Raw genomic sequence first — 72,089 nt, forward strand, 5'->3', positions numbered from 1 at the left:
GAGTATCCTGTAGCAACTGCAACATAATGCAGTGCAGTTCTGCTAAGCCACCGCTAGTGGTACAGTGTTGTTTACCTCCCCGTGAAGATGGGTTGAGGCACTTTAGGAAAGTGTATATTAAAGGAAATCCAACTTCTTAAACAGCTTAATTTAGATGCAAATTGATGTATTGAGCTACATAGTAGTTCTGGTTGGGATACTACTCCAAAATCTAGACTTAAACACAGAAAGTTATAAAAGGGTGCAATACAATTTACATATTTTAAGGTTCATCTTGTATTTAGCTAGCCTGGTCCTACCAGACTCTCGTACTTCATTTCAATTGCACAGAGATTCTGGCCCCACTCAATTGACTAACGTTAACTCACTTGAAGACGGGAGTCTGTTGACGGTTAAAACTATTGGATCTGCCCAGTGCCACTCTGGATCTGCCATTACCAATCGCTAATGTTTGGCCGGGAATCACTTTGCGTGCAGGCTGTAAACAAACCAAACACCGTTCGTGAAGATGTCCGTCAACGGGAGCTGACTTTAACGTCATTGTTCTCAGCCACTCCCTCTGTTCGCTGATTGGACGCACAAAATTTGGACAGAGAAAACCCAGGAATATACGGCAAACCTAGAGTGGGTAGCCCCACCCATTCTGCCGGCGATTTGAGTTCGCCCTGCACAAGGGTCTGGAGATGCGCAATACATATCCTTCTGTTTCCGATCCGTTTTTGCGGGAGTCAATCACCAAGCTGGCTTTTCCCCTTGGCGCGGTATTAGCTAGTTTAACACAATTGCGACAGGGAAGCGACGACAAGCAGCCAATCGTGTACAGAGTCAGTTGAACTAGGCCCGTTGATCACGCCTCTTGTGCCGAAGAAATTTACGACAGCTTCCCCTGACCAACGTGCAATCTACGATTGAGCTTGGTCTGGCAATAGCCAGATTACCATAAACCCAGACGTAGTGCTGAAGGGAAATGAGAATTGAGCGGAAGTACTTAATATTTAGCGTTAGAAGAGTCAAATAGATGACTTGGGAAGATAGTGATTATGGAATGCAAAAAGCACTCGGATTGGCTTGGGATATAGCTGAGACCAGGCGCTTCGTTAGACCTGGGCATTCGAGGCTATAGCCCCGGATCTTTTGGGAATAGCCCCGGATCGCTGTGCCGTCCAAAGAAATGAAATAAATAAATAATAATGATGAAAATAGCCCCATAGAGAATACTTCTTTGTGGTTGCATTACCAGCAGCCATAGATACAACATTGTAGCCAGTGAAAACCGCAAAATTCTGAGCGTCCATACATGGGCAGATTTAGAATAATTTGTTGAAAAATGTTGCAAATTCAACGTCGGTATTCTTTCTTCTCTATGCATAGCGCATCTCGTCGATAATGCTGTTTCGTGCTGCTACCCTTTTAGTGAGATTAGAGAGTGTTGAGAAGGACAGTAATAAAATATATTTTGTAAGATGGATATAAGAAGAGAGACCCGCAGTGAATTCAACCCGGTCCACTTGACATCGGGTAGGTGCATGACAGTGGTACCGTAAAACTTCAATAGCCCGGGCTTTTATTGTCGTTTCAATCACTGAACTTTCGAACAAAACTCTTGCCCAGCAAAGATGGGAAATACTATCAAATGCATTATTTAAACCAGTATGAATATTAGTAACCTAGGTTGCCTGGTAAGTAGGTGGTAGGTAGGCCTGCCCCGACGTGAGTCAGACATGACGATTGATCTTTCCCCTCCTTCTCAAACTAAGTTACAATTGCATATTTCATCAGCCCGATTTTCAAATGTTTGTCGGGGGAGAAACCCCCGAATCCCCCTTTTAAAAGGACTCTAACTTCTGGGCTTTAGCCCTGAATGTTTTCAATTGCTAGTGACATGGCTCATGGCTGAGACAGAGTGAATCAGCAGAGAGGTGAGTGGAGTTATGTTAGAAATCCCATGGATTTATAAATACTGCGCTCTATAGGTCAAACACATGTATTGCATGTAAGGTCTGTCGCTGGCCGTTTTTGGGTCAGCAGGTCACTTCAACCAAACTTTCTTAACTAACAAAGACCCAGAACCTCAACCAACACATGATTCCCCCCCCCCCCCTCCCCCGCTAGCTGAACCTGGACCCCGAGCTCAAGCGACTGTTCGACATGTGGCATCTCGGAGGCCCAGCTGAAGGACAAGGAGACGTCCAAGGTCATCCACGAGTTCATCGAGAAGAAGGGAGGCGTGGAGGCAGTGAAGAACGAGCTCAGGAGACAATGTGAGCGGGCCGCTTGGGGAGGAAGGATCTAGCGGAAGGATCTCCCCTCTGGTCCATGTGAGGCTGGAAGACTTCGCTTTGTGTAACATCATTGAATCTTGAATGGATTGCATTTATTATTTTATTATGGTTATTTGCAGGGCCGGAGTAGGACCTATTTTCAGTGCGGGAGTTTCAGGCCCAGACCGGCCCACTTTTTTCAGTGGTGGAAGAATTTAATTCAATGAACAGTGCAAAACTCTTATTATCCCTTTTTATTGGGTATTGGATCAACGTTTGCCAAATGAAAAAAATCATCCTCAAGGATCAGTTTAGAAGAAAAAAAAAAGTTACTTTAACTATAAATTATACAAAAACATACAATGTTATCCCATTACATATTTTGTGAGTTCTATGTGTGGGTTATCTTATATCAATATGCTGCTCTGAGTCTACATTTATATTTGATATTTGATATAATTGACTATCATGTTTGTGCTGTCTTTGACTTAACATGAAATATGTTGTCCAGTCTTGCCTCCTCAGCGTCGGACTGGCTTATCTCTTCTGTTGCTACACAAAATAGAAGGGGTTAGACTACTTAATTGCTTGGGTTAACTTACACAGATCACGCTGGAGTTTACATGTTGATTTTCCCAAATGATATTTGTGATTCGTTATTTGGCTTAAAAAAATAAACTAGACTAATGATGAATTGGTTTAAGCTTACATTGTATAATCCTTATTATGTATACTGCGATGCTGGGGTTAAAATATCAGATGAATAAAGAACGTCTACTTTGGGAGAAGAAAAACAATCCTTTCGAAACTGGACCGGCCCAACGGGAAACCTCCCAAACGTCCCGATGGCCACCCCGGGCCTGGTTATTTGTTGTTCTTCATTTAAAGAGGTGGTGTTTGAAGCTTAAAGGGGCGATATTATGAGTGAATGTAATTAGGCGTTACAAGCCGTCTGAAAATCTGCCTTTTCCTGTGTTTTAGTGACATCACAAGTGGGAGTGTCCACCTAGATGTATGATGGATAGATCAGTCAACTGGACTACCCAGTGGACTGTAGCAAATGTTGCTTATCTATCCATCATACATCTAGTTGGACACTGCCTCGTGGGATGTCACTAAAACACAGGAAAAGGCAGATTTTCAGACGGCTTGTAACGGCTAATCACACTCACACCTGATCGCATAATATCACCCCTTTAAGGTTAAAATGTTAAAAATGGTGGCTGTAGGGTACAGTGTTCTCTCCTCAATGTTTTTGTGATTAGATTATGCAGGTACCCTCCATGGGTTTTGCGTAAACTTTTTCTCTACCTTCTCTTTCTCTACCTAAACCGGTAGCAGACACCATCACACAGAGCATTGAGACTAGTGCCGAATTACTGCAAGAAACCGGGAGTGAGCGAGGGGAGGCGGGGCTATGTTGGCGCTGATGGGTGTCTTTTAACTCGCTGCTGGAGAGAAGAGAGCGAGAAAGCGCAGCTGGTATTTGTGTGTCGATACTGCAGAGAATGATCATTGAAACGGTTTCAAAATTCAGCATCGATATTTGAAGCAAAGACCCAACCCATCTCTGTCTGATTGGTTTAGACCACGATATGAGCCTACCTTTACTGTGAGTTCCTTCAAAGGAGATAAAACGCTTTGCTCGCAGAGAGAGAGAGAGAAGGGCGATGGAAGTTTAGGCATTCGCATTGAAATAGTTGGGTTCAGCGTACAGAAAAGTACTCCCTTATGGCGCATTTCCACCGGCGGGTGCGCTTCGGCCCAGCACGCCTGAGCTCAGTAGTGAAGGGGCGGTATAGCCCATCTCAGCTACAGAGCGTATTTCCACCGCCGACTGTACCCTTATGGTAGGTCGGGTTTAAGCCGGATGGCGATAGCCACGGCAGCTACGTTAGCATCATGACCTCATAGCAGCCCGACAAAGTGTAGCCTGCTAATGATTCCAAGGAAAAAGAAGAACGCAGAACAATGAACAAAGAGCAACAATGTAGGACTTCTGAGAGGACGTCAAACTTTTGCGCGAAATTATCTTCAATAAACAAAGCTTTCGCCGTTGTCCAGCAATACCTTGGAGGGTACTGTGTTTGTTTGATATGGTGCGTTCCGGAATCCTCGGACGCCAGCCTTCCGAGTTGCACTTTTGACAAAATTTCTGCTGTCCAGAGACAAGTTCCCAGTGGCATGCGTACTCATTCTCTACACCAGGGGTCCTTCTCTTATGGACTTGTTCGTTAATCTTCAACATCTCAAAAGGCTTTTGAGGCACCCAGCCCACAGAAAATGTGCTGTTTTGGGACTCATCCATAACCCAATTATCAAAAGAAGCCATACCATGATGCATTAGTACCTATAGCTATTGAAGTAATTATATATTTTGTCAGATACATGTTAATGACCATAAACATTTAATTTATGACCAAAAATACCAAAAGTTTGGTTGATGAATCATTTGGTTAGATTACCTCAGTATCTTCGCGGACCGCTGGAGGAGACTAGAGACACTTGCTGGTGTTGCTAGGGCGCCATCTTCAGTTTGGACCTGGAACTGCTAGTCAAGTCATCTCACTATTGTGCGCTATAATCTAAACACAATTATACAGGAGTTAATTCCGACCAAGTTACTTGACATTTGGCATTCCATGAGTTCTAAAAGCAATGGCAATCCTAACCATACAGTTGTCAACAATTCAGTAAATATGCTGTCTTATAAATTGTGAATTTTCTTGGTAAACCTACTTTTAATTCAATGGAACTAACCGCCACATGGTGGCAAGTGTTTGTTGTCTCTGACTGATAGTCATCTCGTTGGTCTGGTTCGTCTGCCCTACCCTGAGGCACATGACTCAGCTGTTTTATGAGATTATATTGCATCTGGGAGGTAAGCCATATAACTTCCAATGTTAATCAATGTTAAATAACAACCATAAAAGCACATATAACCTGAGCACACAGGGAGAGGGTTGTTCTTAATCCTAATCAGTTAGTCAACAAACACTTCTGAATCTAAAGAAGAAGAGAACACACAGCGCATATGACGTAAGCGACACAGTACATGAATGAGCCAACATTCACGGTGTGGAAGGAGGCAGGAGTTAGGGGAGGAGCGAAGAGAACGTCCTGTTCAGGAAACAAAACTTAAGGTTCATAGAAACTAAAGCCACCTGACGTGGAAGCAGCTCTCTCTCTCAGGAGAAAAATGTATCAATATTTTGAAGAATAGTCTGACAGACATGAACCACAACAAGGTGAGTAAAACAGCACAACTTTGAGTGAAGTTAAAACCTTTCTCGCCGTAATGGATTTAGGCATAAACTTTGTCGTCTGTGTCTAGGAATGGCCTCTGCTAACACTTCCTGTTCGGAGGAGAACTTTTCATGTTCCATCTGTCTGGCTGTGTTCAACAACCCCGTCACCACCGCATGTGGACACAACTTCTGCAGAACCTGTATTACTAAGTTCTGGGATGAACAAGCCAAGTACAAATGTCCTGTTTGCAACAAGCTTTTTGACACAAGACCTGATCTACAGGTCAATACCCTCTTAACAGAGATGGTTGATCGGTTTGGAACGTCCGTACGAGTAAAAGAGCAGCCTTGTGTTGAACCAGGAGAAGTTCCCTGTGACTTCTGTGCTGGGACCCAGCTGAAGGCCGTGAAGTCCTGCCTAGTTTGTCTTATTTCTTACTGCCCAACCCACCTGGAGCCACATCATAGAGTCGCAGGCCTGAAGAAACATCGGCTGGTCGAGCCTATGGACCGTCTGGAAGACAGGATGTGTAAGAAACACAATCAACTACTGGAGCTCTTCTGCCAGACTGAACAGGTGTTTGTATGTCAGTTCTGCACAGAGACAGACCACATGTCCCATCCTGTTGTACCGCTAAAGGAGGAATATGAAGTGAAGACTGCCCAGCTTGGGAAAATTGAGGCTGAAGTTCCACAGATGATCCAGGAGAGAAAACTAAAGATTCAGGAGATCAAAGAGGCAGACAGACAGATAGCTGATGTTGCACAGGTCCTCACTGTTCTGATAAGCTATGTTGAAAAATGGCGGGATGATTTCAAGCAAACGATTAAAGAGAAACGGAAATCCAGTGAGATACAAACTGAAGACCTCGTCAAAGAGCTGGAGCAGGAAATCGAAGATCTGACCAATAGAAGCTCAGAAGTGAAGCAGCTCTCAAACACCAAAGACCACCTCCACTTCCTCCAGGCCTTCAGATCAAGGATCCTCCACCCACCAGGGACTGGACGACGGTGGACGTCCGTTCTCTGTCATCCGTAGGGACCTTGAGGAGATCCCTGAATCAACTGGAGGAGACACTGGACATGGAGATGAAGAAGCTGCGTGATGATGCTGAACTGAAGAGGGTCCAACAGTATGCAGTAGATTTGACTCTGGATCCTGATACAGCTCATCCCAATCTGATCCTGTCTAGGGATGGGAAAAAAGTACATGATGGAGGTGTAAAGAGACTCCGAAACTGCTTCAAGGGATTTAAAAATAGTTTCTGTGTTGTCACAAAGCAGAGCTTCTCCTCAGGGAGATTTTACTTTGAGGTCCAGGTTAAAGACAAGACTACATGGTGTTTAGGAGTGGCCAGAGAGTCCATCAGCAGAACATGTATCATATTGACCACTGAGACGGGTTGTTGGACTCTCTCCTACGACAAGGATGGGTTGCTATTTAGAGATGACCCTTCTGTCCGTCTCCCTCTGAGAGCTGAGCTCCAGAAGGTGGGGGTGTTTGTGGATTATGATGAGGGTCTGGTCTCCTTCTATGATGTGGAAGCCAGGGTTCATCTCTACTCTGCTACTGGCTGCACCTTCAGTGAGCCTCTCTATACATTTCTCCGTCCCTGTTTAGGTAATGGAGGTAAAAACTCTGCCCCCCTGATCATCTCACCTGTCAATAAAATAGTCTAGGACTTTTGTTTGATTATAACATTTTCAAACAACCATAACACCTGAATTCCTGAACTAGAATCTATGAGATAGAGAGATAATGAGATAAGATCTGAGATATCGGCATTCATTTCGTACTGCTGTCATTTCACGAGGAGATCTTGAAGAATAGCACCCATTATAAAAGATAAGATTACACTACATATGTGTCTGGTTTGGCTTACACGTTTAAAGCTATACAATTGATGCAGTTATGTAGAACATGTTTAGAGGATTCATTTTTACGAATAATCATTTTAGTTTTTTAAAAATTCTATTGGTTTTATTTAAATTCTGACTAGTGAATTACAAAAAGATTCAATGTTCTTACACTTGTGATTTCAATAAAAGGAAAAGGCAAAATTTTATGTGTGGGCCTACATTATCATGGATAATTTCTGTGGAATAGACACATTCCAGTCCAATAGTGTTTTTTTTATTTGTTTGTTGCCTAAAACCCTTGTTTTAATCATTTTGAGAATGATGGAACGTTTTAGATCACTGAAGAATTGCAAAAGCTATTATTAGATGAACAGGTAAATAACTTGATCTCCATCATGCAACCTTTCATGTATTGCACACATACACAAAGCTCAAAGTGACTACATGTTAAGATTCTTACCAAGTACTGTGTCTTCAACCCTCCTCTCCTCTCTCCTTCCTCTCTCTTCCTCTCTCTCTCCTCTTGTTATTGGGAAGTAGAGCGAATGGACCTAAATGTTCGACACAGACTATATAATAACCCAGAAAAATATTTTTCCCATTTGTTAAATACCTGTGCACAATCATCTACTAAATGACCATCTTCATCCCATATCCATTGGAATTGTATTTGACCGCCTAGGCCCCAATTTATTAATCTCACTTCAAAATCCCAGGGGATTAGAGGACTGCCGCCACAGCCCGGCACCTCCGGCGGTGTACTCCGGGAGCTGAACTGCGGCCGAAGCTTTCCGTCTGCTCCGGGTAGCTCGGTGGCAGTCCGGCAGCTCAACTCCGGGAGTACAATCCCTTTCTCCTCCATGTCTCCCCCTCCGGCTTCAGCGGCAGTCCGGCAGCTCCGGTCGCGGGAACTCGGAGGCAGTACGGCAGAGAAAGGGATTGTACTCCCGGAGCCGAGCTGCCGCCGAGTTCCCCCCGCCGGAGCTGCTCGTCGGCTGGTCCACAAAATCTTAACTATGTTATGGTTGGAGGGAAGTGGGGAAATGGGAGTTAATACTCAACTGTGCCCCCTTCCTATGTAGGAGGGGGCACTGACTCACTCGTTTGGTAACTGTTGGCGGGGTACTTTCAGAAATGCATATTTTACTCAAAAAATCACGTACAGACTTTTTTCAAAGTTTGTATGAGTGTGGGAGCACCAGAGACCCAAAACAACACCCCAAATCCCAGGAAAAGTGGCGCATTTTCAACGGCAGGGTGCGCTTCGGCCCAGCACGCCTGAGCTCAGTAGTGAAGGTGCGGTATAGCCCAGCTCAGTTACAGCGCGTGTTTCCACCGCCGACTGTACCCTTACGGTAGGGCGGGTTTAAGCCGGATGGCGATAGCCACGGCAGCTACGTTAGCATCGTGACCTCCCCGACAAAGTGTAGCCTGCTAATAAATCCAAGGAAAAAGAAAAACGCAACACAATGAACAAAGAGCAACAATGTAGGACATCCAAGAGGACGTCAGACTTTTTCGCGACATTTTATTCAATAAACGAAGCTTTCGCCGTTGTCCAGAAAAACTGTGTTTGTTTGTTATCATCCACCTGTCGCACAGAAGTGACTATTCTGATACCCCAACAGAGGAGTACTGCGCGACGAGTACGCCACTTTTGGCTGTGGAAACGCGATCCGTGCCGTACCTTTGCATACTGAACCGTCCTGCACCCTCCGGTGGAAATGCACCATTATAAAATAGGGGTTAAAATATAGACAAAACCGGATGGAGACATTTCACTCTGTCTTATATTTAATTTAGTACCTCCCTTTCGAAAATTCCAAAGTTGTCTTTAAGACTTTTTAAGGACCTGCGGGGACTATATATGTATGTATATATATGGTCATCTGACGTCCATCATTCATGTCTGTGACAATTCACTGTGGTTATATACGTGCATCAAATAAAGCAGTAAATAAATGCATGTCATCTGAGGGATGCTTTTATCTAAAGTGTTGAGACCCTGAACTCTGGGTTAAGCATGGGCCGATGCCAACACAGTACTCCACCATACGAGGTAGAAAGGGCAAATGTCTGTTGAACTCACTCATTCAGTCCACCTTTTCAATTCCGTTGGCGCCTTCATCTTCAACGACAGCATCGACCTCCCTTTAAAAAAAAAAGAAGAAAAAAAAAAGAAGTGAACTGTGAGTTAAAGTGGTTTTAATCTACTTGGATTAAGCCCTGGTCTGACATCAATAGCAGTTCTCCTGGGAGTAGAAGTAGAAGTTACTTTGATCCACTACTTAACCATAGTGTTACATTGCCTCACTGAAGGGTCCTACGAAAGAAATTGACTTTCGACCATCACTGCTTGTGCCAGATTCTCTGAAGTATAGCATACAAGTTTTTATCTGGTTAGACTAGCATAATACCTGTAAAATGCTTACAATACATGGAGTTTGTTACAATTAAAAAATATAGCACATACCTTTCTGATAATATTTGAGGGGCAGGTCAGGTTGGACATCTTGCTCAGTGATCCCTAAAATTTCCACAATACAAGTAATTAACTCAAACAATGATGAGTCAAAACAGCTCCAATTATTATTGCCAATTATTGCAAAGTTTCCCTCAGCTTACCCCACAGAGCCACAGCTGTCCAGAGACGAGTTCATAGTGACAGGCGTACTCATTCTCTACACCAGGGGTCCCTCTCTTATGGACTTGTTCAATTATCTTCAACATCTCAAAGGTTTTGGAGGCACCCAGCCCAGTGAAAATGTGGGCTGGGCCCTAACCCAATTATCAAAAGAAGCCATACCATGATGCATTAGTACTTATAGCTATTGAAGTAACTATACATTTTGTCAGATAAATTAAAAAGACCATGGACATTGTATTTATTACAAAAAATACTGAAAGTATGGTTGATGAATCATTTGGTTCAATCACATTAAGTATCCTTGTGGCGGGCGCGAGGAGACTAGGAGACACTCGCTGGTGTTGCTAGGTCACTACCTTCAGTTTGGACATGGAACTGCTAGTCGAGTCATCTCAGTCTTTAATGGGTCCATGATCTCACTATTGTGCGCTATATTCTAAACAGAATTATACAGGAGTTTATTCCGACCAAGTTATTTGACATTTGGCATTCCAGGAGTTCTAAAAGCAATGGCAATCCCAACCATACAGTTGTTAACAATTCAGTAAATATGCTGGTTTATAAATTGTGAATTTTCTAGGTAAAACTACTTTTAATTCAATGGAACTAACCGCCACATGGTGGCAAGTGTTTGTTATTTCTGACTGATAGTCATCTCGTTGGTCTGGTTCGTCTGCCCTACCCTGAGGCACATGACTTAGCTGTTTTATGAGGTTATAGTCTGAAAGGGTAAGCCTTATATAACTACCAATGTTAATCAATATCAAATAACAACCATAATAGCCGATATAACCTGAGCACACAGGGAGAGGGTTGTTCTTAATCCTGATCGGTTAGTCAAAAAAACACCTCTAAATCACAAGCATTTATTTTTTTTCCGGGCTTTCTGTCTCTGCCTTTTAAAGGTTGACTTATTTTAATGCCGCAAAGAAGAGAACACATAGCGAATATGATGTAGCCGATATAGTACCAACAATCAGGGTGTGGAAGGAGATAGGAGTTAGGGGAGGAGCGGAGACAACGTCCAGTTCATGAAACGAAACTTAAGGTTCATAGAAACTAAAGCCACCTGACGTGGAAGCAGTTCTCTCTTTCATGAGAAAAATTTATCAATATTTGGAAGAATAGTCTGACAGACATAAAACACAACAAGGTGAGTAAAACAGCACAACTTCAAGATTAGTTAAAACCTCTCTTCCCATTATGGAATTAGAAATATGTAATTGCTCAAGACATAAACCTTGTCGTCTGTGTCTAGGAATGGCCTCTGCTAACACTTCCTGGCCTGAAGAGAACTTTTCATGTTCCATCTGTCTGGATGTGTTAAACAATCCAGTTACCACCGCATGTGGACACAACTTCTGCAGAACCTGTATTACTCAGTTCTGGGATGAACAAGTCCAGTACAAATGTCCTCTTTGCAATGAGCTTTTCCACACAAGACCTGATTTACGGATCAATACCTTCTTATCAGAGCTGGCTACTCAGTTTAGAACGTCTGAACGAGTAAAAAAGCAGCTTTGTGTTGAACCAGGAGAAGTTCCCTGTGACGTCTGTACTGAGATCCAGCTGAAAGCCGTGAAGTCCTGTCTAGTGTGTCTTATCTCTTACTGCCCAACCCACCTGGAGCCACATCAGAGAGTCGCAGGCCTGAAGAAACATCGGCTGGTCGAGCCTATGGACCGTCTGGAAGACAGGATGTGTAAGAAACACAATCAACTACTGGAGCTCTTCTGCCAGACTGAACAGGTGTCTGTATGTAAGTCCTGCACAGAGACAGACCACAAGTCCCATCCTGTTGTTCCTCTAAAGGAGGAATATGAAGTGAAGACGGCCCAGCTTGGGAAGATAGAGGCTGAAGTTCCACGGATGATCCAGGAGAGAAAACTAAAGATTCAGGAGATCAGAGAGGCAGAAAGACAGCTCACTGCTCTGATAAGCTGTGTTGAAAAGTGGCGGGATGATTTCAACAAAACGATTAAAGAGAAACGGAAATCCACTGAGAAACAAACTGAAGACCTTGTCAAAGAGCTGGAGCAGGAAATAGAAGATCTGACCAATAGAAGCTCAGAAGTGAAGCAGCTCTCACACACCAAAGACCACCTCCACTTCCTCAAAGCCTTCAGATCCCTGAAGGATCCTCCACCCACCAGGGACTGGACGACGGTGGAGGTCCTTTCTCAGTCATACGTAGGGACCTTGAGGAGGTCCCTGGATCAGCTGAAGGAGACACTGAACATGGACACTGAACATGTGAATCTGGATCCTGATACAGCTCATCCCGAGCTCATCCCGTCTGAGGATGGGAAACGAGTACATCATAGACGAGGTATGAAACCCTGAAACAACTCGAAGAGATTTACACATAATATATGATTGATTGATTATGTTTATTTTCGTGTCATGCCACACAAGTGGCCCAACCCACACAGGATTTCATGACATATACCGATATAACTAAGCAAAGAGTGTAGTACATACACCCACGCCTTTTCAATAAAGTCTGACATCACAAAGTTTCTCTATTTGAATAGCCAAGCTAACATGTCTGTGTCACGCATATAATAAACTTCTTTTAGATGGACTTTATTGAACAACCTAAGTCACAAATCATGATAAAACGGACAATACAAAATAAAAATAATTTCATTGTTACAGTCTATTCTCCTCGCTGGTGCCCACCCACCGGCCTGAGTATTCCTGACCTAATCTGAGCACAAAGAGACTTCTTTCTCTTAGACAAGTTGTAAAGAATATAGTTTTCTGTAGCAAACACGTTTAATTTAAAAAAAAATACAAAGCATAGGCATGCTCCTAACTTTAGAAAAACTACTTTACCTATTGTAAGATCCATTCAACCTTTTCAGTAAAAACATTCTCACAACCCTGTCCCACACATAGATCATGCACTTCACTTGCCCATGCTCCAATTGTATGCATGTCACAATCAAACGCCTTTTTGGCCACACTATAAAAGTATGCTCATGTTTGCCTCTCCAAACTTTACCCCACATCCTAATGATTTAATTGTTCTGACTAGATCATTTATATCTACAGCGAAGAGAGTAGGCGATAAAGCATTTCCCTGCTTGACACCCGAGGAAGTGAAAAAACAGTTTGTAAGGAATGCATTCACCCTCACACCTGACTCAGGTGCATGACCGGTTTTGATGAGCATGTAATCAAGAATGTTTCGGTTTACTTAATCAAAAGCTTTCTGAAAATCAATGTAACAAACAAATGTAGGCATATTCTCCTGTAATCAATGTCGTACTATAGTACACAATGTGGAAATACAGTGGGGCAAAAAAGTATTTAGTCAGCCACCAATTGTGCAAGTTCTCCCACTTAAAAAGACGAGAGAGGCCTGTAATTTTCATCATAGGTAAACCTCAGCTATGAGAGAAAAAATGAAAAAAAAAATCCAGAAAATCACATTGTCTGATTTTTTAAGAATTTATTTGCAAATTATGGTGGAAAATAAGTATTTGGTCACCTACAAACCAGCAAGATTTCTGGCTTTCACAGACCTGTAACTTCTTCTTTAAGAGGCTCCTCTGTCCTCCACTCGTTTCCTGTATTAATGGCACCTGTTTGAACTCCTTATCAGTATAAAAGACACCTGTCCACAACCTTAAACAGTCACACTCCAAACTCCACTATGGCCAAGACCAAAGAGCTGTCAAAGGACACCAGAAACACAATTGTAGACCTGCACCAGGCTGGGAAGTCTGAATCTGCAATAGGTAAGCAGCTTGGTGTGAAGAAATCAACTGTGGGAGCAATTATTAGGAAATGGAATACATACAAGACCACTGATAATCTCCCTCGACCTGGGGCTCCACGCAAGATCTCACCCTGTGGGGTCAAAATGATCACAAAAACGGTGAACAAAAATCCCAGAACCACACGGGGGGACCTAGTGAATGACCTCCAGAGAGCTGGGACCAAAGTAACAAAGGCTACCATCACTAACACACTACGCCGCCAGGGACTCAAATCCTGCAGTGCCAGACGTGTCCCCCTGCTAAAGCCAGTGCATGTCCGGGCCCGTTTGAAGCTTGCTAGAGAGCATTTGGATGATCCAGAACAGGATTGGGAGAATGTCATATGGTCAGATGAAACCAAAATATAACTTTTTGGTAAAAACTCAACTCGTCGTGTTTGGAGGAGAAAGAATGCTGAGCTGCATCCAAAGAACACCATACCTACAGTGAAGCATTGGGGTGGAAACATCATGCTTTGGGGCTGTTTTTCTGCCAAGGGACCAGGACGTCTGATCCGTGTGACGGAAAGAATGAATGGGGCCATGTATCGTGAGATTTTGAGTGAAAACCTCCTTCCATCAGCAAGGGCACTGAAGATGAAACGTGACTGGGTCTTTCAGCATGACAATGACCCCAAACAGACCGCCCGGGCAACGAAGGAGTGGCTTGGTAAGAAGCATTTCAAGGTCCTGGAGTGGCCTAGCCAGTCTCCAGATCTCAACCCCATAGAAAATCTTTGGAGGGAGTTGAAAGTCTGTGTGGCCCAAAAACATCACTGCTCTAGAGGAGATCTGCATGGAGGAATGGTCCAAAATACCAGCAGCAGTGTGTAAAAAAAACCTTGTAAAGACTTACAGAAAACGTTTGACCTCTGTCATTGCCAACAAAGGGCATGTAACAAAGTATTGAGATGACCTTTTGTTATTGACCAAATACTTATTTTCCACCATAATTTGCAAATAAATTCTTTAAAAATCAGACAATGTGATTTTCTAGATTTTTTTTTTTTCATTTTGTCTCTCATAGCTGCGGTATACCTATGATGAAAATTACAGGCCTCTCTCATCTTTTTAAGTGGGAGAACTTGCACAATTGGTGGCTGACTAAATACTTTTTTGCCCCACTGTATGATCGATACAGGCCTTTCCCTTGCGAAATCCATTCTGTTCCTCAACCAGAAAGTTGTTAACCTATCATTAAGCAGAGTTAGAGAGAGAATAGTTCATAGACTGTGCTCATTAAACTGATACTTCTGTTATTAAGGGGCACTCTTGGATCATCCTTCTGGGATTTTGGAAAAGGATTTATAATAGATTTGAGCCAGAGCGAAGGAAATCTACTGGTTTCAAAACATTTTTTTAACAATATTAATATGTGTGGACATTGGAAACCACTGTCAAAGGTTAAATTGGTCTTAAAATTGTCTATGTGAAGGCAAAATATTCTTTCTTTGTCTTTTTCTTTCAGACAACATTTAAATAACACATTATACAGTATACACACAGAGTCTTCCTAATAGTATAATCCAATTCTAGCTTGACTTTTTTCATCGTCTTTGTGGTACACATAAATGGGTCAATTTGTGAACAAATACTAACCAGACAAATTCTGAAGATTTCACATTGATGGCACCTATATTTTGAAGACATTGATTGTTTTTGTTCTATATCAATTAGTTCACGGGTTAGATCTTGGACAGATCTTCTGGTAAATTCTCAATGCAAACTTAAAAAAGGCTCAATCTCTATCTTCTAATGACCTTAAACATTGTATCATAAAATATTCTGTAACATAATTAAATTTGCTATGACTGTGACCTAACCTAATATAACGTAACGTATCCTCTTAATAAGTAATTGAGGGTAGCGGCCCTTTTCTTCAACCAAACAACATTTTTATAAACATTATGCAAAGGTTTACGTAACAGAATTTCCGTTGAACTGGAGATCCTGCAATCATTTTGTTCTTCGGCTATTGATTAATCAGTCTAGCTCCTACTGGATTGGGGATTGATTAATCAGACCTGTCTGTTTTTGAATGTTTCCCGTACAGCAAATTTAAGTCAGGTTCAAGAATCTTTGATCATCTATTCCTTTCCACAGAGGTGTCACTGTAGGACCAACACAGTCATCCCTCGTTAACACCAATTAAGGGTCCGCTAATTGTTAAGCACCTGGGCTACGTCGTTACACAAACAAACGATCATCCTTCCCAGCGATTCTCAGCTATTAAGACCCTGAACAATACTTAGGCTATTTGTAGACTACACACTAATCTTTTTAAATTATGCACAGCCTTCCTTATCTATTTATTTATTCATTTATTGACCCAGCTTTTTTGCATTTGATATGGTGGATTTCATTCTGTGTTTTATCAATGGTATTTTGACTATTGTGTACTTTGTATCTATATCTCTATGCCCGGAATACTTGTTGTTACTGTTATGTCATTGTCTTCTGTCAATGTTGTCCGTGTGTAATGTGTTTATGCAGCCCACTCTTTTTACCTGCAACCAAATCTACCCTTGGGTACAAATAAAGTTACCTACCTACCAAAGGGATCCATTTGAGTAGATTATAAAAAAATAAGTTTTACTTAGACTCTCGCCCACCTCATCCTAACCACCACATCCTCCGTCCATCTCTCCGTCCCTCTGAATATTCAAGGCCCGGCGTTGCCGACGGCAACCGTGGACATCGAGAACCCCGAGATCTACCACACCCCGGGGGTGCACCGTAACCATAGCAACTCCCAGATGAACAGCATTGTGCACTCGCTCAAGAAGGAGAAGGGCGGGAAGAGGAAGACGCGGACCAAGGCGGACATCGGCCCACCCAGCAACTTCCAGTAAGCATCCATACTTTCCCCATAAAATACAGATTGCAAGGTAGCCGATACAAAAAACAAATATTTCAGATAAAATGGATAAAAAAAACACGATTCCGATAAATAGACCGCCTTCCGTTCAGACACCATCACATTATTTGTTGCTCGGCACATATTTCACTTCAATGTAGTGGTCTGTTTTTGTAACTCGTGGCAGCTAACTTGGCAGCTGATCAAAGTGTCTCCTTTTGATGCCCTCTCTCCATTTCTCTGTATTGTCTTACAAACTTGCTCTCTCTCTCCCCCTCCCTCTCCTCGCTCTTCTCTCTCTCTGTATTGCCTTACACCCTCTCTCTACCTGTACTGACTTACACTCTCCCTCTCCCTCACTTTTAGGCACATTGGACACGTGGGCTGGTATCCCAACACAGGCTTTGATGTAAGTCAACTCTGACACGATTGTGTCAACATCCGCATACAAGTCGACTCACAAAACGGGCAGGGACGCTATGAAAATACGTTTTCATGTCTGGGTGCCGTTGGAGTAGATAAGTGCATATGCCGACTTTTGTTTAATCGTTCAGTTCATCAGTTGGACATTTTTCCAAAGTTATTTGAAGGTATTAGTATGTAAACATATTTAAAAATAATTGGTTTGCTTAGTTATTTTGCTTAGCCCTCTTGATGTTTCTAGTTTGAGTGAAATTAGTTTAATGTTTATGTAGTCCTAAAGAAGTACACGTATGAGTATCCTGTAGCAACTGCAACATAATGCAGTGCAGTTCTGCTCAGCCACCGCTAGGCGGTACAGTGTTGTTTACCTCCCCGTGCAGATGGGTTGAGGCACTTTAGGGAAGTGTATATTAAAGGAAATTCAACTTCTTAAACAGCTTAATTTAGATGCAAATTGATGTATTAAGCTACATAGTAGTTCTGGTTGGGATACTACTCCAAAATCTAGACTTAAACACAGAAAGTTATAAAAGGGTGCAATACAATTTACATATTTTAAGGTTCATCTTGTATTTAGCTAGCCTGGTCCTACCAGACTCTCGTACTTCATTTCAATTGCACAGAGATTCTGGACCCACTCAATTGCCTAACGTTAACTCACTTGAAGGCGGGAGTCTGTTTACGGTTAAAACTATTGGATCTGCCCAGTGCCACTCTGGATCTGCCATTACCAATCGCTAATGTTTGGCCGGGAATCACTTTGCGCGCAGGCTGTAAACAAACCAAACACCGTGCGTGAAGATGTCCGTCAACGAGAGCTGACTTTAACGTCATTGTTCTCAGCCACTCCCTCTGTTCGCTGATTGGACGCACAAAATTTGGACAGAGAAAACCCAGGAATATACGGCAAACCTAGAGTGGGTAGCCCCACCCATTCTGCCGGCGATTTGAGTTCACCCTGCACAAGGGTCTGGAGATGCGCAATACATTTCTTTCTGTTTCCGATCCGTTTTTTGCGGGAGCTAATCACCAAGCTGGCTTTTCCCCTTGGCGCGGTATTGGCTAGTTTAACACAATTGCGACAGGGAAGCGACGGCAAACAGCCAATCGTGTACAGAGTCAGTTGAACTAGGCCCGTTGATCACGCCTCTTGTGCTGAAGGAAATTACGGCAGCTTCCCCTGACCAACGTGCAATCTACGATTGAGCTTGGTCTGGCAATAGCCAGATTACCGCAAACCCAGACGTAGTGCTGAAGGGAAATGAGAATTGAGCGGAAGTACTTAGGCGGGCGGAGCCAGGGTAGTATTTAGCGTTAGAAGAGTCAAATAGATGACTTGGGAAGATAGTGATTATGGAATGTAAAAAGCACTCAGATTGGCTTGGGATATAGCTGAGACCAGGCGCGTCGTTAGATCTGGGCATTCGAGGCTATAGTCCCGGATCTTTTGGGAATAGCCCCGGACCGCTGTGCCGTCCAAAAAAATGAAATAAATAAATAATAATGATAAAAATAGCCCCGTAGAGTATACTTCTTTGTGGTTGCATTACCAGCAGCCATAGATACAACATTGTAGCCAGTGAAAACCGCAAAATTCTGAGCGTCCATATATGGGCAGATTTAGAATAATTTGTTGCAAAATGTTGCAAATTCAAAGTTGGTATTCTTTCTTCTCCCTCGACCAACACATGATCCCCCCCCCCCCCAGATGAACAACCTGGACCCCGAGCTCAAGCGACTGTTCGACATGTGCGGCATCTCGGAGGCCCAGCTGAAGGACAAGGAAACGTCCAAGGTCATCTACGAGTTCATCGAGAAGAAGGGAGGCGTGGAGGCAGTGAAGAACGAGCTCAGGAGACAATGTGAGCGGGCCGCTTGAGGAGGAAGGATCTAGCGAAAGGATCTCCCCTCTGGTCCATGTGAGGCTGGAAGACTTCGCTTTGTGTAACATCATTGAATCTTGAATGGATTGCATTTGTTATTTTATTATGGTTATTTGCAGGGCCGGAGTAGGACCTATTTTCAGTGCGGGAGTTTCAGGCCCAGACCGGCCCACTTTTTTCAGTGGTGGAAGAATTTAAATCAATAAACAGTGCAAAACTCTTATTACACCTTTTTATTGGGTATTGGATCAACGTTTGCCAAATGAAAAAAATCATCCTCAAGGATCAGTTTAGAAGAAAAAAAAAAGTTACTTTAACTATAAATTATATATAAAACATACAATGTTATCCCATTACATATTTTGTGAGTTCTATGTGTGGGTTATCTTATATCAAATTATTTAAATATATATTTTCTATATTTCTCTACATGTCCCCTCAGTCCTGGCCTCTTCGTGTCTATCGGGTTCACCAGCAGCATCAGACAGGCTGGACTGCTGCTCTGAGTCTACAAAATATTTGATATTTGATATAATTGATTATCGTGTTTGTGCTGTTTTTGATTTTACATGAAATATGTTGTCCAGTCTTGCCTCCTCAGCGTCGGACTGGCTTATCTCTTCTGTTGCTACACAAAATAGAAGGGGTTAGACTACTTAATTGCTTGGGCTAACTTACACAGATCATGCTGGAGTTTACATGTTGATTTTCCCAAATGATATTTGTGATTCGTCATATGGCTTAACAAAATAAAATAGTAATGATGAATTGGTTTAAGCTTACATTGTATAATCCTTATTATGTATACTGCGATGCTGGGGTTAAAATATCAGATGAATAAAGAACGTCTACTTTAGGAGAGGAAAAATAATTGTGAAAGTATTTTTTTCCCACCCAAGCGGCCAAAAATCCTTTTGAAACTGTACCGGCCCAACGGGAAACCTCCCAAACGTCCCGATGGCCACCCCGGGCCTGGTTATTTGTTGTTCTTCATTTAAAGAGGTGATGTTTGAAGCTTAAAGGGGCGATATTATGAGTGAATGTAATTAGGCGTTACAAGCCGTCTGAAAATTAGCCTTTTCCTGTGTTTTAGTGACATCCCACGAGGGAGTGGGATGTCACTAAAACACAGGAAAAGGCAGATTTTCAGACGGCTTGTAACGGCTAATCACACTCACACCTGATCGCATAATATCACCCCTTTAAGGTTAAAATGTTAAAAATGGTGGCTGTAGGGTACAGTGTTCTCTCCTCAATGTTTTTGTGATTAGATTATGCAGGTACCCTCCATGGGTTTTGCGTAAACTTTTTCTCTACCTTCTCTTTCTCTACCTAAACCGGTAGCAGACACCATCACACAGAGCATTGAGACTAGTGCCGAATTACTGCGAGAAACCGGGAGTGAGCGAGAGGAGGCGGGGCTATGTTGGCGCTGATGGGTGTCTTTTAACTCGCTGCTGGAGAGAAGAGAGCGATAAAAGTGCAGCTGGTATTTGTGTGTCGATACTGCAGAGAATGATTATTGAAACGGTTTCAAAATTCAGCATCGATATTTGAAGCAAAGACCCAACCCATCTCTGTCTGATTGGTTTAGACCACGATATGAGCCTACCTTTACTGTGAGTTCCTTCAAAGGAGATAAAACGCTTTGCTCGCAGAGAGAGAGAGAGAAGGGCGATGGAAGTTTAGGCATTCGCAATGAAATAGTTGGGTTCAGCGTACAGAAAAGTACTCCCTTATGGCGCATTTCCACCGGCGGGTGCTCTTCGGCCCAGCACGCCTGAGCTCAGTAGTGAAGGGGCGGTATAGCCCAGCTCAGCTACAGAGCGTATTTCCACCGCCGACTGTACCCTTATGGTAGGTCGGGTTTAAGCCGGATGGCGATAGCCACGGCAGCTACGTTAGCATCATGCCCTCATAGCAGCCCGACAAAGTGTAGCCTGCTAATGATTCCAAGGAAAAAGAAGAACGCAGAACAATGAACAAAGAGCAACAATGTAGGACTTCTGAGAGGACGTCAAACTTTTGCGCGAAATTATCTTCAGTAAACAAAGCTTTCGCCGTTGTCCAGCAATACCTTGGAGGGTACTGTGTTTGTTTGATATGGTGCGTTCCTGAATCCTCGGACGCCAGCCTTCCGAGTTGCACTTTTGACATAATTTCTGCTGTCCAGAGACAAGTTCCCAGTGGCATGCGTACTCATTCTCTACACCAGGGGTCCTTCTCTTATGGACTTGTTCGTTAATCTTCAACATCTCAAAAGGCTTTTGAGGCACCCAGCCCACAGAAAATGTGCTGTTTTGGGACTCATCCATAACCCAATTATCAAAAGAAGCCATACCATCATGCATTAGTACCTATAGCTATTGAAGTAATTATATATTTTGTCAGATACATGTAAATGACCATAAACATTTAATTTATGACCAAAAATACAAAAAGTTTGGTTGATGAATCATTTGGTTAGATTACCTCAGTATCCTCGCGGACCGCTGGAGGAGACTATAGACACTCGCTGGTGTTGCTAGGGCGCCATCTTCAGTTTGGACCTGGAACTGCTAGTCAAGTCATCTCACTATTGTGCGCTATAATCTAAACACAATTATACAGGAGTTAATTCCGACCAAGTTACTTGACATTTGGCATTCCATGAGGTCTAAAAGCAATGGCAATCCTAACCATACAGTTTTCAACAATTCAGTAAATATGCTGTCTTATAAATTGTGAATTTTCTTGGTAAACCTACTTTTAATTCAATGGAACTAACCGCCACATGGTGGCAAGTGTTTGTTGTCTCTGACTGATAGTCATCTCGTTGGTCTGGTTCGTCTGCCCTACCCTGAGGCACATGACTCAGCTGTTTTATGAGGTTATATTGCATCTGTGAGGTAAGCCTTATATAACTTCCAATGTTAATCAATGTTAAATAACAACCATAAAAGCACATATAACCTGAGCACACAGGGAGAGGGTTGTTCTTAATCCTAATCAGTTAGACAACAAACACTTCTGAATCTAAAGAAGAAGAGAACACACGCATATGACGTAAGCGACACAGTACATGAATGAGCCAACATTCACGGTGTGGAAGGAGGCAGGAGTTAGGGGAGGAGCGAAGAGAACGTCCTGTTCAGGAAACAAAACTTAAGGTTCATAGAAACTAAAGCGACCTGACGTGGAAGCAGTTCTCTCTCTCAGGAGAAAAATGTATCAATATTTTGAAGAATAGTCTGACAGACATGAACCACAACAAGGTAAGTAAAACAGCACAACTTTGAGTGAAGTTAAAACCTTTCTCCCCGTTATGGATTTAGGCATTAACCTTGTCGTCTGTGTCTAGGAATGGCCTCTGCTAACACTTCCTGTTCGGAGGAGAACTTTTCGTGTTCCATCTGTCTGGATGTGTTCAACAGCCCAGTTACCACCGCATGTGGACACAACTTCTGCAGAACCTGTATTACTAAGTTCTGGGATGAACAAATCAAGTACAAATGTCCTGTTTGCAACAAGCTTTTTGACACAAGACCTGATCTACAGGTCAATACCCTCTTAACAGAGATGGTTGATCGGTTTGGAACGTCCGTACGAGTAAAAGAGCAGCCTTCTGTGCTGGGACCCAGCTGAAGGCTGTGAAGTCCTGTCTAGTGTGTCTTATCTCTTACTGCCCAACCCACCTGGAGCCACATCATAGAGTCGCAGGCCTGAAGAAACATCGGCTGGTCGAGCCTATGGACCGTCTGGAAGACAGGATGTGTAAGAAAAACAATCAACTACTGGAGCTCTTCTGCATGACTGAGCAGGTGTCTGTATGCCAGTTCTGCACAGAGGATGACCTCAAGTCCCATCCTGTTGTACCGCTAAAGGATGAATATGAAGTGAAGACCGCCCAGCTTGGGAAGATAGAGGCTGAAATTCCACAGATGATCCAGGAGAGAAAACTAAAGATTCAGGAGATCAAAGAGGCAGACAGACAGATAGCTGATGTTGCACAGGTCCTCAATGCTCTGATAAGCTATGTTGAAAAGTGGCGGGATGATTTCAACCAAACGATTAAAGAGAAACGGAAATACAGTGAGATACAAACTGAAGACCTCGTCAAAGAGCTGGAGCAGGAAATCGAAGATCTGACCAATAGAAGCTCAGAAGTGAAACAGCTCTCACACACCAAAGACCACCTACACTTCCTCCAGGCCTGCAGATCCCTGAAGAATCCTCCACACACCAGGGACTGGACATCGGTGGAGGTCCGTTCTCTGTCATCCGTAGGGACTTTGAGGAGATCCCTGAATCAACTGGAGGAGACACTGGACATGGAGATGAAGAAGCTGCGTGATGATGCTGAACTGAAGAGGGTCCAGCAGTATGCAGTAGACGTGACTCTGGATCCTGATACAGCTCATCCCAATCTGATCCTGTCTAGGGATGGGAAACAAGTACATGATGGAGGTGTAAGAGACTCCGAAAGTGCTTCAAGGGATTTAAACATAGTTTCTGTGTTGTCACAAGGCAGAGCTTCTCCTCAGGGAGATTTTACTTTGAGGTCCAGGTTAAAGACAAGACTACATGGTCTTTAGGAGTGGTCAGAGCTTCTATCAGCAGAGCATGTATCATATTGACCCCTGAGGCTGGTGGTTGGACCCTCTACCATGGCAAGGATGGGTTGGTATTTAGAGACGACCCTAATGTCTGTCTTCCTCTGAGAGCTGAGCTCCAGAAGGTGGGGGTGTTTGTGGATTATGATGAGGGTCTGGTCTCCTTCTATGATGTGGAAGCCAGGGTTCATCTCTACTCTGCTACTGGCTGCACCTTCACTGAGCCTCTCTATCCACTCCTCCGTCCCTGTTCACATAATGGACGTACAAACTCTGCCCCCCTTATCATTTCACCTGTCAATAAAATAGTCTAGGACTTTTGTTTGATTATTAAATATTCAAATGACCACTACACCTGAATTCCTGAACTAGAATCTACGTGAGATCTTCATTAATGCCGTACTGCTGTCATTTCACGAGATCTTGAAAAATATAACCCATTATAAAGGATAAGATTACACTACATATGTGTCTGTTTTCTCTGATATGTTTAAGCTATACAATTGTTGCGGTTATGTAGGACATGTTTAGAGGATTATTTTTATGAATAATGATGTTTTTTTCATTTCTATTGGTTTTATTTAACCTCTGACTATTGAATTACTAAACAATCCAATGTTCTTACGCTTGTGATTTTAATAAAAGGAAAAGGCAATTTGTATTACGTGTGGGCCTACATTATCATTGTCATAGATAATTTCAGTGAAATTTATACATTCCAGTCCAATTGTATTCAGTAGAAATACTATCCCAGTAGAAGACACAAATTGTATTTGTTAGTTGCCTAAAACCCTTATTTTGATAATTTTGAGATTGATGGAACGTTTTATATCACTGAAGAATTGCAAAAGTTAGTACTCGATGGACCGGTAAATAACTTGATCTCCGTCAGACAACCCTTCATGTATTACACACTAACACAAAGCTTAGTGACTTCATGTAAAGATTTTCACCAAGTACCGTGACTTTGACTCTTCAGCCCTCCTCTCCTCTCCTTCCTGCCTCTTCTCCTCCTCACTCTTACCTTTTGTTATGGGGGAGTAGAGCGAGTGGACCCAAATACTCGGCACAGACAGTAAATGGAAGGGTCTTTACGGAAGACCAACAAATAACTCAAGGCGGGACTAGGTGCTTGAAGGCTGGAGGGTAGTTGGACAGGGGAGGGTTCGCCAACAGGAGGGTAGTACATAAATACATACATACATATATATGTCTCACGCATTCGGCGTGACACACACGCAATCCAACCCATGCACTCGCTCACACGCCACACTTCCTATTTCTCACGCAGAGAAATTACCAGTATAGCGCCCACAAATTTGCGCCGCTATTTAACAGTGGAACAGGTAGGAATCAAATGGGTTCCCCGTACGTAGGGTAAGCAGACGTCCTCTTTTGCCCGGACATGCCCTCTTTTTGAGATACATTAAAAAAAAATGTGTCCGGCGGAATTTCAAAATCGTCCTGGATTTTTTACAAAGCCTCATATATGTTCACATTGAATTTGCGTTGCGTTTCTCTGGGTCATTCACAAACTAGATAGGCTACGCCATCCCCAACTCAGTTCTGTTCGCTGTGCATTGGTGGAAGTGAGAAGGGGAGAGGTTAAGTAGAGGCTTCAGATTGGACGGTTTGACTTTAGAGTTACCGTCATGTTATGTATTTTTTTTTTTTTTACCATTATTTTTTTATAGGGACTAACATTAACACATATCTCCTACAGGGGATTGATAAAGTTCTATCTATTGAACAGAAATAAACACTCAGTCATACTTTACACACTTTACCACAGCATTGGCCTACTGAATGCGACAGTAGGACTGAATGCCACAAGAATACAAATTCATGGTTTTGCACGTTTACAACGTTTAAAAGTTCAGGGACAAGTATATGCCTCTACTGGTGTTGCTGAAGCCAATAATCTTTTGAGGCAGTGTTGTTTCTGAATATAAGTGTTAAGGGCCAATAATGCTTACTATCATACATTAGTCACCATGTGTCTGGACATTTGTATGCAGTCACATGTTAATATACAACTCCCCGACAAAATCTCAGTCTGAACTCAGTTCAAAACTTTGAGAGCCCTGTACATACATACATACATACATACATACATACATACATACATACATACATACATACATACAGACTTCTCTCTATAACAAAGCAGTAAATAAATACATGCCACCTGGGAAATGCTTTTATCCAAAGTGTCGAGACCCTGAACTCTGTCCTTAGCATGGGCCGATGCTAACACCGTGCTCCACCAAACGAGCTGGAAAGGACAACTGTCTGTTCAACTCACTCAGTCCTCCTTTTTAATTTCGTTGGGCGTTTTATCAGATAAACATTTTATTTATTACCAAAAATACATACCAAGTTTGGTTGATGGATCATTTGGTTAGATTACCTCAGTGTCCTCGTGGACCGCTGGAGGAGACTAGAGACACTCGCTGGTGTTGCTAGGGCGCCATCTTCAGTTTGGACCTGGAACTGCTAGTCGAGTCATCTCACTATTGTGTGCTATAATCTAAACACCATTATACAGGAGTTAATTCTGACAAAGTTCTGCCTGGACAAGAAGCATTCCATGAGTTCTAAAAGCAATGGAGATCCCCACATACAGTTATGAACAATTCAGTAAACTGCCGTCTTATAAATTGTGAATATTCTAGGTAAACCTTGTTGTCTCTGACCGATGGAGAAGTCGTTGCATATGACGTTTTCCCGGACTCTCTGTGTCTCTTGTCTTTTAAAGGTTGACATATTTTAATGACGCGAAGAAGAGAACACATAGCGAATATGATGCAGCCGACACATGAATGCGCCAAAATCCAGGGTGTGGAAGGAGGAAGTAGTTAGGGGAGGAGAGGAGAGAACGTCCTGTTCAGAAAACGAAACTTAAGGTTCATAATTACAAACTAAAGCCACCCGACGTGGAAGCAGTTCTCTCTTTCAGGAGAAAGAATTATCAATATTTGGAAGAATAGTCTGACAGGCATAAAACACAACAAGGTGAGTAAAACAGCACAACTTTGAGAGAAGTTAAAACCTTTCTTACTTCATGGTCTGAAGAGAACTTTTCATGTTCCATCTGTCTGGATGTATTGGACAGCCCAGTTACCACCGCATGTGGACACAACTTCTGCAGAACCTGTATTACTAAGGTCTGGGATGAACAAGTCCAGTACAAATGTCCTCTTTGCAATGAGCTTTTCCGCACAAGACCTGATTTACGGATCAATACCTTCTTATCAGAGTTGGCTACTCAGTTTACAACGTCTGAACGAGTAAAAAAGCAGCTTTGTGTTAAACCAGGAGAAGTTCCCTGTGACTTCTGTACTGGGACCCAGCTGAAGGCCGTGAAGTCCTGCCTGATGTGTCTTATCTCTTGCTGCCAAACCCACCTGGAGCCACATCATAGAGTCGCAGGCCTGAAGAAACATCGGCTGGTCGAGCCTATGGACCGTCTGGAAGACAGGATGTGTAAGAAACACAATCAACTACTGGAGCTCTTCTGCCAGACTGAGCAGGTGTCTGTATGCCAGTTCTGCACAGAGGATGACCACAAGTCCCATCCTGTTGTTCCTCTAAAGGAGGAATATGAAGTGAAGACGGCCCAGCTTGGGAAGATAGAGGCTGAAGTTCCACGGATGATCCAGGAGAGAAAACTAAAGATTCAGGAGATCAGAGAGGCAGACAGACAGATCACTGCTCTGATAAGCTGTGTTGAAAAGTGGCGGGATGATTTCAACAAAACGATTAAAGAGAAACGGAAATCCACTGAGAAACAAACTGAAGACCTCATCAATGAGCTGGAGCAGGAAATAGAAGATCTGACCAATAGAAGCTCAGAGGTGAAGCAGCTCTCACACACTAAAGACCACCTCCACTTCCTCCAGGCCTTCAGATCCCTGAAGGATCCTCCACCCACCAGGGACTGGACGACGGTGGAGGTCCTTTCTCAGTCATACGTAGGGACCTTGAGGAGATCCCTGGATCAGCTGGAGGAGACACTGGACATTGAGATGAAGAAGCTGCCTGATGATGCTGAACTGAAGAGGGTCCAGCAATATGCAGTAGATTTGACTCTGGATCCTGATACAGCTCATCCCGAGCTCATCCTGGATGGGAACCGAGTACATGATGGAGGTTTAAAGAAGAGACTCCGACACAGCTTTAAGAGATTTATAAATTGTTTATGTGTTGTCACAAGGCAGCGCTTCTCCTCAGGGAGATTTTACTTTGAGGTCCAGGTTAAAGACAAGACTGCATGGTGTTTAGGAGTGGTCAGAGCGTCCCTCAGCAGAAGTGGTTGGATCATATTGACCCCTGAGACGGGTTGTTGGACTCTCTACTACGACAAGGATGGGTTGGTATTTAGAGATGACCCTGCTGTCCGTCTCCCTCTGAGAGCTGAGCTCCAGAAGGTGGGGGTGTTTGTTGATTATGATGAGGGTCTGGTCTCCTTCTATGACGTGGAAGCCAGGGTTCATCTCTACTCTGCTACTGGTTGCACCTTCAGTGAGCCTCTCTATCCATACCTCCGTCCCTGTTCAGGTTATGGAGGTACAAACTCTGCCCCCCTGGTAATCTCACCTGTCAATAAAACAGTCTAGGATTTTTGATAATAAAATATTCAAACGACCAAAACACCAGAATTCCTGAATTTAGAATCTATGCAAGATCTGAGATATCTGCATTAGAAGATCTTGAAGAATAGCACCCATTATAAGGATAAGATTACACTAGATATGTCAGTTTTTGCTTACACGTTTAAAGCTATACAATTGTTGCAGTTATGTAGAACATGTTTAGAGGATACATTTTTATGAATAACTTGTTTTTTTTTAAATTCTATTGGTTTTAACTTCTGACTAGTGAATAACACACCAATCCATTGTTCTTACCTTTGTGATTTTAATGAAAGGAAAAGTAAAAAAATGTAATGTGTGGGCCTACATTATCTTTGTAATATATAATTTCCTTGGAATAGATACATTCCAGTCAGAACGTTTTAGATCACTGAAGAAAAAGTTAGCATTGGATGAACCGGTAAATAACTTGATCCCCATCATACAACCTTTAATGTATTACACACTTACACAAAGCTCAAAGTGAATACACGTTAAGATTCTTCCCAAGTACCTCTCTTACCTTTTGTTATGGGGGAGAAGAGCGAGTGGACCCAAATGCTCGACCCAGATAGTAAATTGAAGGGGTCTTTACTGAGGATCAACAAATAGGTAAAGGCGGGACTTGAAGGCTGGAGGATAGTTGGACAGGGGAGGGTTCGGCAACAGGAGGGTAGTACATACATACAAACACACAGACTTGTGTGGGTGTATGTATATATATATATATACTTACGTCATCTGATGTCCATCTTTCATGTCTGCGACAATTCACTGTGGTTATATACTTGCAATTAATAAAGCAGTAAACAAATACATGCCATCTGGGAGATGCTTTTATCCAAAGGGTCGAGACCCTTAACTCTGACCTTAGCATGGGCCAATGAGAACACTGTGCTCCACCAAACAAGTAAGACAGGAGGACCACTGTCTGTTGAACTCACTCAGCCCACCTTTTAAATTCCGTTGACCCCTTCATCTTCAACGAGTTTCGACATCCCTTTAAAAAAAAAAAAAAAAAAAAAGAATAAATAGAAGTGAACTGGGAATTAAAGTGGTTTTAATCTACTTGAATTAAGCCCTGGTCGGACTTCAATAGCAGTTCTCCTGGAAGTAGAAGTAGAAGTGACTTTGATCCACTACTTAACCATAGTGTTATATTGCCTCACTGATGGGTCCTACGAAAGGAATCGACTTTGGACCATCACTGCATGTGCCAGACTCTCTGAAGTATAGCATAAATGTTTTTATCTCGATAGACTACCAACATACCTGTTAAATACTTACAATACATGGAGTTTGTTACAATTAAAAAATAAAGCACACACTTTTCTGATAATATTTTAGGGGCAGGTCAGGTTGGACATCTTGCTCAGTGATACATACAATTTCTACAATACAACTCATTAAATCAAACAATCATGAGTCTTAACAGCTCCAATAACTATTATTGCAAATTATCAATTATTATTGCTAATTATGGAAGGTGAGCTGGGTTTAGACTGCCGTCAGCTGGTTGGTTTGCTCAGTACTAGACCTGCTCAGTACTGTTAGTATAGTTCCTGAAGTTCGTATCTAAACCAACACAAATGCGGTTAAAACCGGTTTCGTTATCCATAGCAACGCCATAAAAGGTGTACCATTACAAATGTACAGTTTCTAAAATAAAATGCCTGGTGCAGAATGACTACAAGTTCATTTTTTTGTATATTTTAATTTTTTGAAAATATATTGGTGCCAACAGCGCAGAAAATGGAAGAATGGAAAATCAATAAATCACTTGGGACTAATTACAGAGCTAGTCATCAGGCCGAAAATCATGACTTTGGAAAAAAAGAGAAAGAAAATAAAGACAGGGAGAAACTGTGCGTTCATCGCTAAACACTGCAGCCATGATGATATAAAATGTTGAATTATGACACAGTATGGTTACATTAAGTTGTATCAAGACAGTTCATAACAAACCCTGATAAAGTCTCGACAGCGGAATCATAGAAAAATAAAGGAGCTGTAATAGTTCCTTCAAAAAAGTTTTAGGGATTTGAAGCAGTCTCTAGTGGTTTTTGTCATATGCTGTCCACTTTGCATGATACACTTGAAACCCCAGAAAGTATGCATATAATCTAGGTATCTTTACGATGTTTGTATACTTACTATGGTTTAAGTACAAGCGTTCAACAAGATCACTGATACTTTCGTTTCTAGTCATAAACCGTTAGCATGTAGCTCAATTCTTAAGCAACAAATTGTATCTCTTAAATTAAAAATGTATTTATTTATGTTAGTTTTTCACAATGTACTGAACCTCTAGATTAAAACCAAAAAATACTTTAAAGTGAAGGGGAAAAAAAAGACTAGTTTAGAAAAGAAAAGTGTATCTGTAGTGTGTGACAAAAGTAAAAGAAAAAGTACAATCCCATAAAATTCACAGACAGCCACCAGTTATGTTGCGGCACACCTTGTGTATACGTGTTAATGCATAGTTGGATGTGTATTGGTTAAATGCATGAGGTGTGGTTTACCTTGATAGTAAAGTGTAGGTACGATCCGCTGAGATATGGACATGAAACTATCCCATAGTCATGCAGAGTCTTCCTCTTTCCATTTGTGCAAAAATATAACAAGACTCAGAACTCTGGAGCAAAATTTACAATTGATAAACGGATAAAGCTAAATATTCAGGAGAAGAAGAGACCTTTTTTTTCCTTCTTCCTGTGTTTTAAGAAAATAAGAGCACTAAACTAGGATCATTTTTCGAATAAGTAAAAATAAACTACAGAGCAATTGGATATGAAAATAGTCTTGTTGAATATCCTTTTTCCCCCCCCCCTCTGATTAACAACAATTGATTCTTTACTAACCCCACCATTAAATCGCTTATCTAAACAAGAAAAATAAACTCTAGCTCAAGAGACCCTATGATGTCATGATTGCACGCGTCAATCGGGGAAATGGAGGGAGGATTTTGCAAAAGCATGATAGAGTAAGAGTGGGGGCATAGGACAATACCCGTCAGTATCCATCACCAGGAAGAGGAAAGCCAACAAAGTAAATCAGGAAAGAGAGTAAGAAAAGACGAGAATAGAAAAAGAAGAAAAAGGTTGTTACATTAGGATACCAGATAGACATATTTACAGATTAAACAGCGTATTGCACGGATTAATAATAAAAAAAAAAGCTTAAAGGCAACAAAAATATACAGCAAATCATTGGAACATTTACATTTATAATCTGAATGTGAAAGATTTTTCTTTTCCTGTTGTTAGTGTTGTAATAATCATGTGGGAAGGGGTGGGGGGGATAAGGAGCACTAGTCTTCCCATTCGTCATCGTCCTCAAAGTCCTCGTCTTCGTCATCATCATCGTCCTCATCTAGATCAGACGGAGCAAAACAGCGAGATGGTGAAACCTTCTTCACATGCTGGTTAACGTCGCTACATGTACTATATTTAGACATCGAGACTCAATGTGAAAGGCATTAGGACTTAGTATAAGGAATTCTATATCGTGTATGTAAGAAAAATTGTTAGAAAGGGCAATCTGTTAACTGAAAACAAATGAAAACAAACAAAATTTAAATAATATTAAAATGGAGGGTAAATATACATCTATTCGTCTTGTCTTGTTTTCTTGTTTCTTGTTTACATATACATACATACATACATATATGAAGCTCTTGGCTTGAGTAGGAGTGAGTGAGTGAGAAAGTGAGAGAGGGTGAGAGGGTGAGAGAGGCTGAGTGTGTGAGAAAGTGAGAGAGGGTGAGTGAGAGGGTGAGAGAGGCTGAGTGAGTGAGAAAGTGAGAAAGTGAGAGGGTGAGAGAGGCTGAGTGAGTGAGAAAGTGAGAAAGGGTGAGTGAGAGGGTGAGAGAGGCTGAGTGAGTGAGAAAGTGAGAGGGTGAGAGAGGCTGAGTGAGTGAGAAAGTGAGAGAGGGTGAGAGGGTGAGAGAGGCTGAGTGTGTGAGAAAGTGAGAGAGGGTGAGTGAGAGGGTGAGAGAGGCTGAGTGAGTGAGAAAGTGAGAGGGTGAGAGAGGCTGAGTGAGTGAGAAAGTGAGAAAGGGTGAGTGAGAGGGTGAGAGACGCTGAGTGAGTGAGTGAGAAAGTGAGTGAGTGAGTGAGTGAGCGTACCTGAGGAGTGGATGGCCTTGCTCCTCTTCTGCATCACCTCCATCAGGGCCCCTACGATGCCCGCAGAGGGGGCGGCGGCGTTGGGGGCCGGCCCTTCGCCCTCCACCTTCTGCACCGACATAACACAAGCACAGAGGTGAACGAGTGAACCAGAGCGGTGAACGAGTGAACCACGGAGGTGAGCGAGTGAACCATGTCACGTGACTTGGGAGTAACAGGAAGCGACAGACACGTGATAGGAAGTTGTTGCTTTGATATCGACCAGTTAACATCTCGATACTGAAATTAGGGTTAAAATAAAGAGAATGCTAAATCAAATAACTAGATAGATGAGCCGGAACACCGGACCAACGGGTCGTAACGGTTTTGAAGTGGTGCCGTCGAGCGACGCCAGTGACTTATAGATTCACGGTACTGAATATCTAGGACGGCTATCCACACAGAGGCAGAAATCAGCCTTTAGTTTGAGTCTCACATGAGGGGGAATCAAATGTCGTATTTACCGAATGCACAGTACAGGACAGTGAAGTTCTTGAAAAGGCCAAGACATGTGTCAATTACGTAAAATAAAAACTAGAAAATAAAATAGTAGGGGTTGCAGCTATACTACAGTTGACCCTAGAAACACCTTAACACATAAACACCATGCCTCTGACGAATGTACTTATTGTAAGTCGCTTTAAAGTGGATAAAAGCGTCTGCTAAGTGCCCTAAATGTAAACGCGAGTGTAAATACTGAGTTTAAATGCTAAGCGAAGATGCTAAGGGTAAACGCTAAGTGTAAACGCTAAGTGTAAACGCTTAGTGTAAACGCTTAGTGTAAACGCTTAGTGTAAACGCTTAGTGTAAACGCTTAGTGTAAACGCTTAGTGTAAACGCTAAGTGTAGACGCTTAGTGTAGACGCTGAGTGTAAACGCTAAGTGTAAACGCTAAGTGTAAACGCTAAGTGTAAACGCTAAGTGTAAACGCTAAGTATAAACGCTAAGTGTAAACGCTTAGTGTAAACGCTAAGTGTAAACGCTAAGTGTAGACGCTAAGTGTAAACGCTAAGTGTAAATGCTGAGTGTAAATGCTTACGGCCTTAAGCTGGATGCCCTGGCGGATCTGGTCCAGCAGCGCGTCGCGCCCCGTGTTGGACGACACCGGCCGCTCCTTCTGGCTGTCCACCTTCTTGAGCTGCCGGCCCTCGCGGATCTGGTTGAGCAGGGCCGACTTCCCCCCGCCCTCGCTGTCCCCGCTGTCCAAAGTCTCCGGCACGGGGGGAGGAGCCGGGGGAGGGGGGCCGGGCGGAGGCGGCGGCGGTGGCGGCGGCGGTGCCGGGGCTCCGCCCCCACCGCCGGCGCCGGCGGTGGGGGCGGGAGGGGGAGGGGGGGGAGCCGGCGGCATGGAGGCGTGGGAGGGCGGCGGGGGAGGCGGGAGGGAGACGCGGCTGGGGGGGGGAGGCGGGGGAGGGGGCCCCCCTCCCCCGCCGCGGGAGGGGGGCGGGGGAGGCGGAGCCGAGGTGGGCGCCCGGGACGGGGGAGGAGGGGGAGGGGGGGCGCCGCGCCCGCGGGCCGGGGGCGGGGGAGGGGGAGGGGCCGAGCTGTGGTGGGGGGGCGGGGGAGGAGGGGGGGGGGCCGCCTCTCGAGGGAGGGGGAGGGGGTGCTGGGGAAATGAAACACAGGGAAAAAAACGATGAGTAATTCGGAAGGAAATCATAAAAGGCGCGATAGCCAGTCTGCGCTCGTGGGAGACCAATCAGAAGTCAGGAGGCTCTCGCCGGACAGGGCAGCGTGAGGCCGGTGGCTGGTGAGGTCTGGGTGTGTCAGAGAAGATGCCAACAAGCCCAAGCCTCGGCGTCTGGCCGGGGCGCCGGTCCCGAACACGGGGCGAAGGGGGAGCAGATCCCCCCAGTGTTCGACAGGTCAGGGGAAGGGAAGCGAGCGAAAACGAGCTTCACACGTTTCTTGGAAAATAAAAAAAAATCGGGGAGGGCAAAAGGGACCGCACACCCGCAAGACACGACTGCATAAGTCGTGAGGTCATGTTCGAGGACACGAAGAGTAAAAGACACGAAGAGTCCCATGCATTGACACCTACCGTTCCAGCGAGGAGGACCTGAGGGCACAACCACACTAGTCAAACCACATCTGATAGACCGGCCATGCAAAACCCCTTAGATCCCTACATCATGAATACAGCCTGAATCAATACACACTGGGGGTGCAGTAGGGTCAAAAGGAACATTATATTGAATTTATCCAAACCCACGGAGGGGACCTGCATGATCTAAACAGTAGAACACTAAGGGAAGGCCACTGTAGCCAACAACCGCCAGTTTCAACATTTGAACCTCAAAATGGGTGATTTTACGCCACCAGGTGTGGGTGTGATCAGCCCTTAAAAAGCCTTTGGAAAATCTGCCTTTCCCTGTGTCTTAGTGACATCACAAGTAGGCGTGTCCACCTAGATGCATGATGGATAGATAAGCAACGTTTGCTGCAGTCCACTGGGTAGGCTGTTAGACTGATCTATCCAGCACACATCTAGGTGGACACGCCTACTTGTGATGTCACAAAAACACAGGAAAAGGCAAAAATGTCTAACCACAATCACACCTGGTTGCATAATAGATCCCCTTTAAATGACGAATAACATAACGTTAACATAAAAAACATTTGATATAAAATAACCAATACAATCGGGTCAAGATTCAATGCTGTAACACAAAGCGAAGTCTTCCAGCCTCACATGGACCAGAGGGGAGATCCTTTCGGTAGATCCTTCCTCCCCAAGCGGCCCGCTCACCTTGTCTCCTGAGCTCGTTCTTCACTGCCTCCACGCCTCCTTTCTTCTCGATGAACTCGTAGATGACCTTGGACGTCTCCTTGTCCTTCAGCTGGGCCTCCGAGATGCCGCACATGTCGAACAGGTGCTTCAGCTCGGGGTCCAGGTTGTTCAGCTGGGGGGGGGGGGGGGGGGGGGAGTAAATCATGCGTTGGATGAGGTTCTGGGTGTTTGTCAGTTAAGAAAGTTTGGTTGAAGTGACCCAGTGACCCAAAAACAGCCAGCAACAGACCTTGCATGCAATACTAGCGTTTGACCTAAAGGGGGCAGTGTACGTCCATACCGTTGGCCTCATAGCATAATTGCCCATGCCCATAGCTAACACAACTCTACTCTCTGCTGATTCACAGTGTTTTATTGGCTATATCCTAAGTCAAACAGAGCGCTTTTTACATTCCAAAATAACCATCTTCCCAAGTCATCCATTTTACTTTTCCGGAGCTAAATACAAGATGAACCATAAAATATGACTATTTTGCTATGAGGCCAATGATATGTACATTATATTGCACACTTTTATAACTTTGTGCGTTTAGGTCTAGAATATCAACTAGGATCCCTACCAGAACTACTATGTAGCTGACTACATCAATTTTCATTCAAAGCAAGTGGTTTTAGTAGTTGGATTTCCTCTAATAGACACTTTTCCTAAGGTTTTAAATAATATGCGACTAAATAATCTTCTTATAGCTTTTTCATGTGGTGCAGAAGGGCCACGACAGGCATAATGGCCCGCTGCTCAGGTAGCTGAAGCCCCTGCCTACACCTTCTTTAATAGGTCCATGGCCTACACCCATCTGCATGGGGAGGTAAACAACAGTGTACTGCCCCCTAGCGGTACTTAAGCAGAACTGCACTGCATTATGTCGCAGTTGCTATAGGTCCAGGATATTCATAAGTTTACTACTTTAGGACTACATGAACATTGAACTAATTTCACTCTAACTACAGATATCAAGAAGGGTTAGCAAAAAAGCTAAGCAAACCAATAATTTTTACCTCGAGTTATTAAACGTGCAGTTGTTCTTAAACTAACACCTCCAAATAAATTTGAAAAAAGGTTAATTATTTTTTGGGGATTCCTAACGAATAATAAGCAAAATTCAGCATATGCACCAATCTACTCAAACGGCACCCAAACACAAACACTTATTTGCATTACTATTCCCATTAATACAACTAGTATGAATTACCCAGATGCCTGGATATAATGCATTCACATCCCCCGCCACCCACACCCCAGAACATGCGTTCACATGTCCGTCCGTCCATCCACCCGGGCCGTGTGGATAATCCTCCCTCTAATAACACTAGTCTGACTTCCTACAGCCCAATGCAGTGTGTACATGCTTCCACCGTCACCAGTGCCTCTGTGCAGCGCAGCAAGGCGGCTTTCACAGGCCTCCTTGTGTGTGACACCTCCCAAGGCCGTGACACAGGGTGAGGCACGACTTACACAAGGATCGGGCTCAGTCGTTCACGTGTTCATCGATGAGTTTGTTTGCGTTCATATCCATTTGCTAAGGGTTGGTGGATTTGTTCCCCCGTGCATTAAGAGATCCATCGGCTCAGTCGTTCATTCATCCATTTATTCTTTCATATAGTATTTCATTCTCAAATCTTTCCGTCCATCCATCTACCCATTTGTCAATTCATCCATCGATTCATTTATTTGTTTATCCATCTACCCATTTGTTCATTCATCCAACCATACAGCCAGCCATTGAGTCAACGGACCGCCAATTCATGCATAAAACCACCCATTCTTTCATCCTATTATTTGCCGTTTCATCCATCCATCCATCCTTCAGCCTTATCTCAAAAAGGTGATCAAGAGCCGTGACAAAAATATCCCTTAGGGGATTTCAGACCAGTATTTAAAACCATGACTTTATTAAACCGTGAAATTTATTAATCCTCATAATCTGCCAACCTGACAGCACATTTCTCTAATCCGTCATAATTACTTTTGACCTTTTTTTACGGGGCGTAGAGTCTGTGGATTATTCAGATTCACGGTTACACCCCAGAATATGTTCTTGTTTAAACACGGCTGTGAGCTTAGATTCGCAGTGTAGTGTCGCTGCCCGTTTTGTGAGTGGATTTGTATGCAAAAATTCACGCAAATGTGTCAGAGTTGACTTACATCAAAGCCTGTGTTGGGATCCCAGCCCACGTGTCCAATGTGCCTGAAAGGGAGGGAGAGGGAGAGTGTAAGTCAATACAGGTAGAGAGAGGTTGTAAGGCAATACAGAGAGAGAGAGGAGACGGAGGGAGAGAGGAAGAGCAAGAGCGAGAGAGAGCAAGAATTAGAGCAAGTGAGGGAGAGAGAGAGAGAGAGAGAGAGAGAGAGAGAGAGAGAGAGAGAGAGAGAGAGAGAGAGAGAGAGAGAGAGAGAGAGAGAGAGAGAGAGAGAGAGAGAGAGAGAGAGAGAGAGGGAAAGGGTGTAAGACAATACAGAGAGAGAAGAGACAGAGAAGAGAGGGAGGGAGGGAAAGAGAGAGCGAGAGAGGGAGGGAGGGGGAGAGAGAGAGGGGAGAGAGAGCATGAGCAAGTTTGTAAGACAATACAGAGAGAGGGAGGGAGGGCATCAAAGGGAGACACTTTGATCAAATGCCACATTAATATTGAACGAGTTACAAAAACAGACCTTCGGGTCCGTGGAAGTGAAATATGTGCTGAGCAACAAATAGTGTGATGGTGTTCGATCCAGGGTAACATGGGTAAATGAGCAGCTTCTTTTCAAAGAAAAATCTAGACTCCAGCCTACACTGACAAAACGGTGATGGACAGCTGTCTTCCAAGGAGCCTACACCTACATCTTGGACTGTGTTTATCTAAATCCAGTCGATATTAACGCCGTTACCCCGTTCCACCATCTACATATCACACCGACCACGCTATGCTAGGCTGTGCATCATCTTAGATTATGTGGATTAATAATGCTTATTCAAAACCAGTACACATTAGCGTGCGTGACGGATGGATGGGACGGGGATAGGCCTCAGACTAGTGGACCAGTCAAATGCTGTATGAACGTCTATGGTAGACCCGCCAGGCACCGACATGCAGACACAATTCAGACCATCGAGTCGGACTTAGAAACACAATTATGTGGAGGTCTCATCCCCGACTCTATAGTAATTTGCACAGTGTAGTCCCTCTGCCATTTTATGATAAGGACGCCTCTAATGACCATTTCTATAACGATAAACGACCCTGTTGTGCACTGATGCATTGAAGCTCGTAGACGACATACACAGGCATTTATGGATTGCTGGATGTGTCGAAAAAATTAAAAAGATACAAAAAAAATAGTAATGTTTGCATGCACATCTAAAACCTTCTTGTATATGTAATACATTTGCGTCATTTACTGGAAGTTCTAAACTATATTAGCACATATGCGCTGACTAACAATAACCCTACGATTCAGATACAATTCTGTGTAGTGACTGAAAAATCCCCCCCCATAGCAGCAGTACGCATTGATCATAGGGATAAAATCAAAGATTCCGATAAAAACAGACCGGCATCCAAACAGAACATGGTGTCCATGAACGTTGTGTTCTGATTGGAAGCCGGTCTGTTTTTCTACGGAAGGGATCTTTCAGTCACTGCACTGACTTTTATTGGAAGTTCGGTGACTACTAGCTAACGATATGTAGGCTAGATCGGAAGCCCGTCTATTTTATTTCGATATAGCCTACATATGATGATTGTACGGAGTAAGTATGGAAGCTCACTGGAAGTTGCTGGGCGTGCCGATGTCCGCCTTGGTCAGCCTCTTCTTCTTACCACCCTTCACCTTCTTCTCCTTCTTGGGGAAGGAGGAGTGCACAATGTTGTTCATCTGGGAGTTGTTATGGTAACGGTGCCCCCCACCTGGGGCGTTGTGGATCTCGGGGTTCTTGATGTCCACAGTCGCCATCGGCAATGCCGGACCTTTAGTATTCAGACAAGACGGACAGACGGAGGGGGGGAGGATGTGGTTGTTAGGATGAGGTGGGGGAGAGTAGAAGTACAGCTTTAAAAGGTGACATATTATACCACCAGGTGTGGGTGTGATTAGCCGTGACAGGCCGTTTTGAAAATTGGCCTCTTCTGACATCACAAGCGGGCATGTCCACCTAGCTGTATGATGGATAGATGAGCGACGTTTGCTTCAGTCCACTGGGTAGGCTGGTAGACCGATCTATTCAGCACACATCTAGGTGGACACGCCTACTTGTGATGTCAGAAGAGGCAGATTTTCCAAACGGCTTGTCATGGCGGTATAATATGTCACCTTCAATTTTAAGTTTATTTATTTGTCATCTACCCAAATAGAACCCTTTGGTAAGAATGATCGTTTGTTTGTGTAACGATGTAGCCCAGGTGCTTAACAATTAGCGGACCCTTAATTGGTGTTAAAGAGGGATGACTGTGTTGGTCCTACAGTGTCACCTCTGCGGAAAGGAATAGATGATCAAAGATTCTTGAACCTGACTTAAGTTTGCTGTACGGGAAACAGATTCAAAAACAGACTGATTACAGGTCTGATTAATCAATCCCCAATCCAGTAGGAGCTAGACTGATTAATCAATAGCCGAGGAACAAAGAGATTGCAGGAACTTCAGGTCAACGGCTATTCTGTTATGTAAACCTTTGCATAATGGTTATACAAATGTTGTTGTCATTTAAAGAACAGGCCGCTGACCTATATTACTTTTTAAGAGGATGAATAGCGTAACGTTATGTTTGGTTGGCGTTAGGTCATAGCGACTTAAATTATGTCACAGAATATTTGATAATACGATTAAAGTTATTAGAAGATAAGAGATTTTGAGCCGGTTTTAAGTTTGTATGGAGAATTTACCAGAAGATCTGTCCAAGATTTAACCCGTGAACTAATTGATAAAGAACAAAACAATCAACCACGATGGATATTTAATGTCGACAAAATATAGATGCCATCAATGTGAAATCTTCCAATTTGTCTGCTTAGTATTTGTTCACAAATTGACCCATTTACGTGTACCACAAAGCTTAACAAAGATGATGAAAAAACGTCAAGATAGAATTGGATTAATCTATTATGAAGTCCCTGTGTGTATACTATATAATGTGTTATTTCAATGTTGTCCACCTGAAAGAAAAAGACAAAGAATCTTTTGCCCTCAAATAGACAACATTAAGACCAATTGACTATTTTAAAAAGGTCAACACCCAAAACTGTCAATTGAAACAAGGAACCCAAAAAGGGTGAATCCCATCACAAACATAGAACGTCAATAAAGGAACTATTCAAGGTTTTTGTACCTTTTGAATAAAAGGTTTGGTCAAACTACTAAAGGGAGCCATACATAGCAATACACACACAAGTTGTGAACCAACACACTTTCTACAACATAAACAGAACTTCAATTAATGAATGAGGCAACAGTACCCGCTGATGGTTTAAAGTTAGCCTGGCACTCCACCCTTTTCCAACAACCTCACAACACAAAGAACCTCCCCTCCTCCACTCACTACCCCGCACATGCCACTGATCATCGCAACCCACTCAATAAATGTCTCATCTTTCATTCCTGTTCAATAATTCTTCCAAACTCTTCTCTTTAATGGCCACAGTGCAAGAGCCAGGTGTTGGACTCAGGCCCACTCACTCACAGAGCTATCACACAGTGCGGACAGTCCTACTGGTCTGCCTCTATGACCCAGGGGTGGCCATGCAGAAGGTAGGGCGTAGCGTCCACCTACCTCTGGCCACCATCCCTTTAAACCAATCTCTCGCGGGGCTCGCCGGCCGTCGACCCATCGCCGGAGAGACCGAGCGACTCCGGTGTTTCCTAGCGCCACATCCGCCCCCCCCTCTGTCGTCGTCCCCGCCGAAGGAAGTGGCCCTGTTGACCTCCAGCAGCATCCTCTTCCCTGACGCGCCGTTGCCGCGGGGACCGTCGCCGGGGCAGTAGGCGAGAGACTGGCAGAGCTCCTCCTGGGGGAGGACCAGGCAGCGCAAGGTGGACAGGCAGCCCCCCGGCCCCAGGGCCTGCCCGGGTACCATCCCCGTCGGAGACGATCTCCCCCCATCCTTAGCCCTCCCGACTCCACCCTCGCACACCAGCTCGTCTGCCGGCGTGGAGAGGAAGGTGGTGCAGAACATCATGTTCGCTGATGGAGATCGGGCATCAGCAAAAAGGGATATATACTCTAATCCGTCCAGAGTGAGAACGAGAGAAGGAGTCGACTCTGGCTCCTGTTGTCCTGATTTGAATGCAGGGTGAGGATGTTGGGTGCTGCTTCTAATGTAGGAGCAAGAACAGGAGTCCACATGCAAGATATCGTTTAGATTTGGTTGAGGTTGTGTCCAGTTTTATGTTGTAGACAGCTGGTCTGTACAGGTGGAAAAATCCTACTCTGTCCTCGGCTGTGATATGCCAGCAGAAGCAGATAAAAAAAAAACAAGCCTCATGGTGCAACTCCAAAACTTGTTATGCAAACACCGTCAGCTCTCGTTGCTTCAGAGATACGAGATCCAGGAGTGATTGAGCCGGGGGTGTGCGAGACACAAGTCAGGCGACCGAACTCTGATGGGGCAACACACCCAAAGGCTTCTTCTCACATGGCGACTCGGTGAGGTGTCTCGGTTATCCTTGACCTCGCGGGAAGTGTGACGATCCTGACCCCATCTAAAACAAGAAAGCGGTGCTGGGAGATGTTTCGGCCATCTCGGCACAGACTAGGTCTCCTGATCTTCTTTGGTTCCTTCCGTTGGCGTGTGGTTCTCCATGTGACTTAATCTTCTTGCGTCTGCTTGATGAGCTGCGTCTTCCCCCCTCTACCTTCTGCTCTGTTTGGGTATCTCCGTTTTGTTTGAGTGTCTGGTGCATTTCAGCGGAGAGCTCGTCCAGATTAACGTGATTGGGTCCCAGCCCTTCGATTCCCCGCCCACAATATGTCATACCCTTATCTCCAAAACATGCTCTCGCTCTCACACACAAACTCCCCCTTTTCTCCCTCTCTTCACACACATACACACATACAGAAGATAAATCTAATCCAAGCAAATTATTCTGTGGCTGGAGTTTACGTAACCATTTAAACCGTCCGCGTGTAATCCCATGTTAATCTGTGCGGTTTCTAAATCATCAAGTATCTATCTCTCCTTTATATGGATATAGGAGAGCGAGATCGAGAATAGATGAGATTAGGCGAAGAGAATACGAGAGGGAAAAAAGAGAACACTGAGAACACAAACATAGTTAGGGCTAACAGGAAAGGGTAAACTCCCTTTTTCAGCTCAAATTCGAACACATAAAACAGGAGGGGGGGTGGTGTTAGTACCATGGTTACGGCCCACGCCTACTTTGAGATACTTAACGCTGTCGTTGAGTATCGATATTGTGAGCGATGATGCATATTAACTGAGACACACAGGCCGTATCCAAGAGGTTTAACCCTCTTTGAACACGGATATCGAAAGAAGCCTTTCCCAGATGGAGATACACATAAAGCTCACTGCCGGTGTCCCTTCGTCGTGACGTAGGAGTATATACTTAAGTAAGTCACAAAATGAACGCCGGAGCAGAGAGGAAGGTTTATAACTAGAGGGCAGAGACTGGCAAACACATAGGACTTGCTGCAGTTTTTGACTTATAATAATGACTTATTTTAGTAAGGGTTTCCCATGTTGATGTTCATACAAGACAGATAACCAGGTAAAAAAAAAAAGACCAAAAAATACGAGTTTGGGTTGACTGCCCCTTTTAGAGAAGCTGAGGATCCTGTATGGGAGGATTTGTGCACAGAAAAATCGGAGGTGGGAAAGCAAGTTTGCTGAAGGCAGAACCACAGTGTGTGGTAAGGGGAATACCGGAATGCAAATGCCAACCCTGATTCAACCCAAACAAAGTTTCATGCCATGATAAAAATAGTCGGGCGATGGTGATATAACTCAACAATGAATTACCCTCTGCGACCAACCAGCAAGATATTAATACATTGACGCACTGTAACGACACAGAGTTGTTTGCGTGCCATTTGAAAACACGCCAAGAGACTATTTGAATGCAGTCTAGCAGTAGGTAGATGTTGTTTAATGAGTGATAAGAGATAGATAGATATCTATCTATCTATCTAGTAATGGCATTACTATTCATAGGTCGGTTAAGTATTTTTATCATTCTCTATTCTTACCATTTCGCCTTCACACCTCGTTAGCTCTGCTTTTCTTAATTCCCGACCATTTTTAATAAGGCTACTTTACATAACGCCTCTTTCATGCAGAGAAAAGTATGAGCTTATTAAAACCACCATGTGTGACAATTATATCATCAACTCCAATAATCCCAAATTATAGCCACCCATATATGGGAGAGGGACAGAGAGAGAGGAGAGATAGAGAGAGAGAGAGGGAGCAAGAGGGGGACAGAGAGAGAGAGAGAGAGAGAGAGGGGGACAGAGAGAGAGAGAGGGACAGAGCGAGAGAGAGAGAGCGAGAGAGCGAGAGAGAGCGAGAGCGCGATGTGACACTGTCTGAAATCACAACATTCTGCGGATTTTGAAAAGGTAGCAGTTGAGATTATAGATGTACGCCTGATGACTGTTAAACGAGGATTGTCTGATTGAAAAAATTACTGACTTTCCTTGAATAGCCTATTGAAATATTGAATCGATTTTCAATCTACTCCATCAACACTTCCATCAATTTAAATTAAGTTTAAAAAAGGTAACACAAAAGGAGATTCACGCTGGTCGAACTTGTCAATGCTGATTGTGTTGCCTGAAAAGAAACTTGTGCGATTGAGAAGCTTAACTTTCCTTTTACGTTTTACACTCCTCATTTCGGTGCGCAAAAATTGTAATAATAATAATAAAAATGATTCATTCCAATCATTGGCCCGAATTCAAATATAACTATGCATAGTATTGAAGATTCAATTAAATCGACAATCATTCAAATCATTAACCCAAGTTAAAATATATTTAAAGATAAGGCTTAGCATAAACGTTTCGTGAAAGAAACTGCACCCGACGTCGTTTCACTTATCTCCAAATCTTATACCATTAAATGCATATGAATGCCCTGCAGCCCCAGAAAACCACCGTAGACTCTGAGTGAGAGAGCTTTGCAGTGAGCCAGTGAAGGAAACCCCAGGTAGTGAAGGTGATAGATTTTGAACAACGTACCATTTGGAGGGTCGCGTCTTTTCTCTGTGAACACAGGACAAAATAATTTTATTGCATCACCGGCGTGGATATAGGAGAGAGGACTGGTGTTAATGGACAGGAGACGAGCGGCGGGGATTAGCTTGAAGCTTTAGTATTACATGAGCATCATAGGTTGACATTTGGTTATGTTAAAGGAAAAGGTAGGTTCATCATTGATGCGTGGTCGGTTTGTGAAAGACACGCATTGAGACGGTTTGCGTGAAGAGGCGAGCAAGCAGAGGGAGGATTAATGAGAGTATACGGAAACTGACGAGCATCGTTAAAAGGTTTCTACCCACATTCAGACGAGAGGTCAGGCCGCTGACTCATTTCTAACCCAGTAAGTAACAATTCATGTCGATGATGCAGGTCACATAGTAAGCAAAAGGTTGGTCGATCTGAGAGGGCAGACATTCAGACAGAGAGTAAATAACCGGGGTTGTCCTCTACGGCAGACGGGGGCGACACAAGCACACACATCATTTTAGTGTGGCTGTGCGCCCTACCCTGGTGGCTGAGCAGATGGCGAAGGAGGAGGGACAACGATGCTTCAGCCGTTGAGGAAGTGAGTAACAGAAGTGGAAGAGATGGCAGCTTCATTTTGAATCAGGCACGAAGAACTGAGATTTGTGGAGACACCTTTTTGATATCACATGGAGCATAGAGAGCTGATCGCACACACACAGAACTATATTAAAATAAAGATCTATCGACCAGAATCGACTACAGATACATCCAGGTAGTTTTAAGCTGTGTGCCCTTGCAGAAAAAAAATGCAACACAATTCAACTTTAATTTAAATCAAAATATTAAATGGACCAAGTTTATACATAGATATTCAACTAGAACCACTAGAGGGTTTCCCGTTTTCATCTTCAGGGTTTGGAGTAATGACAAGTATGTACCGCAAATAAGAAAGATTAGATTCAGAAATGTGATTAGGCAGGAATGTTTTTGGAGACGTTAGATTAGTAAACCGAGGCAGATTGTGGAAGGTTTAAGGTCGGCTGGAAAAGGTTGTTGTTGTTGGCATAAGCAATGGAGCCGGGCAATAAATAATGTTATTTATAATAACAGTGGATTCAAAATGATTATCACTGATACACTGGGACATAGCTTGTGTGTAACACTGTCAGTTACAATTTCTAGTATGATCAAGTAAAATATGAGGGTAGTGCCTCATGTACATTGAATGAGTCAGGTTAAAACCAATGAAATATTTCTTAATCTCATAATATAAACTAAAACATAAAGTGTGAGTTTTGGATGTTATTTGATGGGTGTCTGAGCATAGTCTAAGGTTAAGACGTTATTTGATGTGTGTCTGAGTACAGTGTAAGGTTTAGACTCGTGACCAGGCGAAGGGCAAGCGTTAGCTAGCGGACGTGAAGTACAATATGTTCTCAGCACTCACCAGACTTCCTCTGTCTCCTCCCCACCAGGTCGGTCACCCCGGCCCGGAACCGCTTGGCCTCCTCTTCGCTGGCAAAGTTCAGGCCCACCTGACAGGTCTAGGGGGACACACAAACACACACACACATGAATCACCTTGGGTCTCTGATTCCAAGGGCTGCTCTGCACGACGGTGTTTAAATGAGGTTATAGCTTTGATGTTTGTCAGCCTCTTTGGAAAAAAAGTGTCTTAATGTAGTTGCCACTAACACACACACACACACACTTTATTTATATATTTTATTTCCCCTACGGACAGTAAATAGTGCGTTATCATCTTCCCTCATAAAATAAATAAATGTCTAAATGTAGAGAGGACATCATGTACTTGACTGTACTGAATGACCACTACTGTAATGACTGAGCACTGCAGTATATACACAAACACACACACACACACACGCGCGTGCGTATTTGGCGTGGCTGTTTCAAAATATAAAGTCTTCTTGGTTCTTCTTTCTCTCCTGACATTTAAAAGGGCTAAACAAGCAGCCTTACCAAGAGGCCATTGGAACAGTCAGGAGCTTAATCAAAGATTTAAAATTCAAATAATTGACTTCGATGACGGCAGATAAAATCAATAATCATCAATTCAGATCGGTATCGAATTTCCTAACATAACGTAATTTTTGTACGCCACGGCCTCACTACTCTTAAACACATCATTAATGTGAGGCACAAAATGACAACTGTAAAGTACAGGGGGCGAGTCACCCAAATAAATCTTGGAGTACTCAAATTCAACCAACTCTACGACGAGCAATTGATTGATCGATGCAAGTTATCTCTAGATAAACCTAACCGGACACAGGGCAATCTACTCCACCTGCTAGCCCAAAGATCAGGTAACTGCCGCTTCAGAGGAAGTCAGTGGGTTTCAGATCCACTCTCAGTCCCAGTCTTACTCGGAGTCTGGTTACTTTAAAGCTTCAATGTAAAGCAGGTCGCATCCCAGACGAGCCATGTCGCCCTGCGTAGAACAGCGTCACATAGTGGAAAGACAACACGTCCGAACATTATTATTTTTTTATTGTTCTGTGTTTAATCGATGGGGCTGCGATGTGTGCCAAGGTGGCAATTCTGGTATGCTCATCCTCAAAGCCTATTGAGCGTTAAACACGGAAGTTGACGGAGAACCGCAGACGACATGAAAACCAATAGCCAATGACAACGTGGTCAAACAAGTGCATATCGACCCTTCAATCGACCACAACATGACATCCCTTATATAGAATGACCTCATTAATATAAAAAACTACATCAATAACGTGAAACACTAAATCAATACTGTAAAGCATGACCTCATTAATGTTACACCACATGTTACACCACATCATTACTGTGAAACAAACCTTACTTTGATGCGCAACATCATTACTTTGAATCAATCATTACTGAAGGTCAATCTGACCTAAACATGAGAAATTTCCCAACGAGCGAGTGGGCATGTTGTTCCCATCGTGCGACTGCTAAGAAACCAGGACCACGGAGTGTAGCTGCTTCGTATTTTTCTTTTCACTGTATTTTGTGCCCCAACTTCTTTCTACTTCCTACTCTTTTGTTGATATTGAGGATACAACTACATAAAAGGCAGTATATTGACATCACTGTGAAAAGGGTCAGCATTACGGTGCTGGTATCCTCACCTGCCGTCTTTGATGAGTTGTGACCAAAACACTGCTACTACAGCTGCATACCTTTTGCGTCGAGTCCTGCTTCCTACACGCTCCAACCAGGCGCCACCCCTCACCGAACGTACACTGAGTATCTCCGATACTTGTGAACATGTCTGATGCGGCTTATCTCCTGCTGTGTGTCATGTGTGAAAGGGCGACCCCATATCATCCCGAGCTAATACAGAGTTTGTGTGTGAACGGCCTGTAGGAGAGTTAGAGACAAAGGAGAAAACACGCCACTTACGTCCCCGGCAAACGTGATGAAGTAGGACCTGGATGTGTTGACGTTGAAGTTGGTGTACAGCTCCTGTTCGAAGGTGACCTTGGCCTCCTTTGGACGGAAGAATGACACGATGAATAGCCGATCGACCGACAAAACGTGCTCTTCCCTAATAACAAAAATTTGTTAATTCATGTTTTATGTAAGAATTTAAATTGCGAAATTTAAGAATTACATTGGCACCTGAGATTTTATTCTTTGACCCATGAACTGGTCCTGCTTTTGACTGCCGTTGGTAGAGCATCCCTACGCTAGTGTAGTGGCTAACCAGGAATAGTACTTCAGCATCATCACTGCTAGACACATGTTATAAGATACTCTACATAGAAAGTAAACCGGCGATATGACTTAAAGCAGTGGTTCTCAAATTGGGGTAGGGGTACACCTAGGGTTAATTTGGCATACTGCAAGGAGTACTCAAAAAATATCAATAAAAAACACAAAAAGACACCCTGAGCAAGTTTCAATTCTGAAAGCTAGACAATAGAAAATCAAGAACAAGGAAATATGGTTGAAACGTAAAACAAGGAGAAATTAAAACGAGAAATGAGAATCCGTGAAAAAGAAAGTGCATCCAGAAACACCAAAATGTCAGTTTCAGGAAGAATACATCTTAGACGTACACTAGTAGAAAAAGTTAAAGAACCACTGTCTTATGGCTGGTTCAGACTACACGATTCTCAGATATACCTGCACGATTTAACATGTCACACTATGCGATCACAGAGCCAGGAAATCGGGCCTTGTCTCGTCGGAAGACTGGCCACACTTCGAGATTCGAGGGTGCGATGCTCTAGAATCTTTAGGCTCTGTCCACACTAACACGGGTAAATATAAAAACGCACATTCACAATGAAAACGATCTCCGTCCACACTATCGTTTTTGGAATGTTTTGCATCCACGTTCCATACTGAAATGATTTTGATAAACAGTTGTCATGGTTACGTGACACAGATCCCATGTGTCCACCTAGATGTGTGACGGATAGAATAGCAACGTTTGCTACAGTCCACTGGGTAGGCTGGTAGACTGATCTATCCAGCACACATCTAGGTGGACACGCCCACTTGTGATGTCATAAGGGGCAGATTTTCAAAACGGCTTGCAAGGCTAATCACACTCACACCTGGTGGCATCGTCATGGAACCTTTGACGCATCCACCAATAGTCATAAACATTTGGTTCGTCTCAAACCGCTGAATGTGACGGTGGTCTCAGCCTCCCGGAGGTCCACCGGGAGAAGGACCCACCTTGAGGTCGAAGACCCTGATGAAGTAGGACCTCATGGGGTTGTCCTTCACCAGACAGGCCACCCCACAACTCCTCTTGGTCCAGCTGGAGCCCCGGTCCGCGGTGTAGACCTGGACCACCGCAGAGGCCAGCGCCTGGAGAAACATTAAACACATGGAGGTTCAAAGGTCAACGTCTACAGTACCATCAACGAAAGAGCAGGCTGGTCCCCCACTGGTTAGTGACGTTGTACTCACACCTGTAGGCGTCCTTGGGCAAGAAACCATAAATCACACCTGCTCATTCATGACTCAGCGCCTTTATTACATTAAGTAATGGCCACTTAAGGACAGTAAACATTAGGGGTGGGAAAAATAAAATTGATTTTTCGATGCATCACGATTCTCTCTAGAACGATTCCGTCTCGATGCAGATAAATTAATAATCTGAAGTTTCTTTTCCATTTTTTCGCCTGCTACAACATTCTGTTCGCCAGAGGGATAATTTTTGTAATTTCAAAATTATTTAATTTATCTTCAGTGTGTATTGGCCAATCTTATTTGTCTTGACACGATTGCGATTCAACTTACGCATAGCATCCCCTCAAATTCACAGCCAGACACAAGAACTCCTTCTAATTCAAGAGCAGCTTTTTCTTTAATGACATAGAAAAGAAAGATTAGAAAAAAAAGAAAACTGAAACCTATTTTTTATATACTTCCATATTGTCTTGTAATGCAAGCTGCATTGATTATTGCATTGTTCATAGAAAGTCATATGTGACAAAGCTTTTTCTCTAATAAAATATTAGATAAGTTAATTCATCTGTTGATGTCTTTAATGATCATCACAAAAGTAGGAAGTGATTAGCAAACTCTGAGCAGCAAGCTCAGATGTATATACAGATCAAAATCACGCATGGAAATGTACATAAAAAAACTTATTGCATCGATAATCGTTTTAGAACCAAATCGTTGACCTCATAATCGGAATCGAATCGTGAGGTGCCAAGAGATATCCACCCCTAGTAAACATGAGTATCAGAACAATTTTTACTTGATATTTTTGGATTTATTCTCTAATATACTTCATAGGATATGAATTAACCAATGGTCTTAAAGTTGTAACCATAGCATTTAGCAGCGCTTGGGGTCGCAATTAGCATGCAAGCATGCAGCCAATGTGGATGTGTTCTTGTAAGGCATAATAATAACCTGGCTGTAGGAAACACTGGTTGTGCTTCCAATATGCAAACACCATTGGTAGCTTTCTTTGAACCACATACAACGGCTAACTGTTTAGACACGGTGGAGTTGACAATACAATTACATTTCAATGAAACAAATATTTGCCGTTACGAAATAATCATGGGTGCCGCCAAATGCACGTTAAAACTAGAACAAATGTGTTGACAACTGCAGCTGAACCTGATGAGGCACTCGTTTAAAGAACAAAGGGTGTTCCGTGCTCATCACAGCACAGATGAGTCACATGTCTGAGAAAATACCTGTTTGAGCAAGTGACCACAGTCAGTCAGCTGGTGGAAAATAACTCTGACCGACTGTTGAGCTCAATGAAATGCAAGCCCTGGACATTGAACAAACGTGATTGTTTTATATGGCGGCATGTGGCTCAGGAGGGAGAGCGGGTTGGCTGGTAACCGGAAGGTTGCTAGTTTGATTCCGGGCTCCTCCTAGTGTCAAGTGAGTGTCGAGGTGTCCCTGAGCAAGACGCCTCACCCTAAATGCTCTCGACGAGCGGCCTGTCGCCTTGTATGATTGACACCGCTGTCGGTGTGTGAATGGGTGATTGTTATGCAATATTGTAAAAGCGCTTTGAGTGGTCACTGGTTAGGAAAGTGCGATATAAATACAGTCCATTTATCATATGCAAGCCTCTTGCCCTTGCTGACCTCTTGTGCCAGCACCAAGACACCCCATTACCATTCAGTGATTCAGCCGATGCTTCTCTCAGAGCCACTTACGGTGGACTCAGATACGGGTCATTTAAGGGGCACGTTCGGGTTAGGCATCATGCCAGGTAGCCACTCCAATCTCCTGCCCACTAATCAAGGTATAATTAATACTACTTCACAGAACACATTGACTCGTATCTAGACCAAGAGTTGTAGAAACGCACAGGATTCCCGTTGCTCCAGATAGTGGTCGACCTCCCCCACCCCCCAGTCCATCTGTCTCTGGCCCAGGCGGTTGTGAATCATTGATGAAGCAACATGTCATTTCATGGATACTAACAAGCAAGGAGAGCAGGAGGTATGCACCAGCGTGTACGTCGGTACATCAGTTACAACCCTTTTATCTGCAGCCGTGTCCAACGCAGAAGTCAGTTCATAGCGCAGTCAATGCGCTATGAACTGACAAAATCCACACATGCCATGTTACAATGGTCGCACATGCCAAGAATGAAGCTTCATTCCTGGCACGGAGCTGCATATAATCGTCAATGAAGTCGCCTGCCTTCAGAGGAGTGGTGATTGCCCGAGTGTGCTGAAGTGAGAGAAACATCACTCTATATCCCTATAACAAAAAACGATGGCTGACGGTGAAGAAAATAAGACCTGTCCTTAATGTCTATGTTCGGCAATACGGAAAGAGTTCACACCACAAAAAAGCTGAAAAATGGGGTCTGTAGCGGCGAGGCCGTCCAAATTAGCCACAAGGGATTAGCCACAATGGAGAAGACACTATGACGCACAGTTAAAATAATCTAGATCCACAAGTGGAATGCATTCCACTTCTTGGAATGCATTCCAAATCCATGATCAAATATTATTTCACTTCATAAACACGTAAAGATAAAAACTGGTACCAGTGACCCGAATCTTAAATTGCTGTGTGCGAGTGCGGTCAACAGAGAGTAGTAGCCCCGGTGAACAAGCCCACCATGTAAAGTGAGAGCACAGTGAGCAATAAAAGAGCATAGAACAAATAGAGTACAGGAAACTAACATATATGCCTCCCACGGGGTCTAACTGGAAAGGGAACTCGTGCGATGGGGCCTATGTCACTGGGGGAAATTGTCAAGAAATAAAAAACAAAGAAGATGAGTTGGACTGTTTGCCTGGGCTATTTGTGGTTCAATAGCATTGACATTTAGATGGCACATCTCGGCTAAGTAAAACAACCCTATAGCTTTAAAAATATCAACATCAAAATGGATCGACCCCATTTTGTTGACTCTCTCTCTTTGATTCACAATTTTAGCAAAACCCTCACGTAATCTATAGGCCTACCAAGCAGATAAGTGGGACGCCATTGAGTCCTGCTCCGACAGTCACTTAGTTGACTGACGGGAGGAAGGAAGGCCAGGAATGTCATGACAATGACATCATCTCTTCGGGGGTGTAGCCTGTAGACTGCACCATTCATTACATTTGTGTTTGTTGGCATGACTAGAGCCTTTCTGCAGTATACCAGTTTGGAGCATAAATGCTTCACTCAACCAAAATATAAGTTGTAGAAAGCATAAGTAATTATTAATATCAAGTCATTTGATTATGGTGACCAATGAATGGAAAAGTCTAATAAACTCAAATGCATTATATACTTGTCTATAAAAATTAGTAATGAGTAATGTCCAGAGTTATCTTAATATCGAAAACATTGAGTCGTTCCCAGTTTCAACTACAATTGCAAAACTTTAAATGTCTTACACAGATTTGAAATTTACATTTGGATAAATGTATTGTGGCTGTATTAGACCAATAACATTAAGGGGGAAATTCCTGTGTTTAATTCAGAAGCAGGTGGCTTGGAAGTAGCTCTAAAGTATCCAAACTAAGGATTCACTACAGCAGTGATTTACAGAATGCCAACAACACTGATTCAAATAAAGGTAATTGTCGTCTCGCTGTTAATAAGAAGACCATAAGGGAACACTACTAATTCCTTGGAAAAAAAAAGCGTACTTGAATGTCATTGAGCAAAATAAAAAATGTAAAGCAAATTTGCCCTTCCCGACTGGCCTACGGAGTGCAATAACACACATTTTTAACATACCCCTATTGTCCAATAACACTAGTGCACCAATATATCAGTGCATTCCACATTGTAAGGACACCACAACATGTGTGAAGCCCATTTTCCTGCTCCTGATGTGAGCATCTCAAACATCTGCATCCCTATGACATAAAGACACTTTCACTACGCCTAGATGTCCACTCCAATTGCCTTTCATCAACCTACTCTAAACCAGTCAACTGTCAACTGACAATTATTTTCCTAGCATTAGCCTATGACTCAGCGTCCTCGTAGACACCTCAAGGCACCACACCTTACGGGAGGTGGAGAGGAGCTAGGTTAGCCAAACAGCTATGATGTAAAGAATGTCTTTGAAATCTACTAGTGCTGCAGTGTATGCTGATGAGTATTGGGAGCAGTTTGGGCGTCTCTTTCTCACCCCTCACAGAAGAGTGAATCATCGTTCTGTGAAGGACACTCTGTTTTACAGGTGCAATACAAAGTATTTAGAATTGTTACGGTTTAAATCACTATCTATGAAATACAGTCTCAAAGAGGAACGCAACTAAACATGCTAAATAATTCCTAGGAACATTTCAAAATGTTTAGAAAAGGTCATTTAAATCAGCGTAAACGAGCTATGAATGCTAAACCATCATTCACTAGCATCTCGAATGACTTCCTGGAAAATGGCAGGGAACCCTCTTACAACCTCCTCTTTGATGCGGTCCAACACGGTTCACGGGCAAAAGTACAGAGATGAGGGGCCAAGAGATCTGAGTCGCGCTGGTTTATAAGACCCTCACACTGAGGGTCTTGCTTCCAACGCCTCAACTCTCAATTAGTAGCTCGTTAACCCAAGATGAAGGAGTGAGCGCACAACACTACTAGTCACAAGGCTGCAGAGACTGGGAAGTATTCGGTCTGCATCCGTACCCCAAGGGGTTTGCTCTTTTGATTGGCCAGATGCTTTTAGGACATCATGCTGGGATGCTCTAGAGGACACTTCCGTGGATAACAAGCCCTCCAGTCTATGTTTATGAGTAGCTATGAAAAGAAAAGGCCTGGAATATGTCAAGTCTAATAGAATGACACCAAGAGTTGTAATCTAAATTACATTAAATAAAGTTTTAGAATATAGACCAAAAAAATCCTCAGCCAATTGGGTAGACACTGTATGAATCACAAAATGGTCAGACTGGAGCATATTCATCTTGCCCCATAACCATTCAAGTCAGCAGGGCTACATTTCTTCCGATGATGATGCGGCTATTAAGAGCTGTGCCTTTCCCCTTTAAGAGACGGCTCCCTGGTTCTGCTGCCTGGGGCCGCCCATCTGCCCTCCGAGCTCTGATTGCTCCCGACAGGACCAAAGGCCGCGGGGTGAGGAGCGCCTGGTTATGAGGTCATCAAAGCCCGACACGTGGCGTGCCGGCCCTGGCCCGACTAGCCCTAGCGATCAAGTCCTCGTTGTGACCACTCCCTCTTGATGAATCTCTGTCCATACACCATAATCCCTGTCCGTGAACTTCGCTGATCCCTCATACAATAACCCACTTGTTTTCGTGCCGGACATGTACATCCCTAACCTCTTAATACCCAGTCCAGTTCGACAAAGACAATGTCCCTCGCAGACAACGTTGCCTGTTCAATTATTAAACGAACCAACTCTGCAGTGTATTCCTTGTTCCCCCTTTATATTTGCCAAAAACCAACCTTGAGCATGAGTATATGAGCATATGTACTGTAAATAGAAGGTGAGGAGAGAAAAAAAAGGAAAGAGAAGGATAGAAAAAAGCTCAGGAGTGATTACGTCAGTGACTTGGCAAGATCCTCAACAACAGAAGCAATCTGTTCCCCTCCCACGACTCTGTGGGGGGATTACATCTTTGTCGAATCAGGCAATAAATAGTCAGGCTGGTTATATTTAAGTGCCGAACTTGGGAGAATAATGAGGGGCAGGATAGTGTTAATGGATATGGGGGGGGGGGGGGGGGGGGGTTAGACTCCCAGCCGAAACGCATCAACCTCGATCCCAAATGTTTAACGCTTGATGCCCTAACCTCTACTAACCTGCTCCCTAATGGCTTCTAAATCCAAATGTTCCTGAAAGTCACTTTGGAAAAAAGCAGCTGCTAAACGGCTAGATTGTAGGCCACAGTAGAAACGGGAGAAAAGAAGAACAGCCGGGCAAGCAAGAAAAAGAAAAAAGGGAATCTGGAAGGTGAACATAGGAGGGGAAGAAGAGTCATGTTCCACCACTCCAGCAGAATTCACCCAAGGAGGTCGGCCAGGGAACTTCCTGTATGAGGGGACTGCTGATCAGGCAGTTCGTGCACACGCCACTCGCGCACACACACACACAAACACAGGATCGCTTCCAAATTGTGCCCAGTCAGTGAGCGTTTGCTGATGGCTAAAACAGCACAAGGAATAGCAATGAGAATCCCTCCATCGCCTGCTCCCTTTTGGCTACAAAATCACATAAAAACCAAACCCCACTGTCTGTGAAGTTGAATCCATTTGCTACATAACCTAGACTTCTGCTCTAGGTTAGAGGGCACGCCTATGCCCATGTCAGAGTATTCAACATTTATCTGATATATGATTTTTATACCCAATCATGATTGGTCTGATTCTTAAAGTCCAAAAGCTGCATTTATGTGTTGAGGAGAATCAATAATTTTAAAATCAACTATTAAAATACTCAAAAGGTTTAAGTGTCAGATTTAGGCTATAATCCTATAATCACCGTTTATGCTATAATCACCAGCAGAATTAACTATCAACACGATCATTAGCAGGCTGCCCTATGGGCAATAGACGGGCATCGATCCTATGACAACAAAGACAGACATCAACTCACAAGACCCTCTGGGTATCTTTAGGTAAGCAGGAGCCCTTAAGGTAAACCTAGGAAAATATTACAGTGCATCCACATGAAGGACAAGGGGACTTTTTCCTAGGTTGCATCGGTGCCAGTAAAATAATAAATAATAAATTAAAATCTATTGGTTGTGACATTTCAAAAGGGGTGTGACACAACGCAGACATTAGTTTACGTTTTTTTTAATCCCATTTACATTCCCGGTTCAATGGTGCAAACACGTGTTTTATTTGAATAAGGCTTTAAAAGGTGAAATCTATAGTGCAACAAGTAAGTGCCGACTGGAGGAACTCAAAGGCTTTCGCATCCACTTTTGGTGGATCTGTAAGCGCTTTACATTCAGGGCAGAGCTTCAGCGTGAAGCGGGGTCGCACACCAGACTAGTGCCAGACCACATAGCAGAAGATAGTACTTAGCATTGTGTGGCATCTTATCAAAGCTATCTTGTTGTACACAGGGAATGGGTTAACCTAGCAATTGTAAATGCTTAGCACTTGTTTCTAGGAATATCTTCGCTGTACCGACAGCGATATATTGTTTCTCTTTCTTCTGACAAACGTACTTATTGTAAGTCTCTTTGGATAAACTAGTCCGCTTAATGCTCTACATGTACATGCAAATAGAGAGGGTAGAGGGAACACATTGGAAGGTTCTAGTTTAGGTCTTGTTCTTTGTTTAATAGGATGCCTGGTGATAAAACAGGCCTATTATCAACTGTATTGCAATAATAACCCTTCTAAAGTAAATACGCAGCACCAACCAAACACAATTGGTGCAGTGCATCCTGCAAATGTGCACCGTTGACTCTCACAAATGGTGCTGTCTCCTAACTCTCACACACATGCACACAAACACACACATGCACACAAACACACACATGCATGCGTGCAGTTACACAGTCAAGGATTGTCAGGAATTCTCTGGCTATAGCCGGCCTGGGTCACATGGTGTATGACTTGACAGCCGAGTACCTGAGTGATAACGTCACCAGGAAGTGTTACACAGACACACCTTCCTGCTTTTGGGGGCACAGTGAAAGTCTATGCAATGGCCTTGCAGCACAGCTAGTTAAGACGCTTACATTGACGTTAAACAATTAGGTAAGTCATGTCATGTATAGTCATGTATTCATTACATGCTGCAGTACAACGCTAGACGATGTGATTGAGTCAAGACACTTGATTCATTTGACTGTGTTGTCTGCTTCTTTTTCTTCTTGATTCTGTCCTGCTAAACTAGTGCATGGAAGTAACAGGGTTAGGGATTTGGATTCCTACTTAGGCCACCCTTGCCAAGAACGCACACACTCACGGCATTGCAAGACAAATTGGAGAAAAGCATTCACGAAATGGCATCTATTTAACTTCAGCCTCCATGTCAACTGAAATGTCAGTAGAGCACACCACGTTTTTCCTTACTACATTAAAAACCTCTCGCCAGTTCTGAATCAACAGTTGTGACAACAAGTTCGCTCAGCCACAGCTGCTAGGACTAACCACAGTGGCTGGTTTATTCACCTGTGAAGCAGGAGAAAGATTATAGAAAGTCAAAGATTATGGACTTTGCATTTCCCTGTAGATGCTACACTACTTAATTGTGTAGCATCTACAGTAGCTGCTATCATTGCTTTACACGGGGAATGGGTTAGCCTAGCGATTGTAATACTTGCACTTGGTTCTATGAACATCTTTACTGTACCGACAGCGATATATTGTTTCACTTCTTATGACAAATGTACTTATTGTAACAAATGCACTTATTGTAAATCGCTTTGGATGAAAGCGTCTGCTAAATGCCCTAAATGTAAATGTAAATGATTGAACAAAGGGAGGCCGATGTGGTCCATGAGGAAGGGGCTATCGCACATCCTTGATGCATATCTGCTTTTCAGAGTCCACCATTATCATCCCTAAGAGGAAGTGGGACCAGGAGCAGTAAAGGGGAAGTCTTGATACTGTGCATCATTGTGTGAACGCAGGTAGAAAAAAATGAGTCAGTACTTCGTAACAAGTGGTGTGTGTATCGCGCTGATACCTAACGTGATACCATTGATAGAATTTGTGGCCGATTTATTCCCAACCAAAGCAGAAGCGCTCCACACTGTCGGCCATTACCATTACAATGTTGAGAGACTGATTTTTTCAGCAGCATAACAGAAAGTGATAAAGTGTCTACTAGTATACTACAGAAACGTTTATCCAAAGTATGTACAGAATATAGTTAGACGTCTTGCTGAGGGATTGCGAACACGGAGGAACTAATCGAGCAGGGAGACTGATGCATCTTTTTAATAAAGATGGCTGCTCCACAAATGCAAACATAAAACCAAGAGACAACATACACCTGGGCGGCTTGGTAGCTCAACCAGCTAGCTGCGCTTAACACGTAGCCATAGCGCCATGCAGCAACACAGGTTTGATTCCCACCTGTGGGCCTATGCTACAGCCTCCACTTCAACCAGGTTTCCGGTCTCTCTTCATTGTCCAGTCCATTAAAGGCACACAATTAGCCCTAGAATCATTAAACTCATTGTCATAATGACAACATTATGATTTGTAAAAATAAGTATTCATGACTGTAGGGATAGTAATAGTTTGATTGATCAGCATGGTATGCATCAGCACAAGCTGTTTTGCAACTGCAGCGTTTATAGACGACTAGTTAGATCGATTCCCCCATGAGGCATGTCGTTATGCACAAAATAAAACCTCAACAAGCATTTCTAAACACCTTACAGAGTGTCCTCTATATTATCCAAGGCATGGTGTTGAATCGTGACAGAGAAGCTGGTCATGGTGGAGTTCCAGGATTCCTAGTTGACATGGAATGTCCAAAACACATTCTGCATGTACACACAACCCGCCAATGGTTGTCCTATGTTATTTTCAACATGCAAAAATAAAACTACACTGTTTATGGGGTTATCCATATTTAGGTCTTTAACCCTAAATCTCAAGTGTCAAAACCATCAGATTGGTGAGAGCCCAGAACAGGGAATTCCTGACTTGTTTCAGGTATGTCCAGCTTCCCAGACATACAAACCTGCATTCTTTACCTCCAGGCATAGTCAATGTCCGAGCCGGGATTCGAACCTACTTTCTCGCTCTTCCTGAGTAACTCTGACACCAGTGCTATCAAATGATCAGACTTCATACACCTCATGAAAACAAAAATACACCCCAGGACGAATCAAAGCTTCACCTCACGTACGGTGACTACCGCACCGGGGGACTGGGGAGCCTGTCTCTACTGGGCCGGACAACTGGGGGACGGGAGCCTCTAACTGGGCCGGACAACCGGGGGACAGGAGCCTCTCCTGGGCCGGAGCACCAGGGGACTGGAGACTCTACTGGGCCGGAGCACGCAGGACTGGGCCGGAGCAGGCGGCGGTGTGGTGCATAAAGACCCGGGGACGGGAGCCTCTACTGGGCCAGAAAGGGTGGCGGTGCGGTGCGGTCCATTCGGGATCACTTACCATGCATTTCCTGCCGAGGTGGTTGAAGAGACATTCGTTCTCCTGTTGTGTCAGGAGAATGGACCCCACGTTGGGCTGCCGCCGTTGCGACGGGTGTCCGCTCATGGTGGATGGGGTGATTAATGCAAGTTTTCAATCCGACGTGGAAGTCAATAGACGAAACTCCCAGATAAAAGATAAATAAACAAGCCTCCTGTTCCGGTCATTCGGGCCTTCCGACAGGACTCCTCGCACTGACGGGACTCGGGTCGGGTTCGTGGTTCCCCCCCGCCGCTGCGGTTCTGCAGGATCCTCGGTGTCGGAATGACCGTGCGGTTAGGTGAAAGCAGTAGTATGTCCCGTTTGTCTCTGAAATGCTGTGGAAAACTGCGGTGTCAGTCGCCTGAAGACGGAAAACAGGTAACTTTTCCTTGGAAGTCCGGCCGCCTGAGAGCCGAGCTACTTCCATTCAACATGGCAGTGCATGGACGATACCAGTGTTTCTGGGAAGGATGGGGGGGGGGGCGGTCCTCGGTGCTGTCCTAGATGATCAGAAAGCCTGTTTCCTGAGACCCTTTGAATAAATAAAAGCATTTAATCATCTGTTGAGGTGTTCTGAAAAGTAATGTATAACCGTTTGTGGTGGAAAATAATGAAGTGGGTCATGTCGAGTTTTTTTCCAAACACCCCAAGTATGGGATGGATGGTACGTTCTTAAACGGCCCGTAGTTTTGTCCATGACTGGAATTTGTGTGTGTGTGTGTGTGTGTGTGTGTGTGTGTGTGTGTGTGTGTGCGTGTGTGTGTGTGTGTGTGTTTGTGTACGCGCACAGAGTGGAAAGATAAGGGGGGGGGGGGGGGGGGGGGAAATTAATAGAGTTTTTGGGTCGTGGGAGAAAATGATGTTAAGTGTCTTGCAGCTGGAAGCCTCTCAAGACGCTTTAAGGCAACGTCACCAGTCACCAGCAGTCAAATATATCCCTACTTATAACTTTCAGTGGCATTATTTACATGGCGTTTTCATTCCATGTAGGGTTGTCCATCAGGTTGGTTCCTTGGCAGCCAAACGTCTGGGAGATGATGTAAGGTTAATTTTGGTTCGGGCAGTGAACTATAAATATTCCAAACAAATAAAACAGTTCTCCCTCTCTGCTCCACTTATGACATTTCACCTCAGGCCAACCACATTGCAAATACACCTGCAATTAGCGTAAAGCCTATACAAATTTAGCAGAATGTCTTAACTTGGTAGTTTAGCACACTATTGTGTGTACAAGTAAGTGTAACATATTTTCATTGGAAATGACACAATCTTAGACCATTTGAATGCAGTCTGTGATCCAAATGGGGTCTGATTTCAGAGCTCAAGCTTCCCCAACATGAGAAAGTCAGACATTACCTCAGAGCAACAAAAACATTGCATAGTGGTCACATTAATTATTTATTCATTTTAGGCTTTTATCCAGTGAACGCAGAGACAGATGATGAAGGATTAGACAGTGAATACAGAGACGGCTCATTAAGGAGCAGGTAGGGGGTTAGACGGTGAATAGATAGACAGATTATGAAGGATTTTAAAGTGAATACAGAGACAGATCATTAAGGAGCATGTGGGGTTTGACCGTGAATACAGAGACAGGTCATTAAGGAGCAGGTACGGGTTTGACAGTGAATACAGAGACAGATCATGAAGGAGCAGGTAGGGGTTGACAGTGAGAGACAGATCATGAAGGAGCAGGTAGGGGTTTGTCAGTGAGAGACAGATCATTAAGGAGCAGGTAGGGGTTGACAGTGAGAGACAGATCATTAAGGAGCATGTGGGGTTTGACTGTGTTTAATTCATTAATAATTAAATAATTCATATTCTGTGTTTGTAGTTGTAGTCTTTTGAAGGTTGCAGGGCCTCATGGACAACAACAACAACAGCGTAAATAAATCGTTATAGACCTAAAGAATCTCCATATCACCTATAGTACCCTTATCATGATTCATTTGCATTTTATTCTAATGTGTACAGAACAGACCCGCAGACATTCTTCTCCAGAAAAGCCTTAAGGGGAAATTCCCAACCGGTCAGACCTGAACGAGACGCTCAGATCTTTCTGTTACATCGTGAATGCAATACTGTGTCTTGTGGTTCAGAATGTTATGGACATTGCTTAGAATAACACTTTTGGATTATAAAGTTTGACCCTTCGCATTGAATTGAAGCTGTGGCGTTGGAGGGAAATGTTTGTTCGCCACTAGATGGCGGCATCGTACCATGTTGTTCTATATCGGCCATTAATGGTCGATATAATGATCAATAAATACCAAATTGAAGTATATAGGCGAACAGTACAGCAGGCTACATATTTAAAAAGTGTAAGAAAACTGTAGCCTACAAATGTGAGGCGAAAAAATATACAGGGATTATTATTATTTAGTTATTTAGTCATTCCAGTGAACTTTAAAAATTCTAAACAAGTATTATATCACTGACCCAGTTCATGCATTTAGCCTAAAGACAATCATTACTCAAATATACATAAACATAGTGTTGTTTAGTATGGACGTATTGTATTTATAGGCCACATTTTTTGTCCTGGTAAGATGTAACTTTAAATTTGAGTCGCCCTACAATTTGAACTCGACAATATGGCAAGGTTTAGATGACAGAAAACAATAAATCCTCATACTGACAATAAGTTGCAGTCATTCACAGTAAAGGGGAAAAAACCTTCCTGGCAGGCCACCACTTGGTGGCAGCAGAGAGCTTCGTTAGGACACCGCGTTCTGCTGAAGCCAGACTGCTGGCATCAACAGCTCTGTACCGCACTCTTCGGACTTCAATTAAGGCAGGAACACAATGTTCCTCTGCTCCTTTCTCTGGCTTCCTCTATTTTATACTTCTGGTCACGTTTGAATGGACTTCTTGACACTTGCAATGACTTGGAGTAACCTCAACGGTTCCATTCAAAACAAAAAAAAACACGCAATATATCTGAAAGCAGAAACAACATGCACCCCTTAAAAACTGGTAAATGATTAACTTTCATTGGTTAGCCGGTTCTCACTTTGTAAGGCACACTGAATGGACTTTGTGTTTGAAGGGTGGGGAGGGGGGGGGGGGGGGTGCTTGCGCGTGCCTCAGAGCGAAGACTTACTCAAAACAAATCCATTATCATAAGCGTGTATGCCTACTTGCCTTATGTCAGCACATATAAGCACATATCACAGCTAGCATCTGCCGAAGAACTCGCCTTTTGCTGCTTCTCAGACTCATTTGTCTTCGATTTCTTTATGAATCCGAAATTTGCAAATAGGTTTCCCTGTTTTCTTTTTGACATGACTGCAAAACATGAAATACGAAATTGAGCAGGTCCAGCGGCTCCAGCGCAAATGGTCCAGAGCGGGTCTTTTTTTCTCCGATGTCTGATTTAAAGTGACGTTTAAGACATAGCGCCCCCACGCTTCAATGGTGAGGACAAGAAGTGCATGCAGGCCGGTATCTTTATTAAAGTAAAATAGTGATGAATCACTCTCATGCGCAAATCATACAATAAAAATAGCCTAATTTTACAAATGATCCATGATTATGACAATGCAAAAAAAAAAAAAAGGAAATGCATGGGAAAAAACAGCATTTTGCCAATATTTTAGCGACCCCCCCCAAAATTTCACTAATCATGTTTTCAGGGGAGCTCATGTCTCATTAAGGGGGGCTGAGACCCCCCTGGCTCCCCCGTAGTTTGCACCCTGCTGACAATCGTCCTTAATGTTTCAATGTCCCATTTTCAAGGTGCATCACGAGATGTCCCAGCTGTCAGCGAACCAAATCGGGATCGCGATTACATTTGCATACATTTGTATTTTCAAAAGAACAGACTACAAGGTGCCACAATCAGCTCCCACTTTGAATATCAGAATCATGGCTCTGGTGTTGCCCCGATGAGGCAGTGTGGTGCCTGTTTTAGATCCATGCAAATCGCTAACGTCCTCTTCCACCCAAACAGACTATCATACAGCAACAGGCATGTACAAGGTGAGACGTCATCTCACGTCGGTGCGCAGGTATAGCGTCTGACTGCCTAAATATGTTCCTTTGTGCGTGATACTGTTTCACACACTTGGCGATGTTGTTAGTTAAAAGGGTTACTTTAAGAATCCTGAGAGTCCCGTTTGTAGTAATCGATGGATGTTCCTTAGCTGGTGCTTAAACCTCCTTAAAAAGTCAACCTCCACTACCCTAAAGGAATTTTTGTTCCTTCGAAACCACGGACAAACTGGAAACAATTTGGTTGAATACATCAGGGTGAGCTTGGGTTACTCTGACCCAGCAGGGAGAGGTTTTCGGGAAACTAAGTAGAGTTTGGTTTCTCAGTGTAAGAATCCCCTACAGGGATCCCCTTACATCACCTTCTGTCATGTCTGAATGTGTGTGTGTGTGTGTGTGTGTGTGTGTGTGTGTGTGTGTGTGTGTGTGTGTGTGTGTGTGTGTGTGTGTGTGTGTGTGTGTGTGTATGTCGAGGGAGGGGGCTTGACAGTGTAGAATGCATGGGGGGGTCAATTGAGGTTAATTATATAAAATGAGGATCTCCGTCGACCATACAGACAATACAACAATCCACAGGTTATTGCGAATAAACCTGATATGACCGGTTTTGCAAGCGCTAATGCCCCACGCCCAACCACTGTGTCGCCGCTTGGGTTCGCTTCAAATATTCAGCCACGTCATTGTGGTGTTATGAGAGCATCTTGCGCTCCCTGCTCAATAAATCATCGGTTGCTCAAATGTGTCACATTCCTTAAACTTAATCGCTCTCATATGAAGAGGATGATGATCAATGTGCTAACAAATACATTTGCTTCTAGGTATATGTCTGTATGTGTATGCACATGCCAAGCTCAACGGCTAGAGCAAGGGTTGGTGGTTCAATCCCCACTTGGGTTAATGTATGAACCAAGTGCATGGCAAATTGGTTCTGTGAACATTCTTACTTTATTGTTTATGTTTCTTCAGACAAATGTACTTATCATAAGTCTGTTTGGATAAAAGCGTCTGCTAAATGCCCTAAATGTATACATAAATGTTAATGCATGATTTGTAAACACTTGGGGAAAAAAAACACAACTCAATACACATTGGATTTGGTTCTGTGCGTTGTCTTCTCAGCCACGTGAAACATTGCTACTCTTTAGATGACTCCGTGTCTTATGCTGTCCTGGCCCTGCAGACTCCCTCTCCTTTGCCTAGGTGTGGTACTGGGAAGGTAACCCCACACCACAGACCTTCGAAAAGGGCCGCCGACAGACACAGCCTTCCGGCCGGACAAAAGGGGGTTTGTCAAAGAAGTCCTCGGGGCCAGGGGCTTCTCTCTGCAGGCCGGTTTAGACGGCCTGACAATGACTTTAGTGACAGACGGAGCGATCCAAAGGGGCTGTGTGGCCTGCCTTGTGTTAGTCAACCTGTCCCGGTTTCGATGATGGCTCAGTGCATTGTTGACCATCCCTGGGGAAGGGAATAGATGGTTGCGCAATGCATTTGATATGCCTGGTTGTTGTTTGTTGAGTTTATCGCAACGATCGGTTCTCTGCCTATACAACCTCACACGTTCGGCCGTCAACCTCCCTCTTCCCCCCCACAGTGTCTATATGTTTGCCTTTGGTTTCTCCGGTATTCGTTGCATTTCATTCCCTCCTTTGTTCCACAACCTGAAACCTTGTTTGTGCAACTCCTGTGCTTGAGACTGAACCTATACTTGTTGCAGGTTCAATAACGGCTCTCAAATGATGTGAGGCCTAAGTTTTATTGGCCTATTCTCGAATATTAGCCTGCGTCAGTTGACTGTCAATTTTCTGTCTGTCAAGATAGCTGAATGTTTTGTAAAAATGCTATATTTTATAGTTTCTCCATTTACTTAACAATACATTTTATATCAAAGTTTCTAGACGTATGCATGTATGTGCTTGTTTACGATCTATGATCTATTACCATTTTCTGTGACATTGTTTTTCTGTTGTTTTCCGTATTTTATACATGAACATGTTAGATGAGGGCAATATCCTGAACCACCCCTGAAATGATTGCTTCTTGGCTGCTGTAACGGGATGCTGTGACCACAACCCTAACCCTACCTCTAACACATTATCACACCCTGTCAAGAGCCCCTTTTTTGACCACAAGGCGACCCTAATAACCACCTTATTAGATAGATCTACTGGCCAAATTCCTATCTCTTTATTTGGAATTTGCATTTCAAACAAAACTTTTCTTTCCAATGCGTTTCGATGGAGCATCTCATGTTGCTTCATGATCTCTCCCTGTAGGGCTAGAGCCCCATCATTGATGATCATGTATATGCCCTCTAAGTGTACTTGACCGCTAGGTAAACCACCAGATGCATCACTTCCTTTTCCGGTGTACACAGACTCTTGCACACACACACGCACACACACGCACACACACACACACACACACACACACACACACACACACACACACACACACACACACACACGTATCCTGCCACACACACACCCCGCCACACACACGCACACACACCGAACATTGAGACACACACACACACACACACACACACACACACACACACACACACACACACACACACACACAAGGCCAGATGAGTGCTGCAGACTTCTCCATTAGCAACATATCAATAACATTTGAGGGAGATGAAAATGTTTTCTACTACCTAGTTTTGCTAGGCAGTAATGCAAATGTTTCATCTTAAAGTGTTAATACAGTGCTCATTTTCTAGGAAGCCTACTTTGAGAATGCAGCCTAATTTAAGGCTAGTGGACACTTCTGTCTTGTCACACACTCACATAGGAAGTGGTAAACTAGTAAGCCACGTGAACTATGCTTGATTACATTCTGTTTCTCATCACAGGTTCCTCTTCTTATCAAAGGAACAAAGAACCAAACATTTCAGTTGTTCAGAATAATGTGTTCATATACTCTAACATGTTCAAGCATGCATGCATGTCACAGAAAATGTGAAAATGTAATTATGTCCATCAGTCGTAAACAAGTGCCTACACATTAGAAGAAAAATATAGATACTTTTTCCAACAATAATGCAGCCATCTTGGTTTGTTTTCCCAAAAAATGTCATCTGACGTGGATGTCAACCAATAGAAAATAATGGGCCAATAAAACATGAACAGATTAAAATTTCATCAGTCATTATTGTGAAATGACTACGGTTTGTGCTGTGGACCAACGTAGCTACCAAACATTTTGGCATGAGACAGGGTTGACAGGCGAGCACTTGTTTGATCTGCTCCTATTGGCGGGTCATGTGGTGAATATTGAATGGGAGGAGGAAATTTGAAACCACAATGGAAAGGGTTTGGCAGATAACCTCCTGGATTACGTGTGTATCGGAAAGTCTGTGGGTGGGGCTAGGGCGCCAATTTAAGGTGTTACCTTTATTATAAGAAACAACATGCTCACGGACACACACACGCACGCACGCCCGCACGCACGCACACACACACACACACACGCACACACAAACACACAGGTGGTGGTAGTTAGTGTGAATCCCATTTCTAAACAAACAGCATGGGGCTGTACCCCAAAAGGCCCCATCAGAGTGAAGATACAGCCCTTATGCCTGCTTATCGCAGCATGTAAGAAACAAAACTGTCGGTCCAGCCCAGATTGAACATTGAGTGGTGGTTGTAGGCTTGCTGTGAAAACTATTATCCAAAGCAAACTGACATCACACCCAGAGGGCATTTGGTCGAACCCACATTCAAAGTGTGGTTGAACAGAAGTCAGTTGTAAAGTGCATTAAAATACTTGAATAGCGTCGGTTGTAGACATGGTGGGGCATGTTAGTTCTCTCCTTCTGTTGGCTTTAGTTTGTCAATGACGGTTGACATCCATAGCTACAGTCCTCCTACAAGTATTATCCTTTCTACTTTTATTTAAATATCTTTATTTACTTTCTGTCCTTACTATATCCATTGTATTGGGTTGGGTGGTACTGTGTTGCATTTCTTTTGCCCCGTTAAGCACACAAAATACATCAGTGCTCTTATCGAGTATCTGTGGAATAGTCAGCACCTGTAATCAGGGAAGCTGCTGTGAAATTCAAACCCAAACTTAAAACGTCTCCCTTAACTCTCTAATGTGTCTCCTAGGACTGTCCCTTCGCTCTCATTATAGCTAAGTCAACCTGCTAGCCGGCGGTTGCCTGTCCCTGCTGCTGATAGGTGCTAGATAAGAGGTTCTCTACATGTGTCATGTCCACCCTACCTGTCTACCCATAATCCTCTCTGTTTAAGTGTGTTGCTGTGATTGTGACCGGACGCCTGGACACCCCCTGACTGCTCCCAGCCTTCTCACTGGCCAGCCCCCCCATCGCATGGACCATACGATTTTTGCTTGTCATACTTCCATGCATGTCAACTCAAGGCACCCATTGCACTCCAGATCCCCCACTCTGCGTTCCTTCTCAAGAGTTCTTCCTGTATATATACAGTGGGGCAAAAAAGTATTTAGTCAGCCACCAATTGTGCAAGTTCTCCCACTTAAAAAGACGAGAGAGGCCTGTTATTTTCATCATAGGTAAACCTCAGCTATGAGAGTCAAAATGAAAAAAAAAATCCAGAAAATCACATTGTCTGATTTTTTAAGAATTTATTTGCAAATTATGGTGGAAAATAAGTATTTGGTCACCTACAAACCAGCAAGATTTCTGGCTGAAACAGACCTGTAACTTCTTCTTTAAGAGGCTCCTCTGTCATCCACTCGTTACCTGTATTAATGCGACCTGTTTGAACTCCATATCAGTATAAAAGACACCTGTCCACAACCTCAAACAGTCACACTCCAAACTCCACTATGGCCAAGACCAAAGAGCTGTCAAAGGACACCAGAAACACAATTGTAGACCTGCACCAGGCTGGGAAGTCTGAATCTGCAATAGGTAAGCAGCTTGGTGTGAAGAAATCAACTGTGGGAGCAATTATTAGGAAATGGAATACATACAAGACCACTGATAATCTCCCTCGATCTGGGGCTCCACGCAAGATCTCACCCTGTGGGGTCAAAATGATCACAAGAACGGTGAACAAAAATCCCAGAACCACACGGGGGGACCTAGTGAATGACCTCCAGAGAGCTGGGACCAAAGTAACAAAGGCTACCATCACTAACACACTACGCCGCCAGGGACTCAAATCCTGCAGTGACAGATGTTTCCCCCTGCTAAAGCCAGTGCATGTCCGGGCCCGTTTAAAGTTTGCTAGAGAGCATTTGGATGATCCAGAACAGGATTGGGAGAATGTCATATGGTCAGATGAAACCAAAATAGAACTTTTTGGTAAAAACTCAACTTGTCGTGTTTGGAGGAGAAAGAATGCTGAGTTGCATCCAAAGAACACCATACCTACAGTGAAGCATGGGGATGGAAACATCATGCTTTGGGGCTGTTTTTCTGCCAAGGGACCAGGACGTCTGATCCGTGTGACGGAAAGAATGAATGGGGCCATGTATCGTGAGATTTTGAGTGAAAACCTCCTTCCATCAGCAAGGGCACTGAAGATGAAACGTGGCTGGGTCTTTCAGCATGACATTGACCCCAAACACACCGCCCGGGCAACGAAGGAGTGGCTTCGTAAGAAGCATTTCAAGGTCCTGGAGTGGCCTAGCCAGTCTCCAGATCTCAACCCCATAGAAAATCTTTGGAGGGAGTTGAAAGTCCGTGTTGCCCAGCGAAGGCCCAAAAACATCACTGCTCTAGAGGAGATCTGCATGGAGGAATGGGCCAAAATACCAGCAGCAGTGTGTGAAAACCTTGTAAAGACTTAGAGAAACGTTTGACCTCTGTCATTGCCAACAATGGGCATGTAACAAAGTATTGAGATGACCTTTTATTATTGACCAAATACTTATTTTCCACCATAATTTGCAAATAAATTCTTTAAAAATCAGACAATGTGATTTTGTAGATTTTTTTTTTTCATTTTGTCTCTCATAGCTGAGGTATACCTATGATGAAAATTATAGGCCTCTCTCATCTTTTTAAGTGGGAGAACTTGCACAATTGGTGGCTGACTAAATACTTTTTTGCCAGACTGTATATATATATATATATATATATATATATTTCTTTATATATATGTATATGTTTATATATAAGCCCTTTTAGATGAAAAATACAATTGACTTGACCTTTTCTTATTCACTAAAATATTAGTATGTAAATAAGTGTTATAACCATTATCATTATTTATTGTCATCATGTACAAATCCTGCTAAATGTTGGTCACTATACAAGCAAAACATGTTTACATACATGGGATTATTTATATTCTATTATTTCTACAATTATATATTGGCTGTTATCACAGTTGAGAGAACACTGTTAAAAGGTCTTCCTATAAGGTATTCTCCTGTTGGCTCACGGTAATGAGCCTTATGGAGGCTGTTCGATCGCACAGATTCAGGGATTCCCCTCGGTGCGTTTCCACCGCTGTAATCCCTTCAGGTCTGTGTCCCCTGTGTGCGTGTGTGTGCATCCCCTGTGTGTAAGTATGTGTGTGCGTGTGTGTGTCCTCTGTATGTGTGTGACCCCTATGTGTGCATGTGTGTGTTTCTGATTCCCCTTTGATTGTGTGTATGTCCCGTTTGTGTGTGTGTGTGTGTGTGTGTGTGTGTGTGTGTGTGTGTGTGTGTGTGTGTGTGTGTGTGTGTGTGTGTGTGTGTGTGTGGCCAGGGTTGGAGACGTTTGTCTGCAAACACATACATACACAGATGCATTGTATTGGCAACTGTAAAGTAGTCTCCAACAACTGTGAAATGGACATTATAACTTATATCCACAAATCAGAGTTCTATTCTTTTTTTTTCCTAACAGTGAATTCGAAAAGTTATGTTTCACAATTTAAAAAATATATATTGTGTATAACGTACCTTGTGCGTTTGGGATTATTACAAAGATATACAATGTGTTATACAATGCATGTTGCTGTTTGTGTGATCCACAAACAGTTCCAAGGGACATAGTCCTAAAGGTCAGGTTGTACGACAGCTGTTAATAATAAATCCTCTTCCATAATGTGATTTCAACCTGAATCCTGGTATCCTGCATTCACATACAGCACCGGAACTAGTAAACTTGTAATATTTAATTTTGTATTTAACATTAACCGTATCCTAGAAAAAAAATATTTTATATAAAGTCATAAAGAGGATTCAATGATTATCACACAGCAGGGACATCGTTAAAGAGAATAGCACCTTTAGAGGTTTCCCTTGAGAGACATTTTATGGCGAGAATTCATTCAACCAGCAAAGGGTCAGCCGATAAAGAAAAACAATAGCACTAGCAATGTCTGTGTTTCACCAGAGGGGATGCTGTTCTGTGTGTTCCTTCTGGGTCACTTTTTAACTCGTGCTCTGTCCATGGGTTGCTCTTCAATTTAGACTCTGTCTCCTGAATTTTTGTTATGCTTTCAACTATCCCAAAACAGAGTTATATATTACGCAAATAATAAAACAAGACTCTGTCATCTATGCCGACTCAGCATTGAATCAGCAATGTCTTGTTGGTTGTGGTTTGTGTACACAATACCAGCACCTTCTAGATGTACAAAGGGAGAAGTGGAGCGTGACAGCGTTTTGCTGTTCAGCAACTTGATGCATGTCTCCGGTTTTCCCTGGAGCCCTTCAGTTGTTTTTCAAACTGATGCGTTTTCCATCAGCAAACAATAATGGCCATGCAGCAGTGAGCCACAGGCTGTCACGTGTGAGCATTCATAAAGAGACGGTGCATAAAACATACTTGAAAGCTCTTGCCAAATAGAATTATGCATCAATTATGCACTAATGGGCGCATTTAACTGCCTTTTAAAAACAACAAAGTAGCCTAGAACAAACATATTCTGGAAAGGCATTATTTCAATCATGGCTTGTTGGAAAATAAAGAAAAGAACATTGTAAACAATAATGATTGCCTGACAAAGACACACAATTATTTAGCAATTTAATCAAACAATCTCCTCGCATGAAAATAAACCATAGGTCAGGCGACAACAATGGCTGCCAGCGGGCCATCATAAAAGTGTATTTCCAGTATCGCTAGCGAGACAGATGCCCCATAGTAAACACAGGGCTATTGTCTCTCCAGTCCAGCTGCCTCATTGGATATCGAGGCAAGGCACTCCAGCATAGGGGATGGGGGGAGATTCATTGGATCCATTGAATGATTCACAGTATATTCAGTCCCATCGCTGCAGGTCAAATCCACTCGGTTACACTTTTTGCTTCCTCTGGCTTCATGTGACTGCAAGTGTTATCCGTTCAACTCTTTCATATGTCAATAGGTTTCATTCAAGGATGTGGCTGATTTGGACACAAACGCGAAAATAGGGGAGTTTTGGTATCAAAGTGGTATGTCCTTTAGAGAGAAAGAAAACAAGAAGGCCTAGTCTGTATATTTGTTACTGACAATAAACAAGGAACAATTTGGGATTGAATTTAAGGCGTCTTTAAAATATTTGTCTCCTTATATTTTCGTACTTTTATGCTTAACAGCAAATATTTACGTATCGGTCTGGCCTCTGTCTTCCTGGAGGCTATGTTCCATAAGCAGCATGTAAGAATATATCGATTTTGCACAACATGCAATATGAACAAATTGTAAAGGCATGCTAGTGAATGGTTTTAATGCACTTCCAACACCGCAGAGGGGTGTTGAGTTTACTTACAAATTACAAAAAATGGTGATGCTGTTTGTCTGAAGGAGGCCTAGGATCCAATGTGAATAACATTCACAACAGTGAAATCACAATCAT

General features: G+C 43.3%; 4 protein-coding genes across 4 annotated transcripts in view; 2 read left to right on the top strand and 2 right to left on the bottom strand.

The window, feature by feature from the left end:
- The first annotated feature begins 5,419 nt into the window (after positions 1-5,419).
- LOC307089498 (E3 ubiquitin-protein ligase TRIM39-like) lies at positions 5,420-7,557 on the top strand. The gene is given in 3 exon segments (XM_079755825.1): positions 5,420-5,509; positions 5,596-6,479; positions 6,485-7,557. Coding segments are annotated over 2 exon segments (1,587 nt in total). The 5' UTR covers positions 5,420-5,509; positions 5,596-5,597; the 3' UTR covers positions 7,190-7,557.
- Positions 7,558-11,079: 3,522 nt separating this feature from the next.
- Positions 11,080-28,156, top strand: LOC307089599 (uncharacterized protein; the record flags this gene model as incomplete). The annotated part of the gene is given in 10 exon segments (XM_079755948.1): positions 11,080-11,169; positions 11,275-12,345; positions 16,450-16,630; positions 17,006-17,048; positions 18,771-18,932; positions 19,845-19,920; positions 22,286-22,546; positions 22,549-23,412; positions 23,415-23,849; positions 26,583-28,156. Coding segments are annotated over 9 exon segments (4,665 nt in total). The 5' UTR covers positions 11,080-11,169; positions 11,275-11,276.
- A 1,709-nt stretch (positions 28,157-29,865) lies between these two features.
- Positions 29,866-59,750, bottom strand: LOC307089255 (actin nucleation-promoting factor WASL-like). The gene is given in 12 exon segments (XM_079755441.1): positions 29,866-31,543; positions 32,299-32,407; positions 33,377-33,911; positions 33,913-33,943; positions 35,087-35,240; positions 37,272-37,314; positions 38,872-39,070; positions 44,297-44,320; positions 45,732-45,828; positions 47,690-47,776; positions 48,977-49,111; positions 59,299-59,750. Coding segments are annotated over 12 exon segments (1,581 nt in total). The 5' UTR covers positions 59,404-59,750; the 3' UTR covers positions 29,866-31,481.
- A 12,243-nt stretch (positions 59,751-71,993) lies between these two features.
- The window catches only part of tmem229a (transmembrane protein 229A), a 2,041-nt gene continuing 1,945 nt past the window's right edge, over positions 71,994-72,089 (bottom strand). Inside the window, exon 1 of the mRNA XM_079756136.1 lies at positions 71,994-72,089. This exon is cut by the window's right edge and continues 1,945 nt beyond it. The gene's annotated coding sequence lies outside the window, so the exon portion shown is untranslated.

The sequence above is a fragment of the Pollachius pollachius genome (genome assembly GCF_949987615.1).
Source record: "Pollachius pollachius genome assembly, chromosome: 18".
Taxonomy (NCBI): Eukaryota; Metazoa; Chordata; class Actinopteri; order Gadiformes; family Gadidae; genus Pollachius; species Pollachius pollachius.